At 49.7% G+C, this 68453-nt stretch overlaps 3 protein-coding genes across 6 annotated transcripts; all 3 read left to right on the top strand.

Annotated features, from left to right (window-relative positions):
- Window positions 1-4817: 4817 nt before the first annotated feature.
- On the top strand, window positions 4818-24462 carry LOC310890883 (uncharacterized protein). 3 transcript variants are annotated; one of them, XM_083853197.1, is made up of 15 exons: window positions 6071-6181; window positions 7695-7955; window positions 12492-12606; window positions 12849-13022; window positions 13111-13217; window positions 13696-13818; window positions 14303-14451; window positions 14603-14664; window positions 15553-15705; window positions 16213-16385; window positions 16587-16680; window positions 17299-17376; window positions 17629-17738; window positions 18175-18316; window positions 19239-24462. In XM_083853197.1, exons 1-15 carry the CDS (start codon window positions 6141-6143, stop codon window positions 19581-19583), a joined length of 2127 nt encoding a protein of 708 aa, XP_083709323.1. In that variant the 5' UTR covers window positions 6071-6140; the 3' UTR covers window positions 19584-24462. The 3 variants fall into 3 exon arrangements, with proteins under 3 accessions (XP_083709324.1, XP_083709323.1, XP_083709325.1); XM_083853198.1 differs by lacking the exons at window positions 6071-6181; window positions 7695-7955 and adding an exon at window positions 4818-5293; XM_083853199.1 differs by lacking the exons at window positions 6071-6181; window positions 7695-7955 and adding an exon at window positions 9744-10310.
- Window positions 24463-32130: 7668 nt separating this feature from the next.
- LOC310890881 (uncharacterized protein) lies at window positions 32131-47846 on the top strand. Of its 2 annotated transcripts, none has more exons than XM_083853191.1 (18): window positions 32131-32241; window positions 33755-34015; window positions 38552-38666; window positions 38909-39082; window positions 39171-39277; window positions 39756-39878; window positions 40363-40511; window positions 40663-40724; window positions 41613-41765; window positions 42273-42445; window positions 42647-42740; window positions 43359-43436; window positions 43689-43798; window positions 44235-44376; window positions 45299-45481; window positions 45866-46104; window positions 46837-46907; window positions 47582-47846. In XM_083853191.1, the coding sequence occupies exons 1-17, from the start codon at window positions 32201-32203 to the stop codon at window positions 46889-46891; spliced, it is 2259 nt and encodes a 752-aa protein (XP_083709317.1). In that variant the 5' UTR covers window positions 32131-32200; the 3' UTR covers window positions 46892-46907; window positions 47582-47846. The 2 variants fall into 2 exon arrangements, with proteins under 2 accessions (XP_083709317.1, XP_083709318.1); XM_083853192.1 differs by lacking the exon at window positions 32131-32241 and adding an exon at window positions 35020-36370 and having other exon boundaries at window positions 33777-34015.
- Window positions 47847-57989: 10143 nt separating this feature from the next.
- Window positions 57990-67173, top strand: LOC310890884 (uncharacterized protein). The gene is made up of 14 exons (XM_083853200.1): window positions 57990-58408; window positions 58497-59204; window positions 59689-59837; window positions 59989-60050; window positions 60939-61091; window positions 61599-61771; window positions 61973-62066; window positions 62685-62762; window positions 63015-63124; window positions 63561-63702; window positions 64625-64807; window positions 65192-65430; window positions 66163-66233; window positions 66909-67173. The coding sequence occupies exons 2-13, from the start codon at window positions 59044-59046 to the stop codon at window positions 66215-66217; spliced, it is 1599 nt and encodes a 532-aa protein (XP_083709326.1). The 5' UTR covers window positions 57990-58408; window positions 58497-59043; the 3' UTR covers window positions 66218-66233; window positions 66909-67173.
- The last annotated feature ends 1280 nt before the right edge of the window (window positions 67174-68453 follow it).

Below are 68453 nucleotides of genomic sequence, written 5' to 3'. Positions count from 1 at the left end.
CAAACCTTCCTCTTTTTTAGAACTGCCTTCATAATGCTTCAGTGTTCCCGCAGTGCCATCACTGGTCGTGGCATTACAAAAGCATTTTTGAAGTTGGCATCGTCTTAACATGTGGTCTTCTGGCCACTCTGATAATGTGTTCCTCATTGTAACGTTCTCTGCGATATAAGGCAGAGAAGCGAAATTGCCTGTCCTATTGTCCTGTCTGCAAACATGAATGCTTGAATAATATGGGCCTTCTAGAGAGCAGAATCTCTGAATCTGCTGATTCAATCTCTCTGAATTTTTCAGAACTCGTCAGAAACTAGCTGAAGTCAAAGCTCAGCTCCACCAGAAGCACCACTGAAGCCTGCGTGGCTAAGGTCAGCATTCATACATGTTATTCTCAACCCCTCTTAAAGCATATCTGTGAGCAAGCTTACGCTTCTGAGCCTCAAGTTAGAATCCCTTTGTGGTTCCAAAACACACCTTCTTTATGCTAAAACAACTGCTAAGCATCAGAAGAGTACACAACTGTATGGGGGCGGGCTGAAGACCTCTGGTCATTGCGGGGTGTGCAAAATACAGAGTGCCCTTCTTCTTCTGCAAAGCCGTAAGGGAAAGAGTGAAGGGAAAGAAAGGGAGAATAGACAAAATAACCGTACAAATGGTAATAGGAGAACAGGCACCAGACAAAGACATGCCGCACTGAAGGCTGCGTTAGGGCCTGGTTGCAGCAAGAAGATGTTTGCCTTTTCAAAGGCAGATCCTTTTCAACGTTTTCAAGGTGAATGCGGAAGCTGTATTTTAGGAGTAGTGTTCCAAAGAATGCCCAGTTTGAATGCTTAGAGAGTAGGGACACTTGAGGATGAAGAGGGCTGCAGAGGACTAGAGTCTAACACTGATGAGCAAGAGTCATTTGCAGGTTCCCTCACAACGTTCTGTGTGTAGCCTGTGGTATTTCCTTCACTAACTTCTGGAATACTGGTAATTGGAGGTGAAAAGGTGTTCCTGCCTTGTGCATTTTCTTCTTATTGTGTGTTTCCCTGTTTTCACAGTTGGATATCATTACTGATCAGATGAAGGCGGAGCAGACAAAGTCCCAGTCCAGAAAACAAGCCATAGTTCTACCAAGATGGAAGATGACTGCCAACACTTGCCTTCTGCCCCGTAATTCGGGCAGTTTCCAGGCCGTGAGCAAAAGCAGCCATTGCCCCCACCACGCTGGCAAGAACGCAGCGGTTCTGTGCAGATAACAGCCTGCCTTTAATTCCAAGTTCTGTCGCCCGCCTTGGCATTTAATAAACCATGTCACGTAGTGTGGGTCTTTGTCTGTTCCCTTCTCCCTTACGGACTTTGCTTCTCCTCTCCCATGCCCATGTGACTGTTCCCTCTGATTCCTTCTGCTCGTCTCTCTTACTGACCAGGAGCATCCTGTGAACATCAAATGTATTATTTCCGTTGTGGGAAGCAGACCAACCCTCTTGCAGATGTGTCCTGTGAGTTACACAGTACCAAGGGAAACTCCTGGGTGAACTAGGGACAAGGGCTTGGGATGGAAAAAGGGAGAATACACAAAGACAGAGGTGCCATTTGCCTCTTGTGGCTGGAAATGGTTCCCTTGCAAAAGGGATAGCCCACGACAAGCGGGGGACCTCAACCACACTGTCCATGAGGCTGGCAGAGAGCTTTAATGCTGCGGCCAGATTTCTGAATGCAGGGGAAATGATTTGTAGGCTTCAAACCAGCATCCTCTGAGCAAGATGTTCTCCTGGGAAGAAGACCCGGGCTCCCCCGTATAAAGAGATCTTCTGCCACTCATCTGGCAAATTCAGGGAGGGCTGAAGGCAGAGGAAAACACCACCTGCGCACCCACTCCATCCAGCAATTGCCCCAATCCCCTGAAGTCCCTTTTGATAGTCTCCAGGCTTCTCTCAGCAATTTCATCACTGCCACCCTGAATTCCCACTAATGGGTAATAATCGGAGGGGGGCTAACGAGGTCAGGAAGTTTCCTGGTAATGTCCTTGACCCGAGCCCCAGGTAGGCTGCAGACTTCCCTACGGGTAGGGTCGAGCTGACATATGGGGCCCTCTGTTCCCTTCAGAAGGGAGTCGCCTACAACCATTACCCTTCTTTCCTTCTTGTTGGAGGAAGTCTTGAGGCGTGGAGTCAACTTGCTGGGTCCTTGCGGCTCCCTTGACTGCCTCCAGCGGCCTCGATGCGGAAAATCGCCTGCCCGCCGCGATCCACTCTCCGCAACAGCACGCGACTGCCTTGGACTGCAAACCTCTACGGAGGGAGCAAAAGAAGGGGGCAGGGGGAAGTTCTCATTCCCTGTGAAGGAGTTACTTTGCAAGACCCCTTGTTTGCCTATGGAGTGACTGTGGGACACACCTCTGTGGTGGTTTTACTCAGGTGGGCAGCTGAGCTCCATCACAACCGCTCACTCACTCCCACTCCTCAAAGGGAAAAGGGGGAGAAAATACGATGAAAAGGGCTCAAGGGTTGAGACAAGAACAGGGAGTTCACTCAACAGTTATTGTGAAGGGCAAAACAAACTCAGAGTATGGAAATTAGTAAAATCTATTGGCTATTACTTACTAACAAGCCAGAGAAGTGAGAAACAAAGGAAAGAAACCAAAGCCAACTTCGTCCCACCCAACCTCTTCCACCTCCTCCCCCTGAGCGGCACGGGGGAATGGGGGCTGCGGTCAGTCTGAAGCCAGGGATAGAAGAATGGGGGCTTGCTTAATCATGTTAATGATTAATGATTAAAGGATTTATCTGTGAAAGCAACACACTTGACGCTCAGGACGTATGTCTTGACACTGAGCAAGGTGTTTTCCACTTTGAAATTCATCCAAATACTAGTCAAAAGACTGTGCTTATTTATTGGTCAAGGCTGTGTGTGTTTAAGAACTGCTTGTGCTTTTGCAGAAGTAGATAAGGAGAATATTACTCTCCCTAGCAAAAATCATTCTAACTTTTGTATCTGTAACTTTGTTAGAATTGTCGGGTGTGATTTTTATATTTGGCACCAGTGGTATCCCACCAGTTGATCAAGTCTAACAATACAATATAAACAAGGTGCTGGTCATCACTGGTGGGACACAATCTTCGGGTGGTCACCAACGGCAAATGGCATTCTCAATACATTGTGTCACCCGATCATAGTCATATTGACCTTAGTTGGTATGAGTCTTGTATTGTATGTAATTATACTACTCTGGAACTGGAGAATGTTATACCGCATAGCCATGCTGACTTCTTTGTTGCACGTCCATGGTATGGCATTAAGTGATCAGTACCAAGTTGGGAATCTTTGCTGCGAGTAAAAGAATTTACTAATCTTCTAGAAAGGGGGGACTGAAGCCAGGGATAGAAGATCGGGGGCTTGCTTGATCGTATTAATGATTTCTAAATAAAACAATTGTAATTATTAAAGCCAGGAATGAAAGAAAGGGGGCTTGCTTAATCGCTTTAAAATAGATATTGCTGCGTGTCTTTGCTTACTGCTGTGCAAATTAATCGAAACAAGGAGTCTTGGGGCCCCTCACAGAAGATGTTTCCTGACAAAAATGGGGAACCTGTCTCAAAAACCAGCTGAGACCGACCTTGTGGTTTGGACAAGAGCCAAGGGGCAGCTGAGTCTGTACAAAGGCACGGGGTCAACTAGTGGTGATGAAGAGGAGTTATCGGACTTCATTCCCACGACCCCCCGACGACCACCACCAGAAGGCACTGCGCAGGCGCAGATGGGAGGAGTTTATGGAAATGACTTCTTGGAGCTAATTTTAATACAAAGCGGGGATAGGTTAGGCATACGCATAAGCGTATTGGGAAACTTCATGCATATGTAACTTTTTACTGCATATAACCAAAGCAAGTTGCCGCGTTAAGGTGCGCGTGCCTTTGGGGGCTATCCCGCATGTGACCGGCGCCAAGATAAACCACATACCTACTTTATAACTTATTTGTGTTGAGTTATAGTCTTCTTCCATGAACCAAGTCCCTGATGCTTTGTCTCCACCGCTCCTTCACGGTCACTCTCTGCCCCAGCTCCACGTGGGGTCCCTCCCATGAGATGCCATCCTTCCAGAACTGAGCAGGACTGCTGCCCACAGGCAGCAACTCTTCAAGAACTGCTCCCACATGGCTCCGTACCATGGGGTCCGTCCGTCAGGAGCAAACTTCTCCAGCACGAGTCCCACACGGGCGGCAGCTCCCCCCAGAACCCCTGCTCCTGCGTGGGCTCCTCTCCACGGGCTGCAGCTCCGGCCCGGGGCCTGCTCCTGCGGGGGCTCTCCATGGGCCGCAGCCTCCTCCAGGCCACATCCACCTGCTCCACCGGGGGCTCCTCCACGGGCTGCAGCGTGGAGATCTGCTCCGTGTGGGACCCATGGGCTGCAGGGGAACAGCCTGCTCCATCGGGGGCCTCTCTCCACAGGCCGCAGGGGAACTTCAGCTCTGGCACCTGCAGCACCTCCTGCCCTCTTTCTGCACTGAGCTTGGTGTCTGCAGGGCTGGTTCTCACTCCTCCCTCTCCCAGCTGATGTTGTTCCACAGTTTTGTTTGTTTGTTTGTCTTCCCTTTCTTAAATATGCTTTCACAGATGCACAAACAGCAATTTTTGGCTCATCTCTGGCCAGCATCAGGTCCCTTTGGAGCCAGCGGAATCTGGCCCTTATCTAACATGGGCATCTTCTGGACTCTTCTCACAGAGGCTACCCCTGCAGCGCCCTGCAGATAAAACCTTGCTATGTAAACCCAATACTCCTATAGGAAGAGATCTTCTGCCATTCCTCTGGCAAATTCTGGGAGGGCCCTCTGCACCCAGACGGTCTGGAGCACGGGGACACCTTCAGCCGCTGTCACCAACCCAGCGACAGCACTGTGGCAGCACAAGTGAAGAATGGCCCCGCAGGAGCTGGATGTCAGGGGGGACCTGTCCGCCCCCGGGAGGCGGCGTCTGCCCCTTCCTCTTCCTCCCGAAGCCGAAAATCTTCTTCATGCCGAGGTGGGGGGGCGGCATTTAGGGACAGGCAACCGGCGGCGCTTCCCCCGGCTCCGCGCCCTGCCCGCCCGCCGCGGGGCGGCTCTCCGCATGCGCAGCCCGGCCGCGGCCGCCTCCATTTTGTGATAGCGCCGCGGGGGCTCCGCTCAACGGCTGCTGCGGCAGCGGCGTGCGGAGGGGGTTAATTGTGGGGCCGCTGATGAGCTTAATGAGCATGTCACAGTGTAAGGAGAGGGGGTTGGGGGATCTTCTTCAGTAATAGGTAGGGAAGAGTGGCGAAACCTTGCAGTAAGAAAGTGTAAGTTGTGAGTAGTGCCGTGGTACGGTTGGTGCGACGTCATCTGTCTCGGGGGACGTTACCCAAGGTGGCCAAGCCTGGCAGCACTCCTCCCTGTGCTTACGAGCTGCTTCGTGCGTCTGAGTGTGTGAAAAGTGAAGAGATGGCAATCAAAACCTAATTATAGCGTGCATATTTTCTTATCGTTAGCAGTGAAAATATTTAGTATAGTACCACTTCCAGGGGAGGAGATACAGCCCTCTGAAATACTTTCTTCTCTTTCATCACTAATAACAGTATAGCTATTAAAGCCTTAATTTTCCTTTCTAGGATGAGTCTTCACGGTTTTATCAAGCGTATTTGCTTCTGGCAGTATTGCTCTCTTTGACCAAACTGGTTGATGTACCAGCCACTTCTATCAGTTGCTTATTAGCAGTGCTCTGTTGTTTCAGACCTGATCTGTAGAAGGAAGAGCTAAAATAATAATAATTAAAAAAAAAAAAACTTTTGTTGAAACTTCAGCCAAGTAAATCCAGCTTGTAAAACATAATTCTATGAGCAGCTATTTTGAGAGCATCTCCTTAATTAGCACAACCATTTAATGGAGAAATGGAGAACAAAATGCATTTTTAGCTAGGTGTATCTGTTTTCTTCCAGATACCTTAGAAGAATTGGTAGAATTTTATTTATGAGATGGTAATATAGAGTAAACACAATCCATCCCAGTGCTCTTCCCTGGAGGAAGTGTTTTTTCTCAAGTTCTTTTTCAAGTGGCAGCATGCTCAGCCATAAAAGCATCTGGTTTGCAGCATAGTCCCCAGCAGAGACAGAGGCACTATGCTCCCTGCCAAATATCGCGTGTTTCAGAATGGGATCAATAAAAACTGATTGCAGAGGCAGCTCTAATGGGTAAGGACCGTGGTAGGTAGTTGGGCTGAAATTTACAGTTTTATGCTTTGAAGTTAGGGTCTTCTGATGGGGCCTGTGAATACAGATAGCCATTTAGGCACAACAGGAACAGTTCATTATTAGCTGAAAAGGTTGCAAAATGAATTACTAGAAGCTGTTACTAAACCAACTATCAGGTTTCTGTATTTGTGTTTTTTTCCCCTTTTTGTTAATATTATGTCTTTAGTCTCTTTGTATGGATGATGCTGAAGATACTAAATTTAAAATTAGTTTCAATCCATTTCTGTTTTTAATTTCTTTTAGATAATTATATTTATTTATTTATTAGATACTGGTATTTCATGATGTATTTCTTCATCCTCTCAATGCGTTCTACTTAGCTAATCTGTAGCTTTCTCTGAGCACCATCTAGTAAATGCTGTTTCTATTCGTGGCTGCATGAGGCGATTCATTCCTGTTCTGATACCCAGTACAAGATGCATGTACCACAGGAAGATTTCCAAATAGGGCTTAAGTGTTGTGTAAGCTTTGGCGCTTGAGTTAGTCCATTGAATGACTAACTTTCCTTTGACGTGATTCGCTACAGCTAGCTAATTTAGCTCACAGTCTTGCGTAGATCTGAGGTACATAATGGCAGTCAAATTCTCTGTTTCCAGTCTTTATCCTCCCCCAGTACACAATGACAGCGTGTATTTTGTTTACCAACAAGTAAAAACTGCAGTAAAGACTTGCTGGGCTGATAACTATGTGCTGCTCATCATCTGGTGATTTGCTACACCTGCTTTGCAACTCCTGCGTTTATGGGGGGGGGGTACAACTCAGAAAAGCTATCTGGGCAGTTTGTGTTTTTCTGCATTGCATGCCCTGGGTCTTTGAAGAGAATGAGGTAGTTACATGCATGCTGCAGGTAGAGACTGTAACAGCTTCAGCTCTGTCTAGGTGGAGAGCTGGAGCTGTGGTGGTGCTCCTGGTGTGCCACTCATAGAGAGAACCCTGTGTAGCCCGTGGATATGCTGAGTGCAGCAGCGGTTTTGCTTGTTCCCAGTCCACTCTAACACCATGGCACTGTATCCCATGCACACAGTCTGTTAATCCTCAGCAAGATTAACAGCTACCTTTCTGTTGACAAAGCAGAATGGATGTCTTTAAGCTTCCTCTAAGTGAGGAACAAGAAATGTTTCTTTGCTTTCAATACAGTAAGAGATTTTTGTGTAAGAGAAGACCCTAGCATATTCAGAACCACATAGATTCATTGTATTAACGACAGTTTAGAAAAAACTCAGGTAGGCCTGTGCATATTACATCTATATACAATTATCAAAAAGGACTCTTAAGTGTGTTATTGTGGATCCAAGTACATCATAATTGGATTTGTTAAGTTTAGCTACATTTTTAGCTTATAAAAAAAAAAAAAAAACTTCAACTGTTCACAAATTATAAACCATAAGAAAGTGAAAAATGTTTGCTAAAAGTGGGATTGTAATGTGTTGAGAACTGATTTCAATTCCCAAAGGAAATTCCATTATTTGCTTCAGACACGGGCAGCCTCCCCAGACATGCAAGAACTGACGAGATCCACTCCTTGTGCTTTGCTAAGAAGGAAGCTAAAGCACAGAAGCAGAGATGCTGACTCTGAAGAGGAGGATGGAGGGAAAAAGACACCACAAGAGCATACTTTTCCAAATGAGTCCATTCAGGCAAAACTGGAAAGGTACAAGCGCTACTATCTGGAGGAACAAAAGCTTAGAATAGCTCTAGAAAATGACCTGCAAAGGTATGTCCAGACTGGGTTTTGGAGTGAGAGCAAGGTGCTGCTTTTTCCTTGTACGTTCTCCTCCTAAAATCCCTCTTGTATACCTGGTCAACATTACGTCAGTAAATATGCCTATAATTGCATAGTCACTCTCTGCCTCTGCTCCACGTGGGGTTCCTCCCACAGGATGCCGTCCTTCCCAAAATGAGCCTGCGGGGGCTGCCCACAGGCAGCAGCTCTTCAAGAACTGCTCCAACGTGGGTCCGTACCATGGGGTCCATCCCCCAGGAGCAAACTGCTCCAGCACAAGTCCCCCACGGGCAGCAGCTCCCCCCAGACCCCCTGCTCCTGCATGGGCTCCTCTCCACGGGCTGCAGCTCTGGCCCGGGGCCTGCTCCTGCGGGGGCTCTCCATGGGCCGCAGCCTCCTCCAGGCCACATCCACCTGCTCCACCGGGGGCTCCTCCACGGGCTGCAGCGTGGAGATCTGCTCCGTGTGGGACCCATGGGCTGCAGGGGGACAGCCTGCTCCACCAGGGGCCTCTCCATAGGCCACAGGGGAACTTCAGCTCTGGCACCTGCAGCACCTCCTGCCCTCCTTCTGCACTGAGCTTGGTGTCTGTACGTTAGCTTTCATAAAGACACATAATCCACAAAGTGATTATGTGAAGGTGCTTTTATTAGCCGCCGGAAGTTAAGGGCATGCCTGCCCAAATCTAACTTCGTCCGATTTGTTCACTCAGTTCTTTTTTATCTCCTAAAATATTACATATGCATTAAGTGTCACAACAGATCTATGCATATTCATTTCCTAGCTCCACCTAGACCCGCTTTGTATGCTAATTATCTTATCACTCCTTCTGCGCTTGCGTATTACTCTCTGGTGGTCGTCCGGGTGGCCGTCGGGATGAAGTAAGTTGTATTCATCAGAGTAGAACTTTTTAACCTTTTCTTCTTACTCTCCCAGCTGCTGTTGTTCCACAGTTTTGTTTGTTTGTCTTCCCTTTCTTAAATATGCTTTCACAGATGCACAAACAGCAATTTTTGGCTCATCTCTGGCCAGCATCAGGTCCCTTTGGAGCCAACGGAATCTGGCCCTTATCTAACATGGGCATCTTCTGGACTCTTCTCACAGAGGCTACCCCTGCAGCACCCTGCAAATAAAACCTTGCTATGTAAACCCAATACTCCTATAGGAAGAGATCTTCTGCCATTCCTCTGGCAAATTCGGGGAGGGCCCTCTGCACCCAGACGGTCTGGAGCACGGGGACACCTTCAGCCGCTGTCACCAACCCAGCGACAGCACTGTGGCAGCACAAGTGAAGAATGGCCCCGCAGGAGCTGGACGTCAGGGGGGACCTGTCCCTGGATGTGGGTACGGTGCTGCCCTGTGCCCGGGAGAGTGTCGGGGTGAGCTAGGACAGCTGCCAGATCAACCACAGCCATGCGGAAGTAATGCTGTGCCCCTGCCAGCGGCGGGAATTAGAGGGAACGGTCAAATGAGTAGGGGAGGGGAGAAGCAAAGCCCCGAAGGGAGAAGAAGACAAAGACCTGCACTACATGACATGGTTTGTTAAATACCAAGGAGGGTGACAGAACTTGGAATTAAAGGCAGGCTGTTATCTGCACAGAACCGCCGCATTCATGCCAGCATGGCGGGGCCAATGACTGCTCTTGCTCACTGCCTGGAAACTGCCCGAATTACAGGGCAGAAGGCAAGTGCTCGCAGTCTACTGCCATCTTGGTAGAACTATGGCTTGTTTTCTGGACTGGGACTTCGTCTGCTCCACCTTCATCTGATCAGTAATAATGTTCAGCTGTGAAAATAGGGAAACGCACAATAAGAGGGGAATGCTTAAGGAAGGAACACGTTTTCACCTCCAACTACAAGCATTTCAGAAGTTAGTGAAGGAAATACCACAGGCTACACACAGAACATCTAAAGGGAACCTGCAAATGACTCTTGCTCATCAGTGACTCTTGCTACAAAAAGACTCTTGCTACAGGCTTGGGGGAGAGTGGCTCAAGAGCTGTGCAGAGGAAAAGGATCTGGGGGTGTTGGTCGATGCTCGCCTGAACGTGAGCCAGCAGTGTGCCCAGGTGTCCAAGAAGGCCAACGGCATCCTGGCTTGTATCAGGAAAAGTGTAGCCAGCAGCACCAGGGAGGTGATTTTTCCCCTGTACTCTGCTCTGGTGAGGCTGCACCTTGAGTACTGTGTTCAGCTTTGGGCTCCTCAGTGCAAGAAGGACATCAAGGCCCTGGAACGTGTCCAGAAAAGGGCTATAAAGCTGGAGAGACCTCAGGGGAGACCTTATTGCTGTCTACAACTACCTGAAAGGAAGGTGTGGGGAGCTGGGGGTCCACCTCTTCTCTCAGGTAACTAGTGACAGGATTGGAGGGAATGGCCTCAAGTTGCACCAGGGGAGGATAAGGTTATAAATGAGGAGACATTTCTTCTCAGAAAGAGCAGTCAGACATTGGAGCTGGTTGCCCAGGGAGGTGGTGGCGTCACCGTCCCTGGAGGTGTTCAAGGAAAGGTTGGACCTGGCGCTTAGGGACGTGGGTTAGTGAGTGACATTGGTAGTAGGGTGATGGTTGGACCAGTGATCTTGAAGGTCTCTTCCAGCCTTAATGATTCTATGATTCTATGATTCTGTACCAGTGCAGAGAACAACAGTATATGGGCTGCCGCAGGGAATGTTAACTCCATCCCAGACAGACCCAGTACAACTGGGGCAGGTGCCAGCTCAACCATGGCCACAGGGAAGTAATGCAGTGCCCCTGCCAGCCAGGCACGTTCTCGATGCCTCCTGAGGAGCCCTGCCCCATCGCATGGCCCGAGATCCCCATCCACGCTGCGGAAGAACGTCAACTGAGGCACAAAGAGCTCTTAAGGCAGGAGCCAGAAAGTGCCGCAGTCACTGCTGGACTGTGGGGGGGTGTGGCCCTCCAACTTAAGAGGACACTTGTGACGCCCCTGGTGATGCCCATTGTGACACAATGTGCCACCATCGCTGAGACGCAGTGTATGTGCACCCCTGCCAGCAGGAGTGCTCAGTGCTGTTGCCTCTGCTGTGGGAGCAACAGCGCTGCCCTGGCTGGGAGCCTCGGTGCGTCCCTGCCCTGCCTGGGAGCACCAGGCCACAGCCGCTGCTCGGGGCTCGGCTCCCCTGCCCCTGCGCCTGTCCGTGTCGGACCCAAGCAGGGCCCGCAGGGCTCTGGTGGCCCCAGGTGGGCTTGTGCCCACATCCTTGCTGCAGCATGCAGAGGCTCCTGGGGCTCCTCCACCGGGGCCAGGAGCATCCGATGCCCAGCAGCACTTCCCTGTCCAGAGACAGCGATGCCCACCAGCTGCCAGAGGAGGGCCTGCACGGGCTGCACCGCGCGGCCGCCCGTGGCGACCTGGCCCGGCTGAGGCGGCACTGGTGGCTGAAGAAACGAGGCAAAAACCGTCGAGACCAGGCAAAGCGGTGAGGGGCTGGGGGGTGCGCTTAAAGGCTTGGGGTGGGATCGCTCTCCCGTGGCGTGCGAGCTTCAGCCTGGTGCCGCTGCGTACGCGGCTCTGGCACCAACCCTCCTTCTGCAGCAGGTGTCAGCAAGAGCTGAGGCGATGGAGGGCTGAGGCTGGGCGTTGTCCGGCCAGGCAGCCTCTCGCCCTGAAGTCAGTGGCACTGGACATAGTCGGGAGCACATGCTCCTACCAGCCCTTGGCAAAACCTTCAGCCCCGTGCAGAGAGACGGCTGAAGCCCAGGGCAGAGTCAGGAGCACGGCAGCAAGGGCACCGCCTCCTCTGGAACCCTGGGTCAGAGCTTATGGGTGTGACCCGTTCAGTGACAAACTGGATCTGATTGATACAGCAGTGCGCGACGGGTTAAGAAGAAGGTTACTCAGAGGCATAGAGTGGTAACCAGGCTAGAGTAAGAGAAAGTGGGAACCACTAAGGAGGAGTTGTTAGGCTCGGACGGGCCTATAGAGGGCTACGCGTGATCAAAAGGAATGCACCAACCAGAAGTCTGTAACTATGTTTGCCAGCCACGTGCAGCGCGTGGAGGGGCTCAGAAAAACTATGTAAGATCTGGCATTGGGACAATAAAGGGTCTCCATTTCTCGACTATCTTGGAGCCCGTGTCGTCATTCCCTTCAAGAGCTGGTCACTGAGAGGGCTTTTCCCTCTCAGCTGGCAGAGGGGAACAATCCAGCTTTGCTTGGAATTGCTGGGGCGGCTCGAGCGCTGCTTGAAGGGTGTGCTGCCGACCGCCACTGCCCTGTCCTCTCCCTGTGGGGTTGTTTAGCAGCCGCTCGGGCATTAGCAGTTCTCTCCTGTCCTGTGGGTGATCAGCGTCAGGGCATTCAGTGCCCTTCTGCCGCTCGAGTGATTGTGGAAAAACTTGGAGACTTACACTGACTTCGCACTCTTCATGGAGTTCCACAGCCTCCAAAGCTTACGTTCTGCTTGGCATTGGCAAGTGGAGACTTGTGGCCCTGCGCGTGTTCCACAGCCAGAAGTGATTTGGGGCATTGCCTGCCTGTGGAAAGCTAATTTATTTTGGTTTTAGGACACCGCTGCACCTTGCTTGTGCGAACGGCCATGCAGACGTTGTTCGATTCCTGGTGCAAGAGAAGTGCCTGCTGAACCTTTTTGACAACACTGGCAGATCGCCACTCATGATGGTATATGGAACACGTTACTCTGCTCTAAGTGGGGCTTTATCAATTGTGCTTCCAATGACAAGTGTCTTGCCGCATTCTTCACACCGACCTGTAGAGAAACATGAAAGTTGTAATCGGCACGTAATAGGCGTACACTAGCTCATCTCGGAAGACGCTCTTATCTTCCAGCACTGGGAAGCTGCTGTAGCTGTGACAGAGTGAAACACGGCACAAGTCCTTCCTTTTCTTTGTGTTGTTTGCAGGCAGTGGAGAGCCAGCATGAAGAATGCGTGGCGATTCTGCTAGAGCACCGTGCCGACCCAAACCTGGAAGGTTACAGAGGCAAGTCTGCCCTTCACCTGGCTGCCGCAGCTCCTAACACGTCTGTAGCAGAGATGTTAGTTGAGCATGGTGCACACCTTGAAGCAAAGGACTGTGTAAGTTTTGAATCTGGGCAGCACTGCTCTTTGGGAAAGGCACTTAATTCGTCTGGGTTGTTCTGACGGGGATTCTTTATCCTTTCAGGAGAGAAATACCCCGCTTCTTCTTGCCATCTCCAGCCATCATAAAGAGATGGTAAAGTTTCTTCTTCAAAAAGGAGCGAATGTGTGTGCTCGAAATTTCTTTGGAAGGTGAGGCATTGCTCCAAAGTGCATGTGGCTCTCCTTAGCATTGTCACTGGAATGAACAGGAGAAGGAGAGTCAGTGTTGTCCAAGGGACAATGGGCACCAAGTGAAACAAGAGGCCTTCCCACAGCTGCTTAGGAGAAACCCTCTCAGCATGAGGAAGGTTAATCAGGGGAGCAGGTGGCACCAGGGGTTTGAGCAGCCTCCATCCTATGAGGCTTTGAAGAGCAGAGTGGAAGAAGCCTTGAGCAACGTGCTCTGGCCTCGTGGCTGAGTCTGCTCTGGGGAGGCGGCTGGCCAGGAGCTGTCTGGAGGTGCCTTCCAGCCTCAGTCCTCCAGCACTCCCCTGTGTGTGGCTTTGCTTTCCCTGTGCTTGTAGGAATCGGGGAGGGAATTGTTTGGGGAGGAAACAGGGATTAGAATAACAACAACACAGAGCCTGCAAATGCTGCTATGTTTCATACCATCTTTTGGATGCTTTAGGACTGCTCTTATGCTTGCCGCTTCTGCTGGGGAAACGGATGTAATAGAGCTACTTCTTTCCTACGGTGCCAACATTGCTTGCGATACGGCTGTGGATTATGCTCTCCGGTCGGGACATTCTGAGTGAGTGTTTTGTACGTCACTGTTAGAGCGGCTGAGTTGTCAGAGTGTCCGTGCTGATTTGTCACCCTTTGTGATAGATGCACAAAGGCTTAACGATATCTTCAGACCTTTCTTGAAGCTGGGCTCGGTGATGTCTTCTCATAAATCACCTTCCCAAGTCAAGAGAGGATTTGGAAGTAGAGGAGAACTTCCACCCACAAGGCTTTCTTAGAAATCCCGCTTGTGTTGCTAAGCCCAGTTCCGCTCCACTGACCAGGAAAGAGGCACCTTTTCTTTCAGTGGGGATCTTACCAGTGTCCCTTTAGATAAACCCTCAAAGAGATCCCTGGTGGTGTAGCAGGTCCACCATCATGGGGAGACTGACACCGCACACAGACAGTTCTGAACTGGTTCCAAGTCAGTTGCTGTCCTAGGCAAGAGCAAGGATACTAGGCAAGGATGTTTTGGATCTGACTGCCTGTATGTTCTCTCTATCTGCGTGTAGCCTTTGCAAGAAACTGGTAGAACATGCACGCTGTGAAAAGACGGGAGAAGCTTCTGCTGGCGCTGCACAAGACACAGCAGTCCCCAGCAGATTCTGCTCTCCGAGGACTGAGCGCTTTGCACTGGCCACACTTGCTTTGGATGGAGAAGGTAGGATCCTGAAGTGTGGAAGAGCTGATGAGGACAACTAATGTGGCCTGATGTCAGACCGCTTCCCGTATTTGGGGGCAGGGCTTGACTGGCAGGGAAAAGCAGAGTGCCAGGAATGCTCACACTGTCTCGCTTCGTCCATCCCTTGTAGGTGCCCTGCCAGCTGTAGGAGCAGAGCAGGAGGAAGAGGCTGAATTGCCCTGGGATCGCAAGGTACTTTCTGTGAAGGACCCACTGGGCTCCCATTTGGCTCGCTTACTTTGGGGCAAGTTTACCTCTGGGCTCGCTTACCTCTGTTGCTGCCTCTGCCACTTGTTTGTGACTGGGGCCCTTGAACTACTTGTGCTCCAGCCCAGCTGTTCAGTTTGCGCTGGGTTGGTGAAACTGCTGGGAGAACTGGGTCTCGCTGCAGCTGGCCTTTCAGTTAGAGTTCCAGTCTAGGGAAAGCATGTTCTACATAATGAAGCAGCAAAGATTATTCCTGCTGCTTAAAATCTTCTGAGCTTCTCAAAGGGGCTGGCCGGGAGTGGACTGTTGCTTTTCACCATACTTCACCAGTGCTCCGGTAACCTTTATGTGGCAATTCTTAACGCCAACAACGAAGAGATACCAGAGAATAGCATTGAGGGCTTGCAGCTCTGCTTTCAGCGTGCATTCCTTGGCCGCGAGCATGTTCTCAGAAGCAGCAGGGAGATTCCAGGCCATGCTTAAGCTCTGGCAGAACGAAGTCTGGCTTCTGCTTTACAACTGCTGAAATGCCATTGGAGGCAACAATAGTTCTGCAGATTCCATTCTCCACTGCCCGCCTTTTTGCGTAGGTAGAAAGCCCCTGCCCAGTCTCTCAGGCTATGTTCCAAGAAGAGAAAAAACGTTAAGCCTTCCCTCTGTTTTAAGAAACAGAAACCCTCACAAAGAGCTGCTGATAGTTGAGGCTAAGAAAGATGGAGAGAGGTCCCCAGCTGTGCCTGGTGGTGGTGCACTTCCAATCCTTTGTTTCAGTCAGAAGACTGACCTAGTTGTAGAACCTAATGAGTAAAAGCACAGCTCATATTCCCATGTTCTCACTGACTTTGTCATGCTCACGGAACACCATTTCTTTAGGATCAAGACAGACAGCTGCAGCTTGAGCTTCCTGGTGCTCCTGAAAGTCTGTCCGTGTCAGAAGCCCCACCTGAAGCTACTGAGAGCCAGCTCAGTGACACTGAGAAAGACGCAGAGTGCTTGCAAGAGGAATTGGAGATGGTTAAAGCTAAGGTATGGAAAGGCTGCACTATAGGGATAAATCCAAGGGTGGTTGTCCTTTCTCTTCCCTTCTTCCCCCTCTCTGCTGGTGACCAACACAACGGGCCCTTTGGGGAGCTTTTCACAAGCTGGAGGGACAAAGCAGTGCGTTAGGAGGCACCTTCCAGGGGGTAGGTTTGACCAGAGCAGTTTGCGCTTTCTCAAAACTTGGGTGTGCTCTGAGACACAGAGGGTGCGGCACCACTTGGGTGTGCTCTGACAACGGTTGTAAATTTTTTTTCATGTCTCTGTGTTGGGACCAGCATTGGCAGTGTCTGTGCCAGAGTCGCAGACAAAGCAGGCTGAGTTTTGTGCCAGCGTTCAGGAAATTCTGTAGAAAATCTACAGAGCTATAGGAGAGGGGTTAGTACAAAATGCAGTGAAGTAACATGCATGGGGGTTTGAGAGTGGAAGCAGTCAATTTCCCTCCCTAAAGACTAGGCTGACCACCATGGATTGATTCTTCCTTTGGTTTTGCAGGTGGAGGCATCGGAACAAGCGTGTATTGAGTCTGAGGTCTGGGTAAAATACCTGGAGACTGTACTGGAGGATAAGAAGAGAGAAGCAGCAGCTTCTTCCCAGAAAGTGCAAGGCTTTCTGGAGCCATCCTTTGGAACTGGAGCTCTCCAAAAGCTGGAAGAATGCATGCAAGGGTAGGCAGGGTAGTAAGACAGAGGGGCGAGACGCTGCTTTCTGGGACTGTGTGAACGCGAGGGAATTGCCTCGTCACATCACAGAAAGTTAATACAGGATTTGGAAAGAAGCCTTTGCTTTAGCTTATGTTCTTGCACACTGTTCTTTCCAACTGTGTGCTCTTGTGGAGTTCCCCAATAAGGCCTGTATTTCTCTTTCAGACTCAAAGCTGGAAGTGACAGATTGGAAGCCACAATCCAGCAACAAAGCAGACTGATTGAAGCCCTTCAGAGACACCAGCAAGCCTCTGCCTCAGTAAGTCAGTGATAAACTTCCCTCTTCCCTGTGAGCTCCTGCGCCTAGCTAAGTAGTTCTGTGGGGACAAAGTAAGATGAGATTTTTCTGCCAAGCTTAGGGGAGCCGAGTTCTTGACCAGCTGTGCTGACTGTAAGCTGCTCTGAAAATCCTGCCGGTCTGTTCCCCAGCTTTCTGGTTTTGAGAGTTTTCCCATGATACTACGGCAAGTCCTACAACACCAGGAAGTTCTTAGCACTAGAAAAAATAAGGGTTCACTGGAATGCACTGGTCTAGGTATTTTCTGCTTTAGACCAGTGGTGATATTGAAGATCTCAGGCTGCACTTGAGATATTCCTCCTGCGTGAGAGGTGGTAGTCAAGTTTGCACAATGCTGCACAGCCCCGACCTGACATGCCGCGCTGTGGCTAATAAAGCAGTTCCTCTTGGCGTAAAGGAGGGGCTTTCATCTGTGGCCTCTGTGAAGCAAATGATTCTTCTTGTCTGCCTGGGGAGGAGGGAGGTGAACATGAGCCCTGTACTCTACTGAGACTGGCAGGAGGGGAAGAGCGGCAGAGAGGTGTGAGGCAGGAAAGTTGCACGCAGCATGACTTTTCGCTTCTTTTTGTGCTTCTGTAGGCTCGTAATCACCCGGAGGACTTGGTAACTGCCTTTCAGTCAGCACAGACAACCGCAGACGGGCATCCACACCAGCAGGTATGGGAACGCTTTCTGTGAATGACTATTTTAGTCTTTGAATACCTGCTGGGCAGGTAGTGGGTGAAAAGACCAGGGGAGCCCTGGGAAACCCTCCTGCTTTTATGGCAGGGCACGTTCAAGGGAAGGGGAAGCCCTGCTACTCCTGCTTCCCCAGTACTGCTACCGAGTTCTGCCTAGGCTATCTGCACATACCACATGTAGATGCTGTCCCTGTGCTGGTTCTACCATGTATCGTTTCTGTTTTGAAAGCATCAGTGTCAGAGAACAGAAGAGAAGCTGGTCGAGTTGAAATGCCCAGTCGAAGTGCGCCTCGAGCAGGAAATGAAAAGCAACAGCGAACTGCGGAGAGAATGTCGCAGGTATGGCTTGTTAGCACTTTAAAGAGAGATCCCATAGAGTAGAAATCAAGCTTCATGGAGGCTGAATGTAAAAATAGGTGAGGGTAACTGTCTGTGAGCAAATTCAAGCCTCACGCTAGGTCTTACAAGGCTCTTCTGTACACGTGCCTATGGTTTTACAGAGCTGCCAAAAGAACTTCAAGTGCAGGTTGCCCTGCAATTCTCCTGGGAGGGCAGGAAGTCCCTTCTCCATTTATTCCTCCGTTCAGGTGCAAGGTGGACCCTCCAAGTGATCTGCGGCACTGGACTGCTGTTTTTTCTCAGTAACTCCTGGTCTGTCAAGCGTGTTAAAGAAGAAGCAAGGCTTCTCTATGCTGTTTATGTCTGAGAATGTGAAACAGGCTGGTAGTTCCTTCACCTCCTACCTCAATGTTTTCTTGACTAATTTGCTGCACAGGTTAAGGAGGCTTCTGAACGGAGCTCTGCAGAAACTAAGAGAATATGAGGCCAGAGAAAGAGAGCCCCAGTTCACTACTGCAAGAGACATGATGAGCAGCTGCTCTGAAGGGGCCAGTGAAGCTGATAAATTAACAGCAAAGGTGAGCTCTGGATTCTGCAGGATTTTGTGGTTTCTTTTTTTGTCTGTTAATGTCCATACCTCTGTTGTTCTTTTCTATGCTCCTTCTTGTATTGTGAGATGTCTGTTCTCTACTTGATGCTCCTTCTGTTGTCATACATAGCAGGTATTGCAGAAGGAGTCAAGTGCCCTTGTGGTGGCTCATTCTTAGTCCAAAGGCTCGTAGCGTTCTCGTGGCTTCACTGCCATTAGAAGAGTTCTCTTAAATGACAGGGAATGGCATTGTGTTTAGGCAGTGTAAAATGAAGATTAAGTTTCCGGGTTTTTGTTTGTTTTTATTTTTTGTTTGTGTTTGTTTTGAGGGATTTTTGTTTGTTCATTTTCTATCTATTTATAAAAGGCAGGAACGTCCCGAGTGTATTTTTAGAAGGTGTAGAAAAGGTGTATTTCTGGGGGAGAAGACTAAGACAGCATCGCAGCTGGCCTTTGGGACTTAATGGGACATCTGCTATATCCTCCGTATCCTTGCAACCAAACATCAGCTTTGACCTAGAGAGAAAATGCGTTCCTCCAGCAGTTCTGTCAAAGTGGCCTCCTGAGGCACTGTTTCCAAAGCTTTCAGAGTAAGGGCAGGAAGAGTATTTGTTGCTCGTGCCTAGTCCGTTCTGCACTGCAGCGCTTCCCCCCACACACAATAGGCATTCTTTCTGGTGTCTGGGTAGAGGTGTGTTTGATGTCCCATGAGCAGAGGAGCATTTTGGGCAAGAGCGTCCCTAGCAAAAGAACCGAGGAAGGATGGAAACTTGGGGAATCCTGTCAGCAAAGATCTTAAAGCTGTTCTTCTCTTAAAAGACGAGCCTGCCTTTACTTTGCTTTTAATACCGAGTCAGAAGGTGACAAAGACCATCTTGACGCCCTACCCCTTTATGCATTGCTCTCCACAGCTCAATGAACTTTCGCAGCAGCTGGAGATGGAGTCTGGAAAATGCAGGCAGCTAGAAGCACAAAATTGCGACCTGCAAGAAGAGCTGTCTGCTCTGCGTGGGTCTCAGGAAAAAATGGAGAAGAGCAATGGCCAGCTGCAAGAAGAGGTGGCATGCATCAAAGCTCTTCTGAAGACTTACAAGGTGGGTCACAGGCAAAAGCAACAGCATGAGACAGAGATAAGAAAGAGCCTGACAAGGAACAAGTGCTCGGACCAGAAGTCGCAGGTGATGTTTGTATTTGGGGTCTTGCCCCTCATTCTTTCTGTGAGGCGTTGTTCTCCACAGGCACAGAAGTCCCTGTGAATTGTGTATGGAGCCTTTGGAAAAGGCTTACAAGCAGAGGACTGTCTTACAGAGACAGAAGTGTCTTAGCACTGACTCTGAAGTAAGAACAGAGTGCTGAGAACTGGTGTCCTCCAGACTAAAATGAATGGTTGACCTGTGGGAGTTTCCGGCTTCTGCCTTCACTGCTGGTGGTAGTGAGGAGGCAAGTGGCCTCCCCTGAGTGAGGCTGGGCCCTTGAAACTGGCTATGCGAAAGGTAAAGGTGAGCTCTGGATTCTGCACGCTTTTGTGATTTCTTTTTTTGTCTATTCATGTCCATACCTCTGTTGTTCTTTTCTATGGTCCTTCTTGTATTGTGAGTTGTCTGTTCTCTCCTTGATGCTCCTTCTGTTGTCATACATAGCAGGTGAACGCAGAGCAGTTGTCATTGTGGGTCAAAATGAACGTGCAGAGCAGTATCTGCAAGGGCACACTGAGGGCAGGCTGCTCTGTGGAGGAAGGACGAGCTGAGAGTCACAGCAAGGATGGCGGGCTCAGTGGCTTCACAGGCCATGGCATAGGTCCACAGCATTTTCCGGGTCTGGCAGGTGGAACTCCACCTGTCTGAAGTTGGCTTTGCCCAAGATCACTTCCAGAGCCCTGTCTTAGGAGTTGAGCCAGTGATGCTTTTGTAACTTACCGCTCACCAGCAGCTGTCTCAACCCGTCTTTCCCTAGCCATGGGCACCCTGAAGTAGAGGTCCAAGAAGTGCTTTTGAGCTGCCGTGGGTGTCTTGTTCAGGTGCATGGAACCCTTGATCTAGATTTCCCCTGGTTACTGAGAGGTGCTGCTAAGGCACACGTGTGCTTTAGAAGGTATTGTAGAAGGAGTCAAGTGCCCTTGTGGTGGCTCATTCTTAGTCCAAAGGCTCGTAGCATTCTCGTGGCTTCACTGCCATTAGAAGAGTTCTCTTAAATGACAGGGAATGGCATTGTGTTTAGGCAGTGTAAAATGAAGATTAAGTTTCCGGGTTTTTGTTTGTTTTTATTTTTTGTTTGTGTTTGTTTTGAGGGATTTTTGTTTGTTCGTTTTCTATCTATTTATAAAAGGCAGGAACCTCCCGAGTGTATTTTTAGAAGGTATAGAAAAGGTGTATTTCTGGGGGAGAAGACTAAGACAGCATCGCAGCTGGCCTTTGGGACTTAATGGGACATCTGCTATATCCTCCGTATCCTTGCAACCAAACATCAGCTTTGACCTAGGGAGAAAATGCGTTCCTCCAGCAGTTCTGTCAAAGTGGCCTCCTGAGGCACTGTTTCCAAAGCTTTCAGAGTAAGGGCAGGAAGAGTATTTGCTGCTCGTGCCTAGTCCGTTCTGCACTGCAGCGCTTCCCCCCACACACAATAGGCATTCTTTCTGGTGTCTGGGTAGAGGTGTGTTTGATGTCCCATGAGCAGAGGAGCAGTTTGGGGAAGAGCGTCCCTAGCAAAAGAACCGAGGAAGGATGGAAACTTGGGGAATCCTGTCAGCAAAGATCTTAAAGCTGTTCTTCTCTTAAAAGACGAGCCTGCCTTTACTTTGCTTTTAATACCGAGTCAGAAGGTGACAAAGACCATCTTGACGCCCTACCCCTTTATGCATTGCTCTCCACAGCTCAATGAACTTTCGCAGCAGCTGGAGATGGAGTCTGGAAAATGCAGGCAGCTAGAAGCACAAAATTGCGACCTGCAAGAAGAGCTGTCTGCTCTGCGTGGGTCTCAGGAAAAAATGGAGAAGAGCAATGGCCAGCTGCAAGAAGAGGTGGCATGCATCAAAGCTCTTCTGAAGACTTACAAGGTGGGTCACAGGCAAAAGCAACAGCATGAGACAGAGATAAGAAAGAGCCTGACAAGGAACAAGTGCTCGGACCAGAAGTCGCAGGTGATGTTTGTATTTGGGGTCTTGCCCCTCATTCTTTCTGTGAGGCGTTGTTCTCCACAGGCACAGAAGTCCCTGTGAATTGTGTATGGAGCCTTTGGAAAAGGCTTACAAGCAGAGGACTGTCTTACAGAGACAGAAGTGTCTTAGCACTGACTCTGAAGTAAGAACAGAGTGCTGAGAACTGGTGTCCTCCAGACTAAAATGAATGGTTGACCTGTGGGAGTTTCCGGCTTCTGCCTTCACTGCTGGTGGTAGTGAGGAGGCAAGTGGCCTCCCCTGAGTGAGGCTGGGCCCTTGAAACTGGCTATGCGAAAGGTAAAGGTGAGCTCTGGATTCTGCACGCTTTTGTGATTTCTTTTTTTGTCTATTCATGTCCATACCTCTGTTGTTCTTTTCTATGGTCCTTCTTGTATTGTGAGTTGTCTGTTCTCTCCTTGATGCTCCTTCTGTTGTCATACATAGCAGGTGAACGCAGAGCAGTTGTCATTGTGGGTCAAAATGAACGTGCAGAGCAGTATCTGCAAGGGCACACTGAGGGCAGGCTGCTCTGTGGAGGAAGGACGAGCTGAGAGTCACAGCAAGGATGGCGGGCTCAGTGGCTTCACAGGCCATGGCATAGGTCCACAGCATTTTCCGGGTCTGGCAGGTGGAACTCCACCTGTCTGAAGTTGGCTTTGCCCAAGATCACTTCCAGAGCCCTGTCTTAGGAGTTGAGCCAGTGATGCTTTTGTAACTTACCGCTCACCAGCAGCTGTCTCAACCCGTCTTTCCCTAGCCATGGGCACCCTGAAGTAGAGGTCCAAGAAGTGCTTTTGAGCTGCCGTGGGTGTCTTGTTCAGGTGCATGGAACCCTTGATCTAGATTTCCCCTGGTTACTGAGAGGTGCTGCTAAGGCACACGTGTGCTTTAGAAGGTATTGTAGAAGGAGTCAAGTGCCCTTGTGGTGGCTCATTCTTAGTCCAAAGGCTCGTAGCATTCTCGTGGCTTCACTGCCATTAGAAGAGTTCTCTTAAATGACAGGGAATGGCATTGTGTTTAGGCAGTGTAAAATGAAGATTAAGTTTCCGGGTTTTTGTTTGTTTTTATTTTTTGTTTGTGTTTGTTTTGAGGGATTTTTGTTTGTTCGTTTTCTATCTATTTATAAAAGGCAGGAACCTCCCGAGTGTATTTTTAGAAGGTATAGAAAAGGTGTATTTCTGGGGGAGAAGAGTAAGACAGCATCGCAGCTGGCCTTTGGGACTTAATGGGACATCTGCTATATCCTCCGTATCCTTGCAACCAAACATCAGCTTTGACCTAGAGAGAAAATGCGTTCCTCCAGCAGTTCTGTCAAAGTGGCCTCCTGAGGCACTGTTTCCAAAGCTTTCAGAGTAAGGGCAGGAAGAGTATTTGTTGCTCGTGCCTAGTCCGTTCTGCACTGCAGCGCTTCCCCCCACACACAATAGGCATTCTTTCTGGTGTCTGGGTAGAGGTGTGTTTGATGTCCCATGAGCAGAGGAGCATTTTGGGCAAGAGCGTCCCTAGCAAAAGAACCGAGGAAGGATGGAAACTTGGGGAATCCTGTCAGCAAAGATCTTAAAGCTGTTCTTCCCTTAAAAGACGAGCCTGCCTTTACTTTGCTTTTAATACCGAGTCAGAAGGTGACAAAGACCATCTTGACGCCCTACCCCTTTATGCATTGCTCTCCACAGCTCAATGAACTTTCGCAGCAGCTGGAGATGGAGTCTGGAAAATGCAGGCAGCTAGAAGCACAAAATTGCGACCTGCAAGAAGAGCTGTCTGCTCTGCGTGGGTCTCAGGAAAAAATGGAGAAGAGCAATGGCCAGCTGCAAGAAGAGGTGGCATGCATCAAAGCTCTTCTGAAGACTTACAAGGTGGGTCACAGGCAAAAGCAACAGCATGAGACAGAGATAAGAAAGAGCCTGACAAGGAACAAGTGCTCGGACCAGAAGTCGCAGGTGATGTTTGTATTTGGGGTCTTGCCCCTCATTCTTTCTGTGAGGCGTTGTTCTCCACAGGCACAGAAGTCCCTGTGAATTGTGTATGGAGCCTTTGGAAAAGGCTTACAAGCAGAGGACTGTCTTACAGAGACAGAAGTGTCTTAGCACTGACTCTGAAGTAAGAACAGAGTGCTGAGAACTGGTGTCCTCCAGACTAAAATGAATGGTTGACCTGTGGGAGTTTCCGGCTTCTGCCTTCACTGCTGGTGGTAGTGAGGAGGCAAGTGGCCTCCCCTGAGTGAGGCTGGGCCCTTGAAACTGGCTATGCGAAAGGTAAAGGTGAGCTCTGGATTCTGCACGCTTTTGTGATTTCTTTTTTTGTCTATTCATGTCCATACCTCTGTTGTTCTTTTCTATGGTCCTTCTTGTATTGTGAGTTGTCTGTTCTCTCCTTGATGCTCCTTCTGTTGTCATACATAGCAGGTGAACGCAGAGCAGTTGTCATTGTGGGTCAAAATGAACGTGCAGAGCAGTATCTGCAAGGGCACACTGAGGGCAGGCTGCTCTGTGGAGGAAGGACGAGCTGAGAGTCACAGCAAGGATGGCGGGCTCAGTGGCTTCACAGGCCATGGCATAGGTCCACAGCATTTTCCGGGTCTGGCAGGTGGAACTCCACCTGTCTGAAGTTGGCTTTGCCCAAGATCACTTCCAGAGCCCTGTCTTAGGAGTTGAGCCAGTGATGCTTTTGTAACTTACCGCTCACCAGCAGCTGTCTCAACCCGTCTTTCCCTAGCCATGGGCACCCTGAAGTAGAGGTCCAAGAAGTGCTTTTGAGCTGCCGTGGGTGTCTTGTTCAGGTGCATGGAACCCTTGATCTAGATTTCCCCTGGTTACTGAGAGGTGCTGCTAAGGCACACGTGTGCTTTAGAAGGTATTGTAGAAGGAGTCAAGTGCCCTTGTGGTGGCTCATTCTTAGTCCAAAGGCTCGTAGCATTCTCGTGGCTTCACTGCCATTAGAAGAGTTCTCTTAAATGACAGGGAATGGCATTGTGTTTAGGCAGTGTAAAACGAAGATTAAGTTTCCGGGTTTTTGTTTGTTTTTATTTTTTGTTTGTGTTTGTTTTGAGGGATTTTTGTTTGTTCGTTTTCTATCTATTTATAAAAGGCAGGAACCTCCCGAGTGTATTTTTAGAAGGTATAGAAAAGGTGTATTTCTGGGGGAGAAGAGTAAGACAGCATCGCAGCTGGCCTTTGGGACTTAATGGGACATCTGCTATATCCTCCGTATCCTTGCAACCAAACATCAGCTTTGACCTAGAGAGAAAATGCGTTCCTCCAGCAGTTCTGTCAAAGTGGCCTCCTGAGGCACTGTTTCCAAAGCTTTCAGAGTAAGGGCAGGAAGAGTATTTGTTGCTCGTGCCTAGTCCGTTCTGCACTGCAGCGCTTCCCCCCACACACAATAGGCATTCTTTCTGGTGTCTGGGTAGAGGTGTGTTTGATGTCCCATGAGCAGAGGAGCATTTTGGGCAAGAGCGTCCCTAGCAAAAGAACCGAGGAAGGATGGAAACTTGGGGAATCCTGTCAGCAAAGATCTTAAAGCTGTTCTTCCCTTAAAAGACGAGCCTGCCTTTACTTTGCTTTTAATACCGAGTCAGAAGGTGACAAAGACCATCTTGACGCCCTACCCCTTTATGCATTGCTCTCCACAGCTCAATGAACTTTCGCAGCAGCTGGAGATGGAGTCTGGAAAATGCAGGCAGCTAGAAGCACAAAATTGCGACCTGCAAGAAGAGCTGTCTGCTCTGCGTGGGTCTCAGGAAAAAATGGAGAAGAGCAATGGCCAGCTGCAAGAAGAGGTGGCATGCATCAAAGCTCTTCTGAAGACTTACAAGGTGGGTCACAGGCAAAAGCAACAGCATGAGACAGAGATAAGAAAGAGCCTGACAAGGAACAAGTGCTCGGACCAGAAGTCGCAGGTGATGTTTGTATTTGGGGTCTTGCCCCTCATTCTTTCTGTGAGGCGTTGTTCTCCACAGGCACAGAAGTCCCTGTGAATTGTGTATGGAGCCTTTGGAAAAGGCTTACTTTCTCCTCCAGACTAAAATGAATGGTTGACCTGTGGGAGTTTCCGGCTTCTGCCTTCACTGCTGGTGGTAGTGAGGAGGCAAGTGGCCTCCCCTTAGTGAGGCTGGGCCCTTGAAACTGGGTATGTGTGACTGATGGGGGGATGGTTCTCTTCTTCTTTGTGGTGATGGAAATTTCATTATCTGCTTCAGACACAGGCAGCCTCTCCAGACGTGCAAGAACTGACAAGATCCCCTCCTTGCACTTCGCTGGGAAAGAGCCCAAAGCACAGAAGCAGAGATGCTGACTCTGAAGAGGAGGATGTTAGGGAAAAGACACCACAAGATCATACTTTTCCATATGAGTCCATGCAGGAAAGACTGGAAAATTACAGGTACTACTATCTGGAGGAAGTAAACCTCAGAAGATGCCTACAAAAGGACCTCAAAAGGTATGTCTGGACGTTTTTTGGAGTGAGAGTAAGATGCTGCTTTTTCCCTGTACATTTTCTTCCCAACATCCCTTTTTTTTGTCTGGTCAGCATTATGTCAGTAAATATGCCTAAAAAGGCATATTGATAAAAGACTCCTCTGCAAACCTTCCTCTTTTTTAGAACTGCCTTCATAATGCTTCAGTGTTCCCGCAGTGCCATCACTGGTCGTGGCATTACAAAAGCATTTTTGAAGTTGGCATCGTCTTAACATGTGGTCTTCTGGCCACTCTGATAATGTGTTCCTCATTGTAACGTTCTCTGCGATATAAGGCAGAGAAGCGAAATTGCCTGTCCTATTGTCCTGTCTGCAAACATGAATGCTTGAATAATATGGGCCTTCTAGAGAGCAGAATCTCTGAATCTGCTGATTCAATCTCTCTGAATTTTTCAGAACTCGTCAGAAACTAGCTGAAGTCAAAGCTCAGCTCCACCAGAAGCACCACTGAAGCCTGCGTGGCTAAGGTCAGCATTCATACATGTTATTCTCAACCCCTCTTAAAGCATATCTGTGAGCAAGCTTACGCTTCTGAGCCTCAAGTTAGAATCCCTTTGTGGTTCCAAAACACACCTTCTTTATGCTAAAACAACTGCTAAGCATCAGAAGAGTACACAACTGTATGGGGGCGGGCTGAAGACCTCTGGTCATTGCGGGGTGTGCAAAATACAGAGTGCCCTTCTTCTTCTGCAAAGCCGTAAGGGAAAGAGTGAAGGGAAAGAAAGGGAGAATAGACAAAATAACCGTACAAATGGTAATAGGAGAACAGGCACCAGACAAAGACATGCCGCACTGAAGGCTGCGTTAGGGCCTGGTTGCAGCAAGAAGATGTTTGCCTTTTCAAAGGCAGATCCTTTTCAACGTTTTCAAGGTGAATGCGGAAGCTGTATTTTAGGAGTAGTGTTCCAAAGAATGCCCAGTTTGAATGCTTAGAGAGTAGGGACACTTGAGGATGAAGAGGGCTGCAGAGGACTAGAGTCTAACACTGATGAGCAAGAGTCATTTGCAGGTTCCCTCACAACGTTCTGTGTGTAGCCTGTGGTATTTCCTTCACTAACTTCTGGAATACTGGTAATTGGAGGTGAAAAGGTGTTCCTGCCTTGTGCATTTTCTTCTTATTGTGTGTTTCCCTGTTTTCACAGTTGGATATCATTACTGATCAGATGAAGGCGGAGCAGACAAAGTCCCAGTCCAGAAAACAAGCCATAGTTCTACCAAGATGGAAGATGACTGCCAACACTTGCCTTCTGCCCCGTAATTCGGGCAGTTTCCAGGCCGTGAGCAAAAGCAGCCATTGCCCCCACCACGCTGGCAAGAACGCAGCGGTTCTGTGCAGATAACAGCCTGCCTTTAATTCCAAGTTCTGTCGCCCGCCTTGGCATTTAATAAACCATGTCACGTAGTGTGGGTCTTTGTCTGTTCCCTTCTCCCTTACGGACTTTGCTTCTCCTCTCCCATGCCCATGTGACTGTTCCCTCTGATTCCTTCTGCTCGTCTCTCTTACTGACCAGGAGCATCCTGTGAACATCAAATGTATTATTTCCGTTGTGGGAAGCAGACCAACCCTCTTGCAGATGTGTCCTGTGAGTTACACAGTACCAAGGGAAACTCCTGGGTGAACTAGGGACAAGGGCTTGGGATGGAAAAAGGGAGAATACACAAAGACAGAGGTGCCATTTGCCTCTTGTGGCTGGAAATGGTTCCCTTGCAAAAGGGATAGCCCACGACAAGCGGGGGACCTCAACCACACTGTCCATGAGGCTGGCAGAGAGCTTTAATGCTGCGGCCAGATTTCTGAATGCAGGGGAAATGATTTGTAGGCTTCAAACCAGCATCCTCTGAGCAAGATGTTCTCCTGGGAAGAAGACCCGGGCTCCCCCGTATAAAGAGATCTTCTGCCACTCATCTGGCAAATTCAGGGAGGGCTGAAGGCAGAGGAAAACACCACCTGCGCACCCACTCCATCCAGCAATTGCCCCAATCCCCTGAAGTCCCTTTTGATAGTCTCCAGGCTTCTCTCAGCAATTTCATCACTGCCACCCTGAATTCCCACTAATGGGTAATAATCGGAGGGGGGCTAACGAGGTCAGGAAGTTTCCTGGTAATGTCCTTGACCCGAGCCCCAGGTAGGCTGCAGACTTCCCTACGGGTAGGGTCGAGCTGACATATGGGGCCCTCTGTTCCCTTCAGAAGGGAGTCGCCTACAACCATTACCCTTCTTTCCTTCTTGTTGGAGGAAGTCTTGAGGCGTGGAGTCAACTTGCTGGGTCCTTGCGGCTCCCTTGACTGCCTCCAGCGGCCTCGATGCGGAAAATCGCCTGCCCGCCGCGATCCACTCTCCGCAACAGCACGCGACTGCCTTGGACTGCAAACCTCTACGGAGGGAGCAAAAGAAGGGGGCAGGGGGAAGTTCTCATTCCCTGTGAAGGAGTTACTTTGCAAGACCCCTTGTTTGCCTATGGAGTGACTGTGGGACACACCTCTGTGGTGGTTTTACTCAGGTGGGCAGCTGAGCTCCATCACAACCGCTCACTCACTCCCACTCCTCAAAGGGAAAAGGGGGAGAAAATACGATGAAAAGGGCTCAAGGGTTGAGACAAGAACAGGGAGTTCACTCAACAGTTATTGTGAAGGGCAAAACAAACTCAGAGTATGGAAATTAGTAAAATCTATTGGCTATTACTTACTAACAAGCCAGAGAAGTGAGAAACAAAGGAAAGAAACCAAAGCCAACTTCGTCCCACCCAACCTCTTCCACCTCCTCCCCCTGAGCGGCACGGGGGAATGGGGGCTGCGGTCAGTCTGAAGCCAGGGATAGAAGAATGGGGGCTTGCTTAATCATGTTAATGATTAATGATTAAAGGATTTATCTGTGAAAGCAACACACTTGACGCTCAGGACGTATGTCTTGACACTGAGCAAGGTGTTTTCCACTTTGAAATTCATCCAAATACTAGTCAAAAGACTGTGCTTATTTATTGGTCAAGGCTGTGTGTGTTTAAGAACTGCTTGTGCTTTTGCAGAAGTAGATAAGGAGAATATTACTCTCCCTAGCAAAAATCATTCTAACTTTTGTATCTGTAACTTTGTTAGAATTGTCGGGTGTGATTTTTATATTTGGCACCAGTGGTATCCCACCAGTTGATCAAGTCTAACAATACAATATAAACAAGGTGCTGGTCATCACTGGTGGGACACAATCTTCGGGTGGTCACCAACGGCAAATGGCATTCTCAATACATTGTGTCACCCGATCATAGTCATATTGACCTTAGTTGGTATGAGTCTTGTATTGTATGTAATTATACTACTCTGGAACTGGAGAATGTTATACCGCATAGCCATGCTGACTTCTTTGTTGCACGTCCATGGTATGGCATTAAGTGATCAGTACCAAGTTGGGAATCTTTGCTGCGAGTAAAAGAATTTACTAATCTTCTAGAAAGGGGGGACTGAAGCCAGGGATAGAAGATCGGGGGCTTGCTTGATCGTATTAATGATTTCTAAATAAAACAATTGTAATTATTAAAGCCAGGAATGAAAGAAAGGGGGCTTGCTTAATCGCTTTAAAATAGATATTGCTGCGTGTCTTTGCTTACTGCTGTGCAAATTAATCGAAACAAGGAGTCTTGGGGCCCCTCACAGAAGATGTTTCCTGACAAAAATGGGGAACCTGTCTCAAAAACCAGCTGAGACCGACCTTGTGGTTTGGACAAGAGCCAAGGGGCAGCTGAGTCTGTACAAAGGCACGGGGTCAACTAGTGGTGATGAAGAGGAGTTATCGGACTTCATTCCCACGACCCCCCGACGACCACCACCAGAAGGCACTGCGCAGGCGCAGATGGGAGGAGTTTATGGAAATGACTTCTTGGAGCTAATTTTAATACAAAGCGGGGATAGGTTAGGCATACGCATAAGCGTATTGGGAAACTTCATGCATATGTAACTTTTTACTGCATATAACCAAAGCAAGTTGCCGCGTTAAGGTGCGCGTGCCTTTGGGGGCTATCCCGCATGTGACCGGCGCCAAGATAAACCACATACCTACTTTATAACTTATTTGTGTTGAGTTATAGTCTTCTTCCATGAACCAAGTCCCTGATGCTTTGTCTCCACCGCTCCTTCACGGTCACTCTCTGCCCCAGCTCCACGTGGGGTCCCTCCCATGAGATGCCATCCTTCCAGAACTGAGCAGGACTGCTGCCCACAGGCAGCAACTCTTCAAGAACTGCTCCCACATGGCTCCGTACCATGGGGTCCGTCCGTCAGGAGCAAACTTCTCCAGCACGAGTCCCACACGGGCGGCAGCTCCCCCCAGAACCCCTGCTCCTGCGTGGGCTCCTCTCCACGGGCTGCAGCTCCGGCCCGGGGCCTGCTCCTGCGGGGGCTCTCCATGGGCCGCAGCCTCCTCCAGGCCACATCCACCTGCTCCACCGGGGGCTCCTCCACGGGCTGCAGCGTGGAGATCTGCTCCGTGTGGGACCCATGGGCTGCAGGGGAACAGCCTGCTCCATCGGGGGCCTCTCTCCACAGGCCGCAGGGGAACTTCAGCTCTGGCACCTGCAGCACCTCCTGCCCTCTTTCTGCACTGAGCTTGGTGTCTGCAGGGCTGGTTCTCACTCCTCCCTCTCCCAGCTGATGTTGTTCCACAGTTTTGTTTGTTTGTTTGTCTTCCCTTTCTTAAATATGCTTTCACAGATGCACAAACAGCAATTTTTGGCTCATCTCTGGCCAGCATCAGGTCCCTTTGGAGCCAGCGGAATCTGGCCCTTATCTAACATGGGCATCTTCTGGACTCTTCTCACAGAGGCTACCCCTGCAGCGCCCTGCAGATAAAACCTTGCTATGTAAACCCAATACTCCTATAGGAAGAGATCTTCTGCCATTCCTCTGGCAAATTCTGGGAGGGCCCTCTGCACCCAGACGGTCTGGAGCACGGGGACACCTTCAGCCGCTGTCACCAACCCAGCGACAGCACTGTGGCAGCACAAGTGAAGAATGGCCCCGCAGGAGCTGGATGTCAGGGGGGACCTGTCCGCCCCCGGGAGGCGGCGTCTGCCCCTTCCTCTTCCTCCCGAAGCCGAAAATCTTCTTCATGCCGAGGTGGGGGGGCGGCATTTAGGGACAGGCAACCGGCGGCGCTTCCCCCGGCTCCGCGCCCTGCCCGCCCGCCGCGGGGCGGCTCTCCGCATGCGCAGCCCGGCCGCGGCCGCCTCCATTTTGTGATAGCGCCGCGGGGGCTCCGCTCAACGGCTGCTGCGGCAGCGGCGTGCGGAGGGGGTTAATTGTGGGGCCGCTGATGAGCTTAATGAGCATGTCACAGTGTAAGGAGAGGGGGTTGGGGGATCTTCTTCAGTAATAGGTAGGGAAGAGTGGCGAAACCTTGCAGTAAGAAAGTGTAAGTTGTGAGTAGTGCCGTGGTACGGTTGGTGCGACGTCATCTGTCTCGGGGGACGTTACCCAAGGTGGCCAAGCCTGGCAGCACTCCTCCCTGTGCTTACGAGCTGCTTCGTGCGTCTGAGTGTGTGAAAAGTGAAGAGATGGCAATCAAAACCTAATTATAGCGTGCATATTTTCTTATCGTTAGCAGTGAAAATATTTAGTATAGTACCACTTCCAGGGGAGGAGATACAGCCCTCTGAAATACTTTCTTCTCTTTCATCACTAATAACAGTATAGCTATTAAAGCCTTAATTTTCCTTTCTAGGATGAGTCTTCACGGTTTTATCAAGCGTATTTGCTTCTGGCAGTATTGCTCTCTTTGACCAAACTGGTTGATGTACCAGCCACTTCTATCAGTTGCTTATTAGCAGTGCTCTGTTGTTTCAGACCTGATCTGTAGAAGGAAGAGCTAAAATAATAATAATTAAAAAAAAAAAAACTTTTGTTGAAACTTCAGCCAAGTAAATCCAGCTTGTAAAACATAATTCTATGAGCAGCTATTTTGAGAGCATCTCCTTAATTAGCACAACCATTTAATGGAGAAATGGAGAACAAAATGCATTTTTAGCTAGGTGTATCTGTTTTCTTCCAGATACCTTAGAAGAATTGGTAGAATTTTATTTATGAGATGGTAATATAGAGTAAACACAATCCATCCCAGTGCTCTTCCCTGGAGGAAGTGTTTTTTCTCAAGTTCTTTTTCAAGTGGCAGCATGCTCAGCCATAAAAGCATCTGGTTTGCAGCATAGTCCCCAGCAGAGACAGAGGCACTATGCTCCCTGCCAAATATCGCGTGTTTCAGAATGGGATCAATAAAAACTGATTGCAGAGGCAGCTCTAATGGGTAAGGACCGTGGTAGGTAGTTGGGCTGAAATTTACAGTTTTATGCTTTGAAGTTAGGGTCTTCTGATGGGGCCTGTGAATACAGATAGCCATTTAGGCACAACAGGAACAGTTCATTATTAGCTGAAAAGGTTGCAAAATGAATTACTAGAAGCTGTTACTAAACCAACTATCAGGTTTCTGTATTTGTGTTTTTTTCCCCTTTTTGTTAATATTATGTCTTTAGTCTCTTTGTATGGATGATGCTGAAGATACTAAATTTAAAATTAGTTTCAATCCATTTCTGTTTTTAATTTCTTTTAGATAATTATATTTATTTATTTATTAGATACTGGTATTTCATGATGTATTTCTTCATCCTCTCAATGCGTTCTACTTAGCTAATCTGTAGCTTTCTCTGAGCACCATCTAGTAAATGCTGTTTCTATTCGTGGCTGCATGAGGCGATTCATTCCTGTTCTGATACCCAGTACAAGATGCATGTACCACAGGAAGATTTCCAAATAGGGCTTAAGTGTTGTGTAAGCTTTGGCGCTTGAGTTAGTCCATTGAATGACTAACTTTCCTTTGACGTGATTCGCTACAGCTAGCTAATTTAGCTCACAGTCTTGCGTAGATCTGAGGTACATAATGGCAGTCAAATTCTCTGTTTCCAGTCTTTATCCTCCCCCAGTACACAATGACAGCGTGTATTTTGTTTACCAACAAGTAAAAACTGCAGTAAAGACTTGCTGGGCTGATAACTATGTGCTGCTCATCATCTGGTGATTTGCTACACCTGCTTTGCAACTCCTGCGTTTATGGGGGGGGGGTACAACTCAGAAAAGCTATCTGGGCAGTTTGTGTTTTTCTGCATTGCATGCCCTGGGTCTTTGAAGAGAATGAGGTAGTTACATGCATGCTGCAGGTAGAGACTGTAACAGCTTCAGCTCTGTCTAGGTGGAGAGCTGGAGCTGTGGTGGTGCTCCTGGTGTGCCACTCATAGAGAGAACCCTGTGTAGCCCGTGGATATGCTGAGTGCAGCAGCGGTTTTGCTTGTTCCCAGTCCACTCTAACACCATGGCACTGTATCCCATGCACACAGTCTGTTAATCCTCAGCAAGATTAACAGCTACCTTTCTGTTGACAAAGCAGAATGGATGTCTTTAAGCTTCCTCTAAGTGAGGAACAAGAAATGTTTCTTTGCTTTCAATACAGTAAGAGATTTTTGTGTAAGAGAAGACCCTAGCATATTCAGAACCACATAGATTCATTGTATTAACGACAGTTTAGAAAAAACTCAGGTAGGCCTGTGCATATTACATCTATATACAATTATCAAAAAGGACTCTTAAGTGTGTTATTGTGGATCCAAGTACATCATAATTGGATTTGTTAAGTTTAGCTACATTTTTAGCTTATAAAAAAAAAAAAAAAACTTCAACTGTTCACAAATTATAAACCATAAGAAAGTGAAAAATGTTTGCTAAAAGTGGGATTGTAATGTGTTGAGAACTGATTTCAATTCCCAAAGGAAATTCCATTATTTGCTTCAGACACGGGCAGCCTCCCCAGACATGCAAGAACTGACGAGATCCACTCCTTGTGCTTTGCTAAGAAGGAAGCTAAAGCACAGAAGCAGAGATGCTGACTCTGAAGAGGAGGATGGAGGGAAAAAGACACCACAAGAGCATACTTTTCCAAATGAGTCCATTCAGGCAAAACTGGAAAGGTACAAGCGCTACTATCTGGAGGAACAAAAGCTTAGAATAGCTCTAGAAAATGACCTGCAAAGGTATGTCCAGACTGGGTTTTGGAGTGAGAGCAAGGTGCTGCTTTTTCCTTGTACGTTCTCCTCCTAAAATCCCTCTTGTATACCTGGTCAACATTACGTCAGTAAATATGCCTATAATTGCATAGTCACTCTCTGCCTCTGCTCCACGTGGGGTTCCTCCCACAGGATGCCGTCCTTCCCAAAATGAGCCTGCGGGGGCTGCCCACAGGCAGCAGCTCTTCAAGAACTGCTCCAACGTGGGTCCGTACCATGGGGTCCATCCCCCAGGAGCAAACTGCTCCAGCACAAGTCCCCCACGGGCAGCAGCTCCCCCCAGACCCCCTGCTCCTGCATGGGCTCCTCTCCACGGGCTGCAGCTCTGGCCCGGGGCCTGCTCCTGCGGGGGCTCTCCATGGGCCGCAGCCTCCTCCAGGCCACATCCACCTGCTCCACCGGGGGCTCCTCCACGGGCTGCAGCGTGGAGATCTGCTCCGTGTGGGACCCATGGGCTGCAGGGGGACAGCCTGCTCCACCAGGGGCCTCTCCATAGGCCACAGGGGAACTTCAGCTCTGGCACCTGCAGCACCTCCTGCCCTCCTTCTGCACTGAGCTTGGTGTCTGTACGTTAGCTTTCATAAAGACACATAATCCACAAAGTGATTATGTGAAGGTGCTTTTATTAGCCGCCGGAAGTTAAGGGCATGCCTGCCCAAATCTAACTTCGTCCGATTTGTTCACTCAGTTCTTTTTTATCTCCTAAAATATTACATATGCATTAAGTGTCACAACAGATCTATGCATATTCATTTCCTAGCTCCACCTAGACCCGCTTTGTATGCTAATTATCTTATCACTCCTTCTGCGCTTGCGTATTACTCTCTGGTGGTCGTCCGGGTGGCCGTCGGGATGAAGTAAGTTGTATTCATCAGAGTAGAACTTTTTAACCTTTTCTTCTTACTCTCCCAGCTGCTGTTGTTCCACAGTTTTGTTTGTTTGTCTTCCCTTTCTTAAATATGCTTTCACAGATGCACAAACAGCAATTTTTGGCTCATCTCTGGCCAGCATCAGGTCCCTTTGGAGCCAACGGAATCTGGCCCTTATCTAACATGGGCATCTTCTGGACTCTTCTCACAGAGGCTACCCCTGCAGCACCCTGCAAATAAAACCTTGCTATGTAAACCCAATACTCCTATAGGAAGAGATCTTCTGCCATTCCTCTGGCAAATTCGGGGAGGGCCCTCTGCACCCAGACGGTCTGGAGCACGGGGACACCTTCAGCCGCTGTCACCAACCCAGCGACAGCACTGTGGCAGCACAAGTGAAGAATGGCCCCGCAGGAGCTGGACGTCAGGGGGGACCTGTCCCTGGATGTGGGTACGGTGCTGCCCTGTGCCCGGGAGAGTGTCGGGGTGAGCTAGGACAGCTGCCAGATCAACCACAGCCATGCGGAAGTAATGCTGTGCCCCTGCCAGCGGCGGGAATTAGAGGGAACGGTCAAATGAGTAGGGGAGGGGAGAAGCAAAGCCCCGAAGGGAGAAGAAGACAAAGACCTGCACTACATGACATGGTTTGTTAAATACCAAGGAGGGTGACAGAACTTGGAATTAAAGGCAGGCTGTTATCTGCACAGAACCGCCGCATTCATGCCAGCATGGCGGGGCCAATGACTGCTCTTGCTCACTGCCTGGAAACTGCCCGAATTACAGGGCAGAAGGCAAGTGCTCGCAGTCTACTGCCATCTTGGTAGAACTATGGCTTGTTTTCTGGACTGGGACTTCGTCTGCTCCACCTTCATCTGATCAGTAATAATGTTCAGCTGTGAAAATAGGGAAACGCACAATAAGAGGGGAATGCTTAAGGAAGGAACACGTTTTCACCTCCAACTACAAGCATTTCAGAAGTTAGTGAAGGAAATACCACAGGCTACACACAGAACATCTAAAGGGAACCTGCAAATGACTCTTGCTCATCAGTGACTCTTGCTACAAAAAGACTCTTGCTACAGGCTTGGGGGAGAGTGGCTCAAGAGCTGTGCAGAGGAAAAGGATCTGGGGGTGTTGGTCGATGCTCGCCTGAACGTGAGCCAGCAGTGTGCCCAGGTGTCCAAGAAGGCCAACGGCATCCTGGCTTGTATCAGGAAAAGTGTAGCCAGCAGCACCAGGGAGGTGATTTTTCCCCTGTACTCTGCTCTGGTGAGGCTGCACCTTGAGTACTGTGTTCAGCTTTGGGCTCCTCAGTGCAAGAAGGACATCAAGGCCCTGGAACGTGTCCAGAAAAGGGCTATAAAGCTGGAGAGACCTCAGGGGAGACCTTATTGCTGTCTACAACTACCTGAAAGGAAGGTGTGGGGAGCTGGGGGTCCACCTCTTCTCTCAGGTAACTAGTGACAGGATTGGAGGGAATGGCCTCAAGTTGCACCAGGGGAGGATAAGGTTATAAATGAGGAGACATTTCTTCTCAGAAAGAGCAGTCAGACATTGGAGCTGGTTGCCCAGGGAGGTGGTGGCGTCACCGTCCCTGGAGGTGTTCAAGGAAAGGTTGGACCTGGCGCTTAGGGACGTGGGTTAGTGAGTGACATTGGTAGTAGGGTGATGGTTGGACCAGTGATCTTGAAGGTCTCTTCCAGCCTTAATGATTCTATGATTCTATGATTCTGTACCAGTGCAGAGAACAACAGTATATGGGCTGCCGCAGGGAATGTTAACTCCATCCCAGACAGACCCAGTACAACTGGGGCAGGTGCCAGCTCAACCATGGCCACAGGGAAGTAATGCAGTGCCCCTGCCAGCCAGGCACGTTCTCGATGCCTCCTGAGGAGCCCTGCCCCATCGCATGGCCCGAGATCCCCATCCACGCTGCGGAAGAACGTCAACTGAGGCACAAAGAGCTCTTAAGGCAGGAGCCAGAAAGTGCCGCAGTCACTGCTGGACTGTGGGGGGGTGTGGCCCTCCAACTTAAGAGGACACTTGTGACGCCCCTGGTGATGCCCATTGTGACACAATGTGCCACCATCGCTGAGACGCAGTGTATGTGCACCCCTGCCAGCAGGAGTGCTCAGTGCTGTTGCCTCTGCTGTGGGAGCAACAGCGCTGCCCTGGCTGGGAGCCTCGGTGCGTCCCTGCCCTGCCTGGGAGCACCAGGCCACAGCCGCTGCTCGGGGCTCGGCTCCCCTGCCCCTGCGCCTGTCCGTGTCGGACCCAAGCAGGGCCCGCAGGGCTCTGGTGGCCCCAGGTGGGCTTGTGCCCACATCCTTGCTGCAGCATGCAGAGGCTCCTGGGGCTCCTCCACCGGGGCCAGGAGCATCCGATGCCCAGCAGCACTTCCCTGTCCAGAGACAGCGATGCCCACCAGCTGCCAGAGGAGGGCCTGCACGGGCTGCACCGCGCGGCCGCCCGTGGCGACCTGGCCCGGCTGAGGCGGCACTGGTGGCTGAAGAAACGAGGCAAAAACCGTCGAGACCAGGCAAAGCGGTGAGGGGCTGGGGGGTGCGCTTAAAGGCTTGGGGTGGGATCGCTCTCCCGTGGCGTGCGAGCTTCAGCCTGGTGCCGCTGCGTACGCGGCTCTGGCACCAACCCTCCTTCTGCAGCAGGTGTCAGCAAGAGCTGAGGCGATGGAGGGCTGAGGCTGGGCGTTGTCCGGCCAGGCAGCCTCTCGCCCTGAAGTCAGTGGCACTGGACATAGTCGGGAGCACATGCTCCTACCAGCCCTTGGCAAAACCTTCAGCCCCGTGCAGAGAGACGGCTGAAGCCCAGGGCAGAGTCAGGAGCACGGCAGCAAGGGCACCGCCTCCTCTGGAACCCTGGGTCAGAGCTTATGGGTGTGACCCGTTCAGTGACAAACTGGATCTGATTGATACAGCAGTGCGCGACGGGTTAAGAAGAAGGTTACTCAGAGGCATAGAGTGGTAACCAGGCTAGAGTAAGAGAAAGTGGGAACCACTAAGGAGGAGTTGTTAGGCTCGGACGGGCCTATAGAGGGCTACGCGTGATCAAAAGGAATGCACCAACCAGAAGTCTGTAACTATGTTTGCCAGCCACGTGCAGTGCGTGGAGGGGCTCAGAAAAACTATGTAAGATCTGGCATTGGGACAATAAAGGGTCTCCATTTCTCGACTATCTTGGAGCCCGTGTCGTCATTCCCTTCAAGAGCTGGTCACTGAGAGGGCTTTTCCCTCTCAGCTGGCAGAGGGGAACAATCCAGCTTTGCTTGGAATTGCTGGGGCGGCTCGAGCGCTGCTTGAAGGGTGTGCTGCCGACCGCCACTGCCCTGTCCTCTCCCTGTGGGGTTGTTTAGCAGCCGCTCGGGCATTAGCAGTTCTCTCCTGTCCTGTGGGTGATCAGCGTCAGGGCATTCAGCGCCCTTCTGCCGCTCGAGTGATTGTGGAAAAACTTGGAGACTTACACTGACTTCGCACTCTTCATGGAGTTCCACAGCCTCCAAAGCTTACGTTCTGCTTGGCATTGGCAAGTGGAGACTTGTAGCCCTGCGCGTGTTCCACAGCCAGAAGTGATTTGGGGCATTGCCTGCCTGTGGAAAGCTAATTTATTTTGGTTTTAGGACACCGCTGCACCTTGCTTGTGCGAACGGCCATGCAGACGTTGTTCGATTCCTGGTGCAAGAGAAGTGCCTGCTGAACCTTTTTGACAACACTGGCAGATCGCCACTCATGATGGTATGTGGAACACGTTACTCTGCTCTAAGTGGGGCTTTATCAATTGTGCTTCCAATGACAAGTGTCTTGCCGCATTCTTCACACCGACCTGTAGAGAAACATGAAAGTTGTAATCGGCACGTAATAGGCGTACACTAGCTCATCTCGGAAGACGCTCTTATCTTCCAGCACTGGGAAGCTGCTGTAGCTGTGACAGAGTGAAACACGGCACAAGTCCTTCCTTTTCTTTGTGTTGTTTGCAGGCAGTGGAGAGCCAGCATGAAGAATGCGTGGCGATTCTGCTAGAGCACCGTGCCGACCCAAACCTGGAAGGTTACAGAGGCAAGTCTGCCCTTCACCTGGCTGCCGCAGCTCCTAACACGTCTGTAGCAGAGATGTTAGTTGAGCATGGTGCACACCTTGAAGCAAAGGACTGTGTAAGTTTTGAATCTGGGCAGCACTGCTCTTTGGGAAAGGCACTTAATTCGTCTGGGTTGTTCTGACGGGGATTCTTTATCCTTTCAGGAGAGAAATACCCCGCTTCTTCTTGCCATCTCCAGCCATCATAAAGAGATGGTAAAGTTTCTTCTTCAAAAAGGAGCGAATGTGTGTGCTCGAAATTTCTTTGGAAGGTGAGGCATTGCTCCAAAGTGCATGTGGCTCTCCTTAGCATTGTCACTGGAATGAACAGGAGAAGGAGAGTCAGTGTTGTCCAAGGGACAATGGGCACCAAGTGAAACAAGAGGCCTTCCCACAGCTGCTTAGGAGAAACCCTCTCAGCATGAGGAAGGTTAATCAGGGGAGCAGGTGGCACCAGGGGTTTGAGCAGCCTCCATCCTATGAGGCTTTGAAGAGCAGAGTGGAAGAAGCCTTGAGCAACGTGCTCTGGCCTCGTGGCTGAGTCTGCTCTGGGGAGGCGGCTGGCCAGGAGCTGTCTGGAGGTGCCTTCCAGCCTCAGTCCTCCAGCACTCCCCTGTGTGTGGCTTTGCTTTCCCTGTGCTTGTAGGAATCGGGGAGGGAATTGTTTGGGGAGGAAACAGGGATTAGAATAACAACAACACAGAGCCTGCAAATGCTGCTATGTTTCATACCATCTTTTGGATGCTTTAGGACTGCTCTTATGCTTGCCGCTTCTGCTGGGGAAACGGATGTAATAGAGCTACTTCTTTCCTACGGTGCCAACATTGCTTGCGATACGGCTGTGGATTATGCTCTCCGGTCGGGACATTCTGAGTGAGTGTTTTGTACGTCACTGTTAGAGCGGCTGAGTTGTCAGAGTGTCCGTGCTGATTTGTCACCCTTTGTGATAGATGCACAAAGGCTTAACGATATCTTCAGACCTTTCTTGAAGCTGGGCTCGGTGATGTCTTCTCATAAATCACCTTCCCAAGTCAAGAGAGGATTTGGAAGTAGAGGAGAACTTCCACCCACAAGGCTTTCTTAGAAATCCCGCTTGTGTTGCTAAGCCCAGTTCCGCTCCACTGACCAGGAAAGAGGCACCTTTTCTTTCAGTGGGGATCTTACCAGTGTCCCTTTAGATAAACCCTCAAAGAGATCCCTGGTGGTGTAGCAGGTCCACCATCATGGGGAGACTGACACCGCACACAGACAGTTCTGAACTGGTTCCAAGTCAGTTGCTGTCCTAGGCAAGAGCAAGGATACTAGGCAAGGATGTTTTGGATCTGACTGCCTGTATGTTCTCTCTATCTGCGTGTAGCCTTTGCAAGAAACTGGTAGAACATGCACGCTGTGAAAAGACGGGAGAAGCTTCTGCTGGCGCTGCACAAGACACAGCAGTCCCCAGCAGATTCTGCTCTCCGAGGACTGAGCGCTTTGCACTGGCCACACTTGCTTTGGATGGAGAAGGTAGGATCCTGAAGTGTGGAAGAGCTGATGAGGACAACTAATGTGGCCTGATGTCAGACCGCTTCCCGTATTTGGGGGCAGGGCTTGACTGGCAGGGAAAAGCAGAGTGCCAGGAATGCTCACACTGTCTCGCTTCGTCCATCCCTTGTAGGTGCCCTGCCAGCTGTAGGAGCAGAGCAGGAGGAAGAGGCTGAATTGCCCTGGGATCGCAAGGTACTTTCTGTGAAGGACCCACTGGGCTCCCATTTGGCTCGCTTACTTTGGGGCAAGTTTACCTCTGGGCTCGCTTACCTCTGTTGCTGCCTCTGCCACTTGTTTGTGACTGGGGCCCTTGAACTACTTGTGCTCCAGCCCAGCTGTTCAGTTTGCGCTGGGTTGGTGAAACTGCTGGGAGAACTGGGTCTCGCTGCAGCTGGCCTTTCAGTTAGAGTTCCAGTCTAGGGAAAGCATGTTCTACATAATGAAGCAGCAAAGATTATTCCTGCTGCTTAAAATCTTCTGAGCTTCTCAAAGGGGCTGGCCGGGAGTGGACTGTTGCTTTTCACCATACTTCACCAGTGCTCCGGTAACCTTTATGTGGCAATTCTTAACGCCAACAACGAAGAGATACCAGAGAATAGCATTGAGGGCTTGCAGCTCTGCTTTCAGCGTGCATTCCTTGGCCGCGAGCATGTTCTCAGAAGCAGCAGGGAGATTCCAGGCCATGCTTAAGCTCTGGCAGAACGAAGTCTGGCTTCTGCTTTACAACTGCTGAAATGCCATTGGAGGCAACAATAGTTCTGCAGATTCCATTCTCCACTGCCCGCCTTTTTGCGTAGGTAGAAAGCCCCTGCCCAGTCTCTCAGGCTATGTTCCAAGAAGAGAAAAAACGTTAAGCCTTCCCTCTGTTTTAAGAAACAGAAACCCTCACAAAGAGCTGCTGATAGTTGAGGCTAAGAAAGATGGAGAGAGGTCCCCAGCTGTGCCTGGTGGTGGTGCACTTCCAATCCTTTGTTTCAGTCAGAAGACTGACCTAGTTGTAGAACCTAATGAGTAAAAGCACAGCTCATATTCCCATGTTCTCACTGACTTTGTCATGCTCACGGAACACCATTTCTTTAGGATCAAGACAGACAGCTGCAGCTTGAGCTTCCTGGTGCTCCTGAAAGTCTGTCCGTGTCAGAAGCCCCACCTGAAGCTACTGAGAGCCAGCTCAGTGACACTGAGAAAGACGCAGAGTGCTTGCAAGAGGAATTGGAGATGGTTAAAGCTAAGGTATGGAAAGGCTGCACTATAGGGATAAATCCAAGGGTGGTTGTCCTTTCTCTTCCCTTCTTCCCCCTCTCTGCTGGTGACCAACACAACGGGCCCTTTGGGGAGCTTTTCACAAGCTGGAGGGACAAAGCAGTGCGTTAGGAGGCACCTTCCAGGGGGTAGGTTTGACCAGAGCAGTTTGCGCTTTCTCAAAACTTGGGTGTGCTCTGAGACACAGAGGGTGCGGCACCACTTGGGTGTGCTCTGACAACGGTTGTAAATTTTTTTTCATGTCTCTGTGTTGGGACCAGCATTGGCAGTGTCTGTGCCAGAGTCGCAGACAAAGCAGGCTGAGTTTTGTGCCAGCGTTCAGGAAATTCTGTAGAAAATCTACAGAGCTATAGGAGAGGGGTTAGTACAAAATGCAGTGAAGTAACATGCATGGGGGTTTGAGAGTGGAAGCAGTCAATTTCCCTCCCTAAAGACTAGGCTGACCACCATGGATTGATTCTTCCTTTGGTTTTGCAGGTGGAGGCATCGGAACAAGCGTGTATTGAGTCTGAGGTCTGGGTAAAATACCTGGAGACTGTACTGGAGGATAAGAAGAGAGAAGCAGCAGCTTCTTCCCAGAAAGTGCAAGGCTTTCTGGAGCCATCCTTTGGAACTGGAGCTCTCCAAAAGCTGGAAGAATGCATGCAAGGGTAGGCAGGGTAGTAAGACAGAGGGGCGAGACGCTGCTTTCTGGGACTGTGTGAACGCGAGGGAATTGCCTCGTCACATCACAGAAAGTTAATACAGGATTTGGAAAGAAGCCTTTGCTTTAGCTTATGTTCTTGCACACTGTTCTTTCCAACTGTGTGCTCTTGTGGAGTTCCCCAATAAGGCCTGTATTTCTCTTTCAGACTCAAAGCTGGAAGTGACAGATTGGAAGCCACAATCCAGCAACAAAGCAGACTGATTGAAGCCCTTCAGAGACACCAGCAAGCCTCTGCCTCAGTAAGTCAGTGATAAACTTCCCTCTTCCCTGTGAGCTCCTGCGCCTAGCTAAGTAGTTCTGTGGGGACAAAGTAAGATGAGATTTTTCTGCCAAGCTTAGGGGAGCCGAGTTCTTGACCAGCTGTGCTGACTGTAAGCTGCTCTGAAAATCCTGCCGGTCTGTTCCCCAGCTTTCTGGTTTTGAGAGTTTTCCCATGATACTACGGCAAGTCCTACAACACCAGGAAGTTCTTAGCACTAGAAAAAATAAGGGTTCACTGGAATGCACTGGTCTAGGTATTTTCTGCTTTAGACCAGTGGTGATATTGAAGATCTCAGGCTGCACTTGAGATATTCCTCCTGCGTGAGAGGTGGTAGTCAAGTTTGCACAATGCTGCACAGCCCCGACCTGACATGCCGCGCTGTGGCTAATAAAGCAGTTCCTCTTGGCGTAAAGGAGGGGCTTTCATCTGTGGCCTCTGTGAAGCAAATGATTCTTCTTGTCTGCCTGGGGAGGAGGGAGGTGAACATGAGCCCTGTACTCTACTGAGACTGGCAGGAGGGGAAGAGCGGCAGAGAGGTGTGAGGCAGGAAAGTTGCACGCAGCATGACTTTTCGCTTCTTTTTGTGCTTCTGTAGGCTCGTAATCACCCGGAGGACTTGGTAACTGCCTTTCAGTCAGCACAGACAACCGCAGACGGGCATCCACACCAGCAGGTATGGGAACGCTTTCTGTGAATGACTATTTTAGTCTTTGAATACCTGCTGGGCAGGTAGTGGGTGAAAAGACCAGGGGAGCCCTGGGAAACCCTCCTGCTTTTATGGCAGGGCACGTTCAAGGGAAGGGGAAGCCCTGCTACTCCTGCTTCCCCAGTACTGCTACCGAGTTCTGCCTAGGCTATCTGCACATACCACATGTAGATGCTGTCCCTGTGCTGGTTCTACCATGTATCGTTTCTGTTTTGAAAGCATCAGTGTCAGAGAACAGAAGAGAAGCTGGTCGAGTTGAAATGCCCAGTCGAAGTGCGCCTCGAGCAGGAAATGAAAAGCAACAGCGAACTGCGGAGAGAATGTCGCAGGTATGGCTTGTTAGCACTTTAAAGAGAGATCCCATAGAGTAGAAATCAAGCTTCATGGAGGCTGAATGTAAAAATAGGTGAGGGTAACTGTCTGTGAGCAAATTCAAGCCTCACGCTAGGTCTTACAAGGCTCTTCTGTACACGTGCCTATGGTTTTACAGAGCTGCCAAAAGAACTTCAAGTGCAGGTTGCCCTGCAATTCTCCTGGGAGGGCAGGAAGTCCCTTCTCCATTTATTCCTCCGTTCAGGTGCAAGGTGGACCCTCCAAGTGATCTGTGGCACTGGAATGCTGTTTTTTCTCAGTAACTCCTGGTCTGTCAAGCGTGTTAAAGAAGAAGCAAGGCTTCTCTATGCTGTTTATGTCTGAGAATGTGAAACAGGCTGGTAGTTCCTTCACCTCCTACCTCAATGTTTTCTTGACTAATTTGCTGCACAGGTTAAGGAGGCTTCTGAACGGAGCTCTGCAGAAACTAAGAGAATATGAGGCCAGAGAAAGAGAGCCCCAGTTCACTACTGCAAGAGACATGATGAGCAGCTGCTCTGAAGGGGCCAGTGAAGCTGATAAATTAACAGAAAAGGTGAGCTCTGGATTCTGCAGGATTTTGTGGTTTCTTTTTTTGTCTGTTAATGTCCATACCTCTGTTGTTCTTTTCTATGCTCCTTCTTGTATTGTGAGATGTCTGTTCTCTACTTGATGCTCCTTCTGTTGTCATACATAGCAGGTATTGCAGAAGGAGTCAAGTGCCCTTGTGGTGGCTCATTCTTAGTCCAAAGGCTCGTAGCGTTCTCGTGGCTTCACTGCCATTAGAAGAGTTCTCTTAAATGACAGGGAATGGCATTGTGTTTAGGCAGTGTAAAATGAAGATTAAGTTTCCGGGTTTTTGTTTGTTTTTATTTTTTGTTTGTGTTTGTTTTGAGGGATTTTTGTTTGTTCATTTTCTATCTATTTATAAAAGGCAGGAACGTCCCGAGTGTATTTTTAGAAGGTGTAGAAAAGGTGTATTTCTGGGGGAGAAGACTAAGACAGCATCGCAGCTGGCCTTTGGGACTTAATGGGACATCTGCTATATCCTCCGTATCCTTGCAACCAAACATCAGCTTTGACCTAGAGAGAAAATGCGTTCCTCCAGCAGTTCTGTCAAAGTGGCCTCCTGAGGCACTGTTTCCAAAGCTTTCAGAGTAAGGGCAGGAAGAGTATTTGTTGCTCGTGCCTAGTCCGTTCTGCACTGCAGCGCTTCCCCCCACACACAATAGGCATTCTTTCTGGTGTCTGGGTAGAGGTGTGTTTGATGTCCCATGAGCAGAGGAGCATTTTGGGCAAGAGCGTCCCTAGCAAAAGAACCGAGGAAGGATGGAAACTTGGGGAATCCTGTCAGCAAAGATCTTAAAGCTGTTCTTCTCTTAAAAGACGAGCCTGCCTTTACTTTGCTTTTAATACCGAGTCAGAAGGTGACAAAGACCATCTTGACGCCCTACCCCTTTATGCATTGCTCTCCACAGCTCAATGAACTTTCGCAGCAGCTGGAGATGGAGTCTGGAAAACGCAGGCAGCTAGAAGCACAAAATTGCGACCTGCAAGAAGAGCTGTCTGCTCTGCGTGGGTCTCAGGAAAAACTGGAGAAGAGCAATGGCCAGCTGCAAGAAGAGGTGGCATGCATCAAAGCTCTTCTGAAGACTTACAAGGTGGGTCACAGGCAAAAGCAACAGCATGAGACAGAGATAAGAAAGAGCCTGACAAGGAACAAGTGCTCGGACCAGAAGTCGCAGGTGATGTTTGTATTTGGGGTCTTGCCCCTCATTCTTTCTGTGAGGCGCTGTTCTCCACAGGCACAGAAGTCCCTGTGAAATGTGTATGGAGCCTTTGGAAAAGGCTTACTTTCTCCTTCAGACTAAAATGAATGGTTGACCTGTGGGAGTTTCCGGCTTCTGCCTTCACTGCTGGTGGTAGTGAGGAGGCAAGTGGCCTCCCCTGAGTGAGGCTGGGCCCTTGAAACTGGGTATGTGTGACTGATGGGGGGATGGTTCTCTTCTTCTTTGTGGTGATGGAAATTTCATTATCTGCTTCAGACACGGGCAGCCTCTCCAGACATGCAAGAGCTGACAAGATCCCCTCCTTGTGCTTCTCTGAGAAAGAACCTAAAGCACAGAAGCAGAGGTGCTGACTCTGAAGAGGAGGATGGAGGGAGAAAGACACCACAAGAGCATACTTTTCCAGATGAGTCCATTCAGGCAAAACTGGAAAGGTACAAGCGCTACTATCTGGAGGAACAAAAGCTCAGAGAAGGTCTAGAAAATGACTTGCAAAGGTATGTCCAGACTGGGTTTTGGAGTGAAAGCAAGATGCTGCTTTTTCCTTGTACGTTCTCCTCCTAAAATCCCTCTTGTATACCTGACCAACATTACGTCAGTAAATATGCCTATAGTCACTCTCATAGTCACTCTCTGCCTGGGGCCTGCTCCTGCGGGGGCTCTCCATGGGCCGCAGCCTCCTCCAGGCCACATCCACCTGCTCCACCGGGGGCTCCTCCACAGGCTGCAGCATGGAGATCCTGGACTCTTCTCACAGAGGCCAACCCTGCAGCCCGTTACAGCCAAAACCTTGCCACGTACACCCAGTACAGCGATGTAAGGCAGAAAAGAGGAACTGCATGTCCTATTGTCATGACAACAAACTAAGAATGCTTAAAGAAGTAGGAGCCTTCTAGATAGTAGAATCTGATTCTGTGAAGTCTACGGCTTTGGCTGCCATTTCAGCAGCATGTCTGAGATTTGAGATTTCCTTAGGCAGGGGAGGATATCCCTGACTCTTTATGCAGGTGATGCATCTTCCAGAAGAAGCCACATAAATACACAGCATTGGCGGTACTTTTCCACAATGGATGCAAGCTCTCCAAAAACCTCAAATCAAATGATGTTTTTGTGTTTAGATGCCATTAATCCCTTCCACTCTCAGAAGTCGAATGTTGGTCAAAGACCTGGAGAGTAGCTTTGCCAAACTGTAACCAAATATAATTCTTGCATGCATCTGACTTTTTCAGAGCTCGTCAGCGTCTAGACGAAAACAACGCTAAGCTCCACCGGAAGCACCACTGAAGCCTGCGTGGCTCAGGTCAGCATTCATAAATGTTATTCTCAACCCCTCTTAAAGCATATCTGTGAGCAAGCTTACGCTTCTGAGCCTCAAGTTAGAATCCCTTTGTGGTTCCAAAACACACCTTCTTTATGCTAAAACAACTGCTAAGCATCAGAAGAGTACACAACTGTATGGGGGCGGGCTGAAGACCTCTGGTCATTGGGGGGTGTGCAAAATACAGAGTGCCCTTCTTCTTCTGCAAAGCCGTAAGGGAAAGAGTGAAGGGAAAGAAAGGGAGAATAGACAAAATAACCGTACAAATGGTAATAGGAGAACAGGCACCAGACAAAGACATGCCGCACTGAAGGCTGCGTTAGGGCCTGGTTGCAGCAGGAAGATGTTTGCCTTTTCAAAGGCAGATCCTTTTCAACGTTTTCAAGGTGAATGCGGAAGCTGTATTTTAGGAGTAGTGTTCCAAAGAATGCCCAGTTTGAATGCTTAGAGAGTAGGGACACTTGAGGATGAAGAGGGCTGCAGAGGACTAAGTCTAACACTGATGAGCAAGAGTCATTTGCAGGTTCCCTCACAACGTTCTGTGTGTAGCCTGTGGTATTTCCTTCACTAACTTCTGGAATACTGGTAATTGGAGGTGAAAAGGTGTTCCTGCCTTGTGCATTTTCTTCTTATTGTGTGTTTCCCTGTTTTCACAGCTGGATATCATTACTGATCAGATGAAGGTGGAGCAGACAAAGTCCCAGTCCAGAAAACAAGCCATAGTTCTACCAAGATGGAAGATGACTGCCAACACTTGCCTTCTGCCCCCTAATTTGGGCAGTTTCCAGGCCGTGAGCAAAAGCAGCCATTGCCCCCACCACGCTGGCAAGAACGCAGCGGTTCTGTGCAGATAACAGCCTGCCTTTAATTCCAAGTTCTGTCGCCCGCCTTGGCATTTAATAAACCATGTCATGTAGTGTGGGTCTTTGTCTGTTCCCTTCTCCCTTACGGACTTTGCTTCTCCTCTCCCATGCCCATGTGACTGTTCCCTCTGATTCCTTCTGCTCGTCTCTCTTACTGACCAGGAGCATCCTGTGAACATCAAATGTATTTTTTCCGTTGTGGGAAGCAGACCAACCCTCTTGCAGATGTGTCCTGTGAGTTACACAGTACCAAGGGAAACTCCTGGGTGAACTAGGGACAAGGGCTTGGGATGGAAAAAGGGAGAATACACAAAGACAGAGGTGTCATTTGCCTCTTGTGGCTGGAAATGGTTCCCTTGCAAAAGGGATAGCCCACGACAAGCGGGGGACCTCAACCACACTGTCCATGAGGCTGGCAGAGAGCTTTAATGCTGCGGCCAGATTTCTGAATGCAGGGGAAATGATTTGTAGGCTTCAAACCAGCATCCTCTGAGACCCGGGCTCTCCCATATAAAGAGATCTTCTGCCACTCATCTGGCAAATTCAGGGAGGGCTGAAGGCAGAGGAAAACACCACCTGCGCACCCACTCCATCCAGCAATTGCCCCAATCCCCTGAAGTCCCTTTTGATAGTCTCCAGGCTTCTCTCAGCAGTTTCATCACTGCCGCCCTGAATTCTCACTAATGGGTAATAATCGGAGGGGGGCTAACGAGGTCAGGAAGTTTCCTGGTAATGTCCTTGACCCGAGCCCCAGGTAGGCTGCAGACTTCCCTACGGGTAGGGTCGAGCTGACATATGGGGCCCTCTGTTCCCTTCAGAAGGGAGTCGCCTACAACCATTACCCTTCTTTCCTTCTTGTTGGAGGAAGTCTTGAGGCGTGGAGTCAACTTGCTGGGTCCTTGCGGCTCCCTTGACTGCCTCCAGCGGCCTCGATGCGGAAAATCACCTGCCCGCCGCGATCCACTCTCCGCAACAGCACGCGACTGCCTTGGACTGCAAACCTCTACGGAGGGAGCAAAAGAAGGGGGCAGGGGGAAGTTCTCATTCCCTGTGAAGGAGTTACTTTGCAAGACCCCTTGTTTGCCTATGGAGTGACTGTGGGACACACCTCTGTGGTGGTTTTACTCAGGTGGGCAGCTGAGCTCCATCACAACCGCTCACTCACTCCCACTCCTCAAAGGGAAAAGGGGGAGAAAATACGATGAAAAGGGCTCAAGGGTTGAGACAAGAACAGGGAGTTCACTCAACAGCTATTGTGAAGGGCAAAACAAACTCAGAGTATGGAAATTAGTAAAATCTATTGGCTGTTACTTAGTAACAAGCCAGAGAAGTGAGAAACAAAGGAAAGAAACCAAAGCCAACTTCGTCCCACCCACCCTCTTCCACCTCCTCCCCCTGAGCGGCACAGGGGAATGGGGGCTGCGGTCAGTCTGAAGCCAGGGATAGAAGAATGGGGGCTTGCTTAATCATATTAATGATTAATGATTAAAGGATTTATCTGTGAAAGCAACACACTTGACGCTCAGGACGTATGTCTTGACACTGAGCAAGGTGTTTTCCACTTTGAAATTCATCCAAATACTAGTCAAAAGACTGTGCTTATATATTGGTCAAGGCTGTGTGTGTTTAAGAACTGCTTGTGCTTTTGCAGAAGTAGATAAGGAGAATATTACTCTCCCTAGCAAAAATCATTCTAACTTTTGTATTTGTAACTTTGTTAGAATTGTCGGGTGTGATTTTTATATTTGGCACCAGTGGTATCCCACCAGTTGATCAAGTCTAACAATACAATATAAACAAGGTGCTGGTCATCACTGGTGAGACACAATCTTCGGGTGGTCACCAACGGCAAATGGCATTCTCAATACATTGTGTCACCCGATCATAGTCATATTGACCTTAGTTGGTATGAGTCTTGTATTGTATGTAATTATACTACTCTGGAACTGGAGAATGTTATACCGCATAGCCATGCTGACTTCTTTGTTGCACGTCCATGGTATGGCATTAAGTGATCAGTACCAAGTTGGGAATCTTTGCTGCGAGTAAAAGAATTTACTAATCTTCTAGAAAGGGGGGACTGAAGCCAGGGATAGAAGATCGGGGGCTTGCTTGATCGTATTAATGATTTCTAAATAAAACAATTGTAATTATTAAAGCCAGGAATGAAAGAAAGGGGGCTTGCTTAATTGCTTTAAAATAGATATTGCTGCGTGTCTTTGCTTACTGCTGTGCAAATTAATCGAAACAAGGAGTCTTGGGGCCCCTCACAGAAGATGTTTCCTGACAAAAATGGGGAACCTGTCTCAAAAACCAGCTGAGACCGACCTTGTGGTTTGGACAAGAGCCAAGGAGCAGCTGAGTCTGTACAAAGGCACGGGGTCAACTAGTGGTGATGAAGAGGAGTTATCGGACTTCATCCCCACGACCCCCCGACGACCACCACCAGAAGGCACTGCGCAGGCGCAGATGGGAGGGGTTTATGGAAATGACTTCTTGGAGCTAATTTTAATACAAAGCGGGGATAGGTTAGGCATACGCATAAGCGTATTGGGAAACTTCATGCATATGTAACTTTTTACTGCATATAACCAAAGCAAGTTGCCGCGTTAAGGTGCGCGTGCCTTTGGGGGCTATCCCGCATGTGACCGGCGCCAAGATAAACCACATACCTACTTTATAACTTATTTGTGTTGAGTTATAGTCTTCTTCCATGAACCAAGTCCCTGATGCTTTGTCTCCACCGCTCCTTCACGGTCACTCTCTGCCCCAGCTCCACGTGGGGTCCCTCCCATGAGATGCCATCCTTCCAGAACTGAGCAGGACTGCTGCCCACAGGCAGCAACTCTTCAAGAACTGCTCCCACATGGCTCCGTACCATGGGGTCCGTCCGTCAGGAGCAAACTTCTCCAGCACGAGTCCCACACGGGCGGCAGCTCCCCCCAGACCCCCTGCTCCTGCGTGGGCTCCTCTCCACGGGCTGCAGCTCCGGCCCGGGGCCTGCTCCTGCGGGGGCTCTCCATGGGCCGCAGCCTCCTCCAGGCCACATCCACCTGCTCCACCGGGGGCTCCTCCACGGGCTGCAGCGTGGAGATCTGCTCCGTGTGGGACCCATGGGCTGCAGGGGAACAGCCTGCTCCATCGGGGGCCTCTCTCCACAGGCCGCAGGGGAACTTCAGCTCTGGCACCTGCAGCACCTCCTGCCCTCTTTCTGCACTGAGCTTGGTGTCTGCAGGGCTGGTTCTCACTCCTCCCTCTCCCAGCTGATGTTGTTCCACAGTTTTGTTTGTTTGTTTGTCTTCCTTTTCTTAAATATGCTTTCACAGATGCACAAACAGCAATTTTTGGCTCATCTCTGGCCAGCATCAGGTCCCTTTGGAGCCAGCGGAATCTGGCCCTTATCTAACATGGGCATCTTCTGGACTCTTCTCACAGAGGCTACCCCTGCAGCGCCCTGCAGATAAAACCTTGCTATGTAAACCCAATACTCCTATAGGAAGAGATCTTCTGCCATTCCTCTGGCAAATTCGGGGAGGGCCCTCTGCACCCAGACGGTCTGGAGCACGGGGACACCTTCAGCCGCTGTCACCAACCCAGCGACAGCACTGTGGCAGCACAAGTGAAGAATGGCCCCGCAGGAGCTGGACGTCAGGGGGGACCTGTCCCTGGATGTGGGTACGGTGCTGCCCTGTGCCCGGGAGAGTGTCGGGGTGAGCTAGGACAGCTGCCAGATCAACCACAGCCATGCGGAAGTAATGCTGTGCCCCTGCCAGCGGCGGGAATTAGAGGGAACGGTCAAATGAGTAGGGGAGGGGAGAAGCAAAGCCCCGAGGGGAGAAGCAAAGCCCGGAAGGGAGAAGAAGACAAAGACCTGCACTACATGACATGGTTTGTTAAATACCAAGGAGGGTGACAGAACTTGGAATTAAAGGCAGGCTGTTATCTGCACAGAACCGCCGCATTCATGCCAGCATGGCGGGGCCAATGACTGCTCTTGCTCACTGCCTGGAAACTGCCCGAATTACAGGGCAGAAGGCAAGTGCTCGCAGTCTACTGCCATCTTGGTAGAACTATGGCTTGTTTTCTGGACTGGGACTTCGTCTGCTCCACCTTCATCTGATCAGTAATAATGTTCAGCTGTGAAAATAGGGAAACGCACAATAAGAGGGGAATGCTTAAGGAAGGAACACGTTTTCACCTCCAACTACAAGCATTTCAGAAGTTAGTGAAGGAAATACCACAGGCTACACACAGAACATCTAAAGGGAACCTGCAAATGACTCTTGCTCATCAGTGACTCTTGCTACAAAAAGACTCTTGCTACAGGCTTGGGGGAGAGTGGCTCAAGAGCTGTGCAGAGGAAAAGGATCTGGGGGTGTTGGTCGATGCTCGCCTGAACGTGAGCCAGCAGTGTGCCCAGGTGTCCAAGAAGGCCAACGGCATCCTGGCTTGTATCAGGAAAAGTGTAGCCAGCAGCACCAGGGAGGTGATTTTTCCCCTGTACTCTGCTCTGGTGAGGCTGCACCTTGAGTACTGTGTTCAGCTTTGGGCTCCTCAGTGCAAGAAGGACATCAAGGCCCTGGAACGTGTCCAGAAAAGGGCTGTAAAGCTGGAGAGACCTCAGGGGAGACCTTATTGCTGTCTACAACTACCTGAAAGGAAGGTGTGGGGAGCTGGGGGTCCACCTCTTCTCTCAGGTAACTAGTGACAGGATTGGAGGGAATGGCCTCAAGTTGCACCAGGGGAGGATAAGGTTATAAATGAGGAGACATTTCTTCTCAGAAAGAGCAGTCAGACATTGGAGCTGGTTGCCCAGGGAGGTGGTGGCGTCACCGTCCCTGGAGGTGTTCAAGGAAAGGTTGGACCTGGCGCTTAGGGACGTGGGTTAGTGAGTGATATTGGTAGTAGTGTTAGTGTTGGGGAGAATCGAATGGATGTTTTATTAATGTCTCTTAGGTGATGGGTCATAAAGTATAATTAAGCATTGCCAAATGTACTTATATTATCAATTAATCTATGTATACTGGGAAACTTAGGGAGTATACTGAACAGTCAAATGAATCTTTGAAGGGGAACCCTGGGAGGGAACAGGTACAACCTGACCTTGGATAAGGGCCTGGAAATGCTGAAATGAGTTGAAGCAGAACCAAGGAGCGGAGGGAGCATGCGTCGAGTGAGAAAGGTGAAAAGTTTAGCAGAGAGGAAGACTCCTTACTTCGTCTGGACGACCACCCGGACGACCACCAGAGAGCACCACGCATGTGCAAATGGGAGGAGAGCTAATTAGAATGGAATGCGAGGCTGATGTTGCAACCTGTAATGAATATGTATACCTTACGTAATGTTGAATGTATAAATAACGGCTGGGATGTAACGGGACTTGAAGCCAGATTTGGGCACCTGCCCCGGCTTCCAGCGCTGAATAAAGCACCTTCATATAATCACTTGGTGGTTATGTGGTTGCTACGCTAACATTTTGGCGACCCAGGTGGGACGGCGTGGGCACTGCTGAGGCGGATCGTGTCTCGGTTTCGCTCCAGCCGGCACCGAGGGATTCTCGGGGAGCAGTCGACCGCGACCGACCTCCGCTGCTCACGACGTACCACTGGAACAGTAAGCAAAGGTGCTTTCGACTTTGGGTATTCGGTACCGATTTGGTTGGGAAAGCCTGCCGGTGAGACGCGGCGAAAGCCACGCTCGGTTGGGCAGGGAGCTCCCGGGGTAAGCCTAGGCGCCGTCCGTTAGACAGAGCAAAAGCTCTGCAGGTTCGGCATTGGTGGTTTGGTATTGGTAATTGTATTGGTTTGTGCTGAAGGGTCAGCACCTGGTATTATTGGTATGTGGTAAGCACGCTGCTGCTCCGGCAGCTTCTGGGAGAGCGTGCTGCTGCTCCGGCAGCTTCTGGGGGAGTGTGCTGCTGCTCCGGCAGCTTCTGGGTTTGTATCATAAGCTCAAAATGAAAAAGATTAAAGGAATTCTGGGAAAAGATGTACCTATCCCGCGAACATCCTCACTGGGGTGTTTGCTAGCACATTGGAAAGAGGGAGGTTTTGGTCAAGAAATGCGGAAAGGAAAGCTGATTGATTATTGTAATATTTGGTGGCCACAGTATAAACTAGAGGACCAAGAAACTTGGCCTGAGAATGGAACATTGCAATATAATACAATTTTACAATTAATGCTATTTTGCAAGCGGGAAGGAAAATATGATGAACTGCCGTATGTGGAATTATTCTTTTATTTGCGCCGAAAGCCTGAATGGCAGCATGCTTGTGGAATAATGGTGCTTGAAGTTTCAACTGAGGAACGTTGTTGTGCATGTACTAAGGAGGGACGCTGTATACAGCATCAGGCAATAGAGAATAATAAGTATTATGGGGAAATGAATAATGGAAATATTGATTTGGAAGTTGCGCCGTCGGCTCCGCCGGAAGAGCCAGGACAGGGAGGGAAAAGAGAAAAGGAAGATAGCAGTAGTGATGGAGAATCCCCGACTTTAGTCTCCCCTGTGTCACATAGGACCCGGCAACAGCGAAGGGCAGGAGAAACTATAAATGAACAGAGAGGGAAAATAATCGCTCCCCTCAGGCAAGGAGTGGGGACAGAAGGACCGGTATATGTTAAGGTGCCTTTTTCAGCTGGGGACTTAATGATATGGAAACAAGCAGCCGGCACCTACAGGGAAAACCCAGATAAAGTAGCCAGGGTAATGAAAATGATAATTAAAACCCAAAATCCCGATTGGGATGATCTCCAGGTGATCCTGGATACTTTGATGGACTCGACAGAAAAAGACATGGTATTGCGGGCAGCCAGAGAGAGAGCCCGAGAAGATATACGAAATGGATTAGTGCTTGGGAATCTAGATCAAAACTTCCCCACTGAGGATCCCCAATGGGATTATAACACAGGGGATGGAATAAGGAGGCTGAAGAGATATCAAGATTGGGTGCAAGTCGGGGTACAGAATGCCATGCCCCGGACCATAAATTGGTCAAAATTGTATAATGTCAGGCAAGAAAAAGCGGAATCACCTTCCGCCTTTTTAGAGAGATTGAAAGAAACTGCTAAGAAATATACAGATTTAGACGTAGAGACTGAGCAAGCTAAAGCTCAATTGGCACTCATTTTCCTGGGACAAGCCCAAGAGGATATTAGGAAGAAATTGCAAAAGTTGGAAGGTGCAGACTTGAGAAATTTGGATAGGCTGTTGGAAATAGCCTGGAAAGTGTATAATAACAGAGAAAAGGAAACGACAAAAAGGCAACAACAGAACTTATTAGCAGTAATTCAAGGGAGAAAACATGCAGGATTAAGGGGCAGGGGAAGAGGAAATATTAATGGTCGAGGTAGAGGAACAGGGAGAGGCTACCCAAGCTCAGGGGGAAACCGGCTGGGTCTTAACCAATGTGCCCATTGTAAGGGGGAGGGTCATTGGAAAAACGAGTGCCCTCTCCGTGGACAGATGATCGTTGGTGGGGGAAATTCGTTCCGAAACCAAGAAGCAGCCAAGGCGATGGTTCTAGGGGAATATAGTAGCTGACTAGGAGATCCGGTAGCAGAAACTAAAGAGCCCTTAGTAAAAATTCAAATAGGAAATAAGGAAATAAAATTTTTAATTGATACAGGGGCCACATATTCAGTACTCAATAGATTAAGTGGTAAGATAGGGGAAAGGAAAACTACTATTGTAGGTGCCACCGGGAAGGAGGAAATACGGCCGTTCTTACAACCCCTTGATTTACGGTTTGGAGGTAAAGAAATTACGCATGAATTTTTATATGTACCAGAATGCCCTATTCCTCTTTTGGGACGGGATTTGTTAACTAAACTAAACGCTACCATAACGTTTGAAGATGGAGAATTGATTATGAGAATCCCGGAATCAAAAGTGGGACAAATATTAATGATTAAAGAGAAGGCTGTTCCTCATATACCAAAAGAGGTAGAAAATGCAGTAATGCCTACGATTTGGGAAACGGACGTGCCTGGAAAATCAAAAGTAGCCCAGCCAGTAAAAATTGAACTTAAGGAAGGGGCCCGACCGGTACGGATTAAACAGTACCCATTGAAGCTAGAAGCTAGGCTAGGAATAGTAAAGATAGGTAGGGAACAGTAGGGTGATGGTTGGACCAGTGATCTTGAAGGTCTCTTCCAGCCTTAATGATTCTATGATTCTATGATTCTGTACCAGTGCAGAGAACAACACTATATGGGCTGCCGCAGGGAATGTTAACTCCATCCCAGACAGACCCAGTACAACTGGGGCAGGTGCCAGCTCAACCATGGCCACAGGGAAGTAATGCAGTGCCCCTGCCAGCCAGGCACGTTCTCGATGCCTCCTGAGGAGCCCTGCCCCATCGCATGGCCCGAGATCCCCATCCACGCTGCGGAAGAACGTCAACTGAGGCACAAAGAGCTCTTAAGGCAGGAGCCAGAAAGTGCCGCAGTCACTGCTGGACTGTGGGGGGGTGTGGCCCTCCAACTTAAGAGGACACTTGTGACGCCCCTGGTGATGCCCATTGTGACACAATGTGCCACCATCGCTGAGACGCAGTGTATGTGCACCCCTGCCAGCAGGAGTGCTCAGTGCTGTTGCCTCTGCTGTGGGAGCAACAGCGCTGCCCTGGCTGGGAGCCTCGGTGCGTCCCTGCCCTGCCTGGGAGCACCAGGCCACAGCCGCTGCTCGGGGCTCGGCTCCCCTGCCCCTGCGCCTGTCCGTGTCGGACCCAAGCAGGGCCCGCAGGGCTCTGGTGGCCCCAGGTGGGCTTGTGCCCACATCCTTGCTGCAGCATGCAGAGGCTCCTGGGGCTCCTCCACCGGGGCCAGGAGCATCCGATGCCCAGCAGCACTTCCCTGTCCAGAGACAGCGATGCCCACCAGCTGCCAGAGGAGGGCCTGCACGGGCTGCACCGCGCGGCCGCCCGTGGCGACCTGGCCCGGCTGAGGCGGCACTGGTGGCTGAAGAAACGAGGCAAAAACCGTCGAGACCAGGCAAAGCGGTGAGGGGCTGGGGGGTGCGCTTAAAGGCTTGGGGTGGGATCGCTCTCCCGTGGCGTGCGAGCTTCAGCCTGGTGCCGCTGCGTACGCGGCTCTGGCACCAACCCTCCTTCTGCAGCAGGTGTCAGCAAGAGCTGAGGCGATGGAGGGCTGAGGCTGGGCGTTGTCCGGCCAGGCAGCCTCTCGCCCTGAAGTCAGTGGCACTGGACATAGTCGGGAGCACATGCTCCTACCAGCCCTTGGCAAAGCCTTCAGCCCCGTGCAGAGAGACGGCTGAAGCCCAGGGCAGAGTCAGGAGCACGGCAGCAAGGGCACCGCCTCCTCTGGAACCCTGGGTCAGAGCTTATGGGTGTGACCCGTTCAGTGACAAACTGGATCTGATTGATACAGCAGTGCGCGACGGGTTAAGAAGAAGGTTACTCAGAGGCATAGAGTGGTAACCAGGCTAGAGTAAGAGAAAGTGGGAACCACTAAGGAGGAGTTGTTAGGCTCGGACGGGCCTATAGAGGGCTACGCGTGATCAAAAGGAATGCACCAACCAGAAGTCTGTAACTATGTTTGCCAGCCACGTGCAGCGCGTGGAGGGGCTCAGAAAAACTATGTAAGATCTGGCATTGGGACAATAAAGGGTCTCCATTTCTCGACTATCTTGGAGCCCGTGTCGTCATTCCCTTCAAGAGCTGGTCACTGAGAGGGCTTTTCCCTCTCAGCTGGCAGAGGGGAACAATCCAGCTTTGCTTGGAATTGCTGGGGCGGCTCGAGCGCTGCTTGAAGGGTGTGCTGCCGACCGCCACTGCCCTGTCCTCTCCCTGTGGGGTTGTTTAGCAGCCGCTCGGGCATTAGCAGTTCTCTCCTGTCCTGTGGGTGATCAGCGTCAGGGCATTCACCGCCCTTCTGCCGCTCGAGTGATTGTGGAAAAACTTGGAGACTTACACTGACTTCGCACTCTTCATGGAGTTCCACAGCCTCCAAAGCTTACGTTCTGCTTGGCATTGGCAAGTGGAGACTTGTGGCCCTGCGCGTGTTCCACAGCCAGAAGTGATTTGGGGCATTGCCTGCCTGTGGAAAGCTAATTTATTTTGGTTTTAGGACACCGCTGCACCTTGCTTGTGCGAACGGCCATGCAGACGTTGTTCGATTCCTGGTGCAAGAGAAGTGCCTGCTGAACCTTTTTGACAACACTGGCAGATCGCCACTCATGATGGTATGTGGAACACGTTACTCTGCTCTAAGTGGGGCTTTATCAATTGTGCTTCCAATGACAAGTGTCTTGCCGCATTCTTCACACCGACCTGTAGAGAAACATGAAAGTTGTAATCGGCACGTAATAGGCGTACACTAGCTCATCTCGGAAGACGCTCTTATCTTCCAGCACTGGGAAGCTGCTGTAGCTGTGACAGAGTGAAACACGGCACAAGTCCTTCCTTTTCTTTGTGTTGTTTGCAGGCAGTGGAGAGCCAGCATGAAGAATGCGTGGCGATTCTGCTAGAGCACCGTGCCGACCCAAACCTGGAAGGTTACAGAGGCAAGTCTGCCCTTCACCTGGCTGCCGCAGCTCCTAACACGTCTGTAGCAGAGATGTTAGTTGAGCATGGTGCACACCTTGAAGCAAAGGACTGTGTAAGTTTTGAATCTGGGCAGCACTGCTCTTTGGGAAAGGCACTTAATTCGTCTGGGTTGTTCTGACGGGGATTCTTTATCCTTTCAGGAGAGAAATACCCCGCTTCTTCTTGCCATCTCCAGCCATCATAAAGAGATGGTAAAGTTTCTTCTTCAAAAAGGAGCGAATGTGTGTGCTCGAAATTTCTTTGGAAGGTGAGGCATTGCTCCAAAGTGCACGTGGCTCTCCTTAGCATTGTCACTGGAATGAACAGGAGAAGGAGAGTCAGTGTTGTCCAAGAGACAATGGGCATCAAGTGAAACAAGAGGCCTTCCCACAGCTGCTTAGGAGAAACCCTCTCAGCATGAGGAAGGTTAATCAGGGGAGCAGGTGGCACCAGGGGTTTGAGCAGCCTCCATCCTATGAGGCTTTGAAGAGCAGAGTGGAAGAAGCCTTGAGCAACGTGCTCTGGCCTCGTGGCTGAGTCTGCTCTGGGGAGGCGGCTGGCCAGGAGCTGTCTGGAGGTGCCTTCCAGCCTCAGTCCTCCAGCACTCCCCTGTGTGTGGCTTTGCTTTCCCTGTGCTTGTAGGAATCGGGGAGGGAATTGTTTGGGGAGGAAACAGGGATTAGAATAACAACAACACAGAGCCTGCAAATGCTGCTATGTTTCATACCATCTTTTGGATGCTTTAGGACTGCACTTATGCTTGCCGCTTCTGCTGGGGAAACGGATGTAATAGAGCTACTTCTTTCCTACGGTGCCAACATTGCTTGCGATACGGCTGTGGATTATGCTCTCCGGTCGGGACATTCTGAGTGAGTGTTTTGTACGTCACTGTTAGAGCGGCTGAGTTGTCAGAGTGTCCGTGCTGATTTGTCACCCTTTGTGATAGATGCACAAAGGCTTAACGATATCTTCAGACCTTTCTTGAAGCTGGGCTCGGTGATGTCTTCTCATAAATCACCTTCCCAAGTCAAGAGAGGATTTGGAAGTAGAGGAGAACTTCCACCCACAAGGCTTTCTTAGAAATCCCGCTTGTGTTGCTAAGCCCAGTTCCGCTCCACTGACCAGGAAAGAGGCACCTTTTCTTTCAGTGGGGATCTTACCAGTGTCCCTTTAGATAAACCCTCAAAGAGATCCCTGGTGGTGTAGCAGGTCCACCATCATGGGGAGACTGACACCGCACACAGACAGTTCTGAACTGGTTCCAAGTCAGTTGCTGTCCTAGGCAAGAGCAAGGATACTAGGCAAGGATGTTTTGGATCTGACTGCCTGTATGTTCTCTCTATCTGCGTGTAGCCTTTGCAAGAAACTGGTAGAACATGCACGCTGTGAAAAGACGGGAGAAGCTTCTGCTGGCGCTGCACAAGACACAGCAGTCCCCAGCAGATTCTGCTCTCCGAGGACTGAGCGCTTTGCACTGGCCACACTTGCTTTGGATGGAGAAGGTAGGATCCTGAAGTGTGGAAGAGCTGATGAGGACAACTAATGTGGCCTGATGTCAGACCGCTTCCCGTATTTGGGGGCAGGGCTTGACTGGCAGGGAAAAGCAGAGTGCCAGGAATGCTCACACTGTCTCGCTTCGTCCATCCCTTGTAGGTGCCCTGCCAGCTGTAGGAGCAGAGCAGGAGGAAGAGGCTGAATTGCCCTGGGATCGCAAGGTACTTTCTGTGAAGGACCCACTGGGCTCCCATTTGGCTCGCTTACTTTGGGGCAAGTTTACCTCTGGGCTCGCTTACCTCTGTTGCTGCCTCTGCCACTTGTTTGTGACTGGGGCCCTTGAACTACTTGTGCTCCAGCCCAGCTGTTCAGTTTGCGCTGGGTTGGTGAAACTGCTGGGAGAACTGGGTCTCGCTGCAGCTGGCCTTTCAGTTAGAGTTCCAGTCTAGGGAAAGCATGTTCTACATAATGAAGCAGCAAAGATTATTCCTGCTGCTTAAAATCTTCTGAGCTTCTCAAAGGGGCTGGCCGGGAGTGGACTGTTGCTTTTCACCATACTTCACCAGTGCTCCGGTAACCTTTATGTGGCAATTCTTAACGCCAACAACGAAGAGATACCAGAGAATAGCATTGAGGGCTTGCAGCTCTGCTTTCAGCGTGCATTCCTTGGCCGCGAGCATGTTCTCAGAAGCAGCAGGGAGATTCCAGGCCATGCTTAAGCTCTGGCAGAACGAAGTCTGGCTTCTGCTTTACAACTGCTGAAATGCCATTGGAGGCAACAATAGTTCTGCAGATTCCATTCTCCACTGCCCGCCTTTTTGCGTAGGTAGAAAGCCCCTGCCCAGTCTCTCAGGCTATGTTCCAAGAAGAGAAAAAACGTTAAGCCTTCCCTCTGTTTTAAGAAACAGAAACCCTCACAAAGAGCTGCTGATAGTTGAGGCTAAGAAAGATGGAGAGAGGTCCCCAGCTGTGCCTGGTGGTGGTGCACTTCCAATCCTTTGTTTCAGTCAGAAGACTGACCTAGTTGTAGAACCTAATGAGTAAAAGCACAGCTCATATTCCCATGTTCTCACTGACTTTGTCATGCTCACGGAACACCATTTCTTTAGGATCAAGACAGACAGCTGCAGCTTGAGCTTCCTGGTGCTCCTGAAAGTCTGTCCGTGTCAGAAGCCCCACCTGAAGCTACTGAGAGCCAGCTCAGTGACACTGAGAAAGACGCAGAGTGCTTGCAAGAGGAATTGGAGATGGTTAAAGCTAAGGTATGGAAAGGCTGCACTATAGGGATAAATCCAAGGGTGGTTGTCCTTTCTCTTCCCTTCTTCCCCCTCTCTGCTGGTGACCAACACAACGGGCCCTTTGGGGAGCTTTTCACAAGCTGGAGGGACAAAGCAGTGCGTTAGGAGGCACCTTCCAGGGGGTAGGTTTGACCAGAGCAGTTTGCGCTTTCTCAAAACTTGGGTGTGCTCTGAGACACAGAGGGTGCGGCACCACTTGGGTGTGCTCTGACAACGGTTGTAAATTTTTTTTCATGTCTCTGTGTTGGGACCAGCATTGGCAGTGTCTGTGCCAGAGTCGCAGACAAAGCAGGCTGAGTTTTGTGCCAGCGTTCAGGAAATTCTGTAGAAAATCTACAGAGCTATAGGAGAGGGGTTAGTACAAAATGCAGTGAAGTAACATGCATGGGGGTTTGAGAGTGGAAGCAGTCAATTTCCCTCCCTAAAGACTAGGCTGACCACCATGGATTGATTCTTCCTTTGGTTTTGCAGGTGGAGGCATCGGAACAAGCGTGTATTGAGTCTGAGGTCTGGGTAAAATACCTGGAGACTGTACTGGAGGATAAGAAGAGAGAAGCAGCAGCTTCTTCCCAGAAAGTGCAAGGCTTTCTGGAGCCATTCTTTGGAACTGGAGCTCTCCAAAAGCTGGAAGAACGCATGCAAGGGTAGGCAGGGTAGTAAGACAGAGCGGCGAGACGCTGCTTTCTGGGACTGTGTGAACGCGAGGGAATTGCCTCGTCACATCACAGAAAGTTAATACAGGATTTGGAAAGAAGCCTTTGCTTTAGCTTATGTTCTTGCACACTGTTCTTTCCAACTGTGTGCTCTTGTGGAGTTCCCCAATAAGGCCTGTATTTCTCTTTCAGACTCAAAGCTGGAAGTGACAGATTGGAAGCCACAATCCAGCAACAAAGCAGACTGATTGAAGCCCTTCAGAGACACCAGCAAGCCTCTGCCTCAGTAAGTCAGTGATAAACTTCCCTCTTCCCTGTGAGCTCCTGCGCCTAGCTAAGTAGTTCTGTGGGGACAAAGTAAGATGAGATTTTTCTGCCAAGCTTAGGGGAGCCGAGTTCTTGACCAGCTGTGCTGACTGTAAGCTGCTCTGAAAATCCTGCCGGTCTGTTCCCCAGCTTTCTGGTTTTGAGAGTTTTCCCATGATACTACGGCAAGTCCTACAACACCAGGAAGTTCTTAGCACTAGAAAAAATAAGGGTTCACTGGAATGCACTGGTCTAGGTATTTTCTGCTTTAGACCAGTGGTGATATTGAAGATCTCAGGCTGCACTTGAGATATTCCTCCTGCGTGAGAGGTGGTAGTCAAGTTTGCACAATGCTGCACAGCCCCGACCTGACATGCCGCGCTGTGGCTAATAAAGCAGTTCCTCTTGGCGTAAAGGAGGGGCTTTCATCTGTGGCCTCTGTGAAGCAAATGATTCTTCTTGTCTGCCTGGGGAGGAGGGAGGTGAACATGAGCCCTGTACTCTACTGAGACTGGCAGGAGGGGAAGAGCGGCAGAGAGGTGTGAGGCAGGAAAGTTGCACGCAGCATGACTTTTCGCTTCTTTTTGTGCTTCTGTAGGCTCGTAATCACCCGGAGGACTTGGTAACTGCCTTTCAGTCAGCACAGACAACCGCAGACGGGCATCCACACCAGCAGGTATGGGAACGCTTTCTGTGAATGACTATTTTAGTCTTTGAATACCTGCTGGGCAGGTAGTGGGTGAAAAGACCAGGGGAGCCCTGGGAAACCCTCCTGCTTTTATGGCAGGGCACGTTCAAGGGAAGGGGAAGCCCTGCTACTCCTGCTTCCCCAGTACTGCTACCGAGTTCTGCCTAGGCTATCTGCACATACCACATGTAGATGCTGTCCCTGTGCTGGTTCTACCATGTATCGTTTCTGTTTTGAAAGCATCAGTGTCAGAGAACAGAAGAGAAGCTGGTCGAGTTGAAATGCCCAGTCGAAGTGCGCCTCGAGCAGGAAATGAAAAGCAACAGCGAACTGCGGAGAGAATGTCGCAGGTATGGCTTGTTAGCACTTTAAAGAGAGATCCCATAGAGTAGAAATCAAGCTTCATGGAGGCTGAATGTAAAAATAGGTGAGGGTAACTGTCTGTGAGCAAATTCAAGCCTCACGCTAGGTCTTACAAGGCTCTTCTGTACACGTGCCTATGGTTTTACAGAGCTGCCAAAAGAACTTCAAGTGCAGGTTGCCCTGCAATTCTCCTGGGAGGGCAGGAAGTCCCTTCTCCATTTATTCCTCCGTTCAGGTGCAAGGTGGACCCTCCAAGTGATCTGTGGCACTGGAATGCTGTTTTTTCTCAGTAACTCCTGGTCTGTCAAGCGTGTTAAAGAAGAAGCAAGGCTTCTCTATGCTGTTTATGTCTGAGAATGTGAAACAGGCTGGTAGTTCCTTCACCTCCTACCTCAATGTTTTCTTGACTAATTTGCTGCACAGGTTAAGGAGGCTTCTGAACGGAGCTCTGCAGAAACTAAGAGAATATGAGGCCAGAGAAAGAGAGCCCCAGTTCACTACTGCAAGAGACATGATGAGCAGCTGCTCTGAAGGGGCCAGTGAAGCTGATAAATTAACAGCAAAGGTGAGCTCTGGATTCTGCAGGATTTTGTGGTTTCTTTTTTTGTCTGTTAATGTCCATACCTCTGTTGTTCTTTTCTATGCTCCTTCTTGTATTGTGAGATGTCTGTTCTCTACTTGATGCTCCTTCTGTTGTCATACATAGCAGGTATTGCAGAAGGAGTCAAGTGCCCTTGTGGTGGCTCATTCTTAGTCCAAAGGCTCGTAGCGTTCTCGTGGCTTCACTGCCATTAGAAGAGTTCTCTTAAATGACAGGGAATGGCATTGTGTTTAGGCAGTGTAAAATGAAGATTAAGTTTCCGGGTTTTTGTTTGTTTTTATTTTTTGTTTGTGTTTGTTTTGAGGGATTTTTGTTTGTTCGTTTTCTATCTATTTATAAAAGGCAGGAACGTCCCGAGTGTATTTTTAGAAGGTGTAGAAAAGGTGTATTTCTGGGGGAGAAGACTAAGACAGCATCGCAGCTGGCCTTTGGGACTTAATGGGACATCTGCTATATCCTCCGTATCCTTGCAACCAAACATCAGCTTTGACCTAGAGAGAAAATGCGTTCCTCCAGCAGTTCTGTCAAAGTGGCCTCCTGAGGCACTGTTTCCAAAGCTTTCAGAGTAAGGGCAGGAAGAGTATTTGTTGCTCGTGCCTAGTCCGTTCTGCACTGCAGCGCTTCCCCCCACACACAATAGGCATTCTTTCTGGTGTCTGGGTAGAGGTGTGTTTGATGTCCCATGAGCAGAGGAGCATTTTGGGCAAGAGCGTCCCTAGCAAAAGAACCGAGGAAGGATGGAAACTTGGGGAATCCTGTCAGCAAAGATCTTAAAGCTGTTCTTCTCTTAAAAGACGAGCCTGCCTTTACTTTGCTTTTAATACCGAGTCAGAAGGTGACAAAGACCATCTTGACGCCCTACCCCTTTATGCATTGCTCTCCACAGCTCAATGAACTTTCGCAGCAGCTGGAGATGGAGTCTGGAAAACGCAGGCAGCTAGAAGCACAAAATTGCGACCTGCAAGAAGAGCTGTCTGCTCTGCGTGGGTCTCAGGAAAAAATGGAGAAGAGCAATGGCCAGCTGCAAGAAGAGGTGGCATGCATCAAAGCTCTTCTGAAGACTTACAAGGTGGGTCACAGGCAAAAGCAACAGCATGAGACAGAGATAAGAAAGAGCCTGACAAGGAACAAGTGCTCGGACCAGAAGTCGCAGGTGATGTTTGTATTTGGGGTCTTGCCCCTCATTCTTTCTGTGAGGCGCTGTTCTCCACAGGCACAGAAGTCCCTGTGAAATGTGTATGGAGCCTTTGGAAAAGGCTTACTTTCTCCTTCAGACTAAAATGAATGGTTGACCTGTGGGAGTTTCCGGCTTCTGCCTTCACTGCTGGTGGTAGTGAGGAGGCAAGTGGCCTCCCCTGAGTGAGGCTGGGCCCTTGAAACTGGGTATGTGTGACTGATGGGGGGATGGTTCTCTTCTTCTTTGTGGTGATGGAAATTTCATTATCTGCTTCAGACACGGGCAGCCTCTCCAGACATGCAAGAGCTGACAAGATCCCCTCCTTGTGCTTCTCTGAGAAAGAACCTAAAGCACAGAAGCAGAGGTGCTGACTCTGAAGAGGAGGATGGAGGGAGAAAGACACCACAAGAGCATACTTTTCCAGATGAGTCCATTCAGGCAAAACTGGAAAGGTACAAGCGCTACTATCTGGAGGAACAAAAGCTCAGAGAAGGTCTAGAAAATGACTTGCAAAGGTATGTCCAGACTGGGTTTTGGAGTGAAAGCAAGATGCTGCTTTTTCCTTGTACGTTCTCCTCCTAAAATCCCTCTTGTATACCTGACCAACATTACGTCAGTAAATATGCCTATAGTCACTCTCATAGTCACTCTCTGCCTGGGGCCTGCTCCTGCGGGGGCTCTCCATGGGCCGCAGCCTCCTCCAGGCCACATCCACCTGCTCCACCGGGGGCTCCTCCACAGGCTGCAGCATGGAGATCCTGGACTCTTCTCACAGAGGCCAACCCTGCAGCCCGTTACAGCCAAAACCTTGCCACGTACACCCAGTACAGCGATGTAAGGCAGAAAAGAGGAACTGCATGTCCTATTGTCATGACAACAAACTAAGAATGCTTAAAGAAGTAGGAGCCTTCTAGATAGTAGAATCTGATTCTGTGAAGTCTACGGCTTTGGCTGCCATTTCAGCAGCATGTCTGAGATTTGAGATTTCCTTAGGCAGGGGAGGATATCCCTGACTCTTTATGCAGGTGATGCATCTTCCAGAAGAAGCCACATAAATACACAGCATTGGCGGTACTTTTCCACAATGGATGCAAGCTCTCCAAAAACCTCAAATCAAATGATGTTTTTGTGTTTAGATGCCATTAATCCCTTCCACTCTCAGAAGTCGAATGTTGGTCAAAGACCTGGAGAGTAGCTTTGCCAAACTGTAACCAAATATAATTCTTGCATGCATCTGACTTTTTCAGAGCTCGTCAGCGTCTAGACGAAAACAACGCTAAGCTCCACCGGAAGCACCACTGAAGCCTGCGTGGCTCAGGTCAGCATTCATAAATGTTATTCTCAACCCCTCTTAAAGCATATCTGTGAGCAAGCTTACGCTTCTGAGCCTCAAGTTAGAATCCCTTTGTGGTTCCAAAACACACCTTCTTTATGCTAAAACAACTGCTAAGCATCAGAAGAGTACACAACTGTATGGGGGCGGGCTGAAGACCTCTGGTCATTGGGGGGTGTGCAAAATACAGAGTGCCCTTCTTCTTCTGCAAAGCCGTAAGGGAAAGAGTGAAGGGAAAGAAAGGGAGAATAGACAAAATAACCGTACAAATGGTAATAGGAGAACAGGCACCAGACAAAGACATGCCGCACTGAAGGCTGCGTTAGGGCCTGGTTGCAGCAAGAAGATGTTTGCCTTTTCAAAGGCAGATCCTTTTCAACGTTTTCAAGGTGAATGCGGAAGCTGTATTTTAGGAGTAGTGTTCCAAAGAATGCCCAGTTTGAATGCTTAGAGAGTAGGGACACTTGAGGATGAAGAGGGCTGCAGAGGACTAAGTCTAAGGACTGATGAGCAAGAGTCATTTGCAGGTTCCCTCACAACGTTCTGTGTGTAGCCTGTGGTATTTCCTTCACTAACTTCTGGAATACTGGTAATTGGAGGTGAAAAGGTGTTCCTGCCTTGTGCATTTTCTTCTTATTGTGTGTTTCCCTGTTTTCACAGCTGGATATCATTACTGATCAGATGAAGGTGGAGCAGACAAAGTCCCAGTCCAGAAAACAAGCCATAGTTCTACCAAGATGGAAGATGACTGCCAACACTTGCCTTCTGCCCCCTAATTTGGGCAGTTTCCAGGCCGTGAGCAAAAGCAGCCATTGCCCCCACCACGCTGGCAAGAACGCAGCGGTTCTGTGCAGATAACAGCCTGCCTTTAATTCCAAGTTCTGTCGCCCGCCTTGGCATTTAATAAACCATGTCATGTAGTGTGGGTCTTTGTCTGTTCCCTTCTCCCTTACGGACTTTGCTTCTCCTCTCCCATGCCCATGTGACTGTTCCCTCTGATTCCTTCTGCTCGTCTCTCTTACTGACCAGGAGCATCCTGTGAACATCAAATGTATTTTTTCCGTTGTGGGAAGCAGACCAACCCTCTTGCAGATGTGTCCTGTGAGTTACACAGTACCAAGGGAAACTCCTGGGTGAACTAGGGACAAGGGCTTGGGATGGAAAAAGGGAGAATACACAAAGACAGAGGTGTCATTTGCCTCTTGTGGCTGGAAATGGTTCCCTTGCAAAAGGGATAGCCCACGACAAGCGGGGGACCTCAACCACACTGTCCATGAGGCTGGCAGAGAGCTTTAATGCTGCGGCCAGATTTCTGAATGCAGGAGAAATGATTTGTAGGCTTCAAACCAGCATCCTCTGAGACCCGGGCTCTCCCATATAAAGAGATCTTCTGCCACTCATCTGGCAAATTCAGGGAGGGCTGAAGGCAGAGGAAAACACCACCTGCGCACCCACTCCATCCAGCAATTGCCCCAATCCCCTGAAGTCCCTTTTGATAGTCTCCAGGCTTCTCTCAGCAGTTTCATCACTGCCACCCTGAATTCTCACTAATGGGTAATAATCGGAGGGGGGCTAACGAGGTCAGGAAGTTTCCTGGTAATGTCCTTGACCCGAGCCCCAGGTAGGCTGCAGACTTCCCCACGGGTAGGGTCGAGCTGACATATGGGGCCCTCTGTTCCCTTCAGAAGGGAGTCGCCTACAACCATTACCCTTCTTTCCTTCTTGTTGGAGGAAGTCTTGAGGCGTGGAGTCAACTTGCTGGGTCCTTGCGGCTCCCTTGACTGCCTCCAGCGGCCTCGATGCGGAAAATCGCCTGCCCGCCGCGATCCACTCTCCGCAACAGCACGCGACTGCCTTGGACTGCAAACCTCTACGGAGGGAGCAAAAGAAGGGGGCAGGGGGAAGTTCTCATTCCCTGTGAAGGAGTTACTTTGCAAGACCCCTTGTTTGCCTATGGAGTGACTGTGGGACACACCTCTGTGGTGGTTTTACTCAGGTGGGCAGCTGAGCTCCATCACAACCGCTCACTCACTCCCACTCCTCAAAGGGAAAAGGGGGAGAAAATACGATGAAAAGGGCTCAAGGGTTGAGACAAGAACAGGGAGTTCACTCAACAGCTATTGTGAAGGGCAAAACAAACTCAGAGTATGGAAATTAGTAAAATCTATTGGCTGTTACTTAGTAACAAGCCAGAGAAGTGAGAAA

The sequence above is a fragment of the Anser anser genome (genome assembly GCF_964211835.1).
Source record: "Anser anser genome assembly, contig: HAP1_SCAFFOLD_232, whole genome shotgun sequence".
NCBI classification, from domain to species: domain Eukaryota; kingdom Metazoa; phylum Chordata; class Aves; order Anseriformes; family Anatidae; genus Anser; species Anser anser.
This window is presented reverse-complemented; position numbering and strand designations above follow the sequence as displayed.

Coding starts and splice junctions, on each gene's coding strand:
- LOC310890883 (XM_083853197.1), top strand. CDS start 6,141: ATGGGATCAATAAAAACTGATTGCAGAGGCAGCTCTAATGG. Junction 16,386..16,586: donor CTGGAAGAATGCATGCAAGG/GTAGGCAGGGTA, acceptor TTTCTCTTTCAG/ACTCAAAGCTGGAAGTGACA. Junction 17,739..18,174: donor CTGCGGAGAGAATGTCGCAG/GTATGGCTTGTT, acceptor TTTGCTGCACAG/GTTAAGGAGGCTTCTGAACG.
- LOC310890881 (XM_083853191.1), top strand. CDS start 32,201: ATGGGATCAATAAAAACTGATTGCAGAGGCAGCTCTAATGG. Junction 38,667..38,908: donor GCAGATCGCCACTCATGATG/GTATGTGGAACA, acceptor TGTTGTTTGCAG/GCAGTGGAGAGCCAGCATGA. Junction 40,512..40,662: donor ACTTGCTTTGGATGGAGAAG/GTAGGATCCTGA, acceptor CATCCCTTGTAG/GTGCCCTGCCAGCTGTAGGA.
- LOC310890884 (XM_083853200.1), top strand. CDS start 59,044: ATGCTGCTATGTTTCATACCATCTTTTGGATGCTTTAGGACTGCACTT. Junction 59,838..59,988: donor ACTTGCTTTGGATGGAGAAG/GTAGGATCCTGA, acceptor CATCCCTTGTAG/GTGCCCTGCCAGCTGTAGGA. Junction 63,703..64,624: donor CTGATAAATTAACAGCAAAG/GTGAGCTCTGGA, acceptor TGCTCTCCACAG/CTCAATGAACTTTCGCAGCA.